Source organism: Gymnogyps californianus, chromosome 4 (genome assembly GCF_018139145.2).
Source record: "Gymnogyps californianus isolate 813 chromosome 4, ASM1813914v2, whole genome shotgun sequence".
NCBI lineage: Eukaryota > Metazoa > Chordata > Aves > Accipitriformes > Cathartidae > Gymnogyps > Gymnogyps californianus.
Window position 1 is genome coordinate 50,459,679 of NC_059474.1, and position 60,649 is coordinate 50,520,327.

The window sequence follows — 60,649 nt, forward strand, 5'->3', positions numbered from 1 at the left end:
CGCATTGAAGGCAGGCTGTACTGCATGGATCTGACACTTTGCCAAGAAGAAAAGTGTTTTCCTTTCATTTGCAAGATTTCTCTGACTAACCTGGAAGAGTCCTGTGCTTTCCTCCAAAGGGGGCAGGATCCTCCTGTGGAGCAAAACTGGGCAGTCTGTTCACCAGCAAGTAACATGGGAGTGAGATGCAACTATCCTTCCATCCAAACTGTCCATGTAGTTCACAAATACAGTAGGGGTATTTCCTATCGTCATGACGGATGTCTTATGCCACCTATGTTCTCATCCTGTCCACTATCAGAATAAAATTCCCATAGACCAGAAGTCCCACTGTTTCTCAGTCCCCAGAACAGGCATGGGACGCAGCTGTCCCCCGCCCAGGGCTTTCTCAAGAGGAAAGGTTTTCTCCTGCAGCCTTGGCCATACATCCAGTGGTTTGACCCACAGAGCTGACCAAACTGCTAGAAAATACATAAAGGCACAGTCATAAGCCATCTGCGCTTTGGTTTCAGGCCTTTCAGCCCAATGAGAGATCAAAGTACGTGCAGATGAGTCATATTTACAGTAACTAGATGAACGCCATCATGAAGCACTGCTCTCGACTTGCCAGTCGCAACATGCTCTGCACCCACGGGCATTGGCATTGCCCTTTAGATCCCAAGCTCTGCGGCCCAGGAACTGGACAAACATACAATTTCCACAGCCAGACACAGCTTTAACCGCTCTCTTCTCCCTGTCTGAAAAGGGCTGCACCTCCAAAACCCAGCACGAGAGCTTCACGTCCAAACCACTTTCAACCATTTCAGGATTGAGTCAGACAAAAGTAGATATAGCTGCAAAAATGCTTTTTATATCATTCTCTGAACTGAAAGCAAAGACTCAGAAGCGGCACTGGGCAATCTGGCAAGTCCAAGTGCAGCAGTTTGGAAGTGAGGGAGTTTAACAGATGAGTGAATACCTGGGGGGCATCTAACAAGGCTTTCAACAACTCATTCCCAGGATTTGGTCTGAATAGTGTTCAGAGTCACAGCTGGGCTGCAGAAACAGAGCAGGAACAACCTCAGTGCTCACTGATGGATGTACTGCTCCCTGCAGGCGTTACAGGATGCTGCTCTCCAAATTGCACAGGCATATGCAGCTCCCTCATGCTGAGTTTTGAGCAGGGGGAACAGCCAAGACTCCTATGGGCCACAGGCCTGAGTATTATAAGCCACTGTGGGGTCACAGTCCTGGAGCAGGACCTGTCAACACGGGGCTTGCAAGCCCTTGCACACCCAACACATCACCTGGTCTCCTCTAAAGTGCATCCTCGGGGCTGCCGTCACCACCATGGCCGGTCTGGAGGGTGGCAGGTCAATGGGCAAATGGAAGGCTAATAAATCTGCTTGCAGAAGTCACACCCCGAAGGCTGGAGAGCTTGGGGCATGGAGCTGCATGCTGGGTGCCGACCACTGTTGCCTGTGCTCTGGGGAGGACGCACAGACGTCTGTTCCACATTCAGCTAGCAAGGAGGACCACAAACCCTGTCTTGCCTGGGGGCTCATCCTTGGCCTCCCGGCGGGCACAAAGACAGTAGTGTGTGTGTCCAGGGAGGAAGCTAGGAGCTGGTCTGAGAGAAGCCCATTGCAACTGCAGCTGTTTGCACAATGCAGAGCGTGTCCCGGCTGCACTCACGTGCTGCCTGGGCCGTGGCTTGGAAGCAAGCAGTCGTCAATGGGGAACCATCATTTTGCACTCTTAGAAACTTGCCCACTCCAAATTCTAGAAGAAAGAGCAGCAAAATGGAGTGGTCAGAACCAAGTCCTTCAACCCGGACACCTGCCTAATGACACTTTCCTGTGGGATGGAGACTAAGGAGAGGCTTAGACAACCAGGTCTAATGCTAAGAAACCCAGCATGGGCTGTTTGAGCTATCCTGCTTTGCTCCCAGCCTGCAGGGATTCAGGGTTTCAACAGAGGCAAACACAGGTGGCTAGTGGACCTGTCCTAGGGGCTAGATCAGAGGAAATTGCAACCCCCCAAGTGCCCCCAGGTGCCGTTCCCAGCCAGTCCCCGTCTCCTACAGCAGGCAGGACACAGGGGGCTGCCATGCTCTGCAAAGCGAATTCTCCTAGAGTGAGAGAGAGGGCAAAGGATACAGAGACAGGGTCAAGTGTTGTGCCTGCTGGGCACTTGCCAGACACAGGGCAGCCCAGGGAGGCACGGCACATGCACTGCCATTTGCCATGTCCACAGACCTGACTGCCATGTGGCTTGGTGGCCAGCATGGGACGAGGCCACTTTGAACCCGAGAAGCGGTTGGGTATAATATTACTTGCATGACATGCAGGCGGTGTGGTGGTATGGGGGGGATCTTGCTGTATGCGACACAGGCGAAGCCCCAGGGTCAATGGGATGTAAACAGGAATTACCAGCTGCAGGCTCCTGCTAAACAGCCCTGGCCCCGGCTCTTCCCCGCACGGCAAACAGGATGCTGAGAGATCCTGCTGCTGCTGAGGATAAGCCCCACAGCGGTGAGGGGAAGGGGGTCAGAGTAACCCCCTTGCAAATATGTGCCCCTTCCACGCTGGTCTCAGTGTCATGAGCTCGGCAGACAGCGTAGGGGCAGAGCTGCCTTCGTGCAGGGAAGCTCTTCTCCTCTCCCGAGCCACTTTTTGAAAGCTCAGCTGGACCCAGGAGTCTGGATCAGACCAAGGATCACAAGGGAAGCTTTGGACATTGTTGTGTGCATGTGTTCCCCAGCTGTGGCCATTTCTGGCATCAGGCACAGCCCAGCTATTACACCAAACTCTGCGCAGTTGGTGTGATAATGGTGTAACCCAAAAGCCACTAGTCCTATCCACACTGATCCTACACTGAGCTGCTGTCACCTAAGAGACACTAGTCCTTGTCCAGTCTGGGGTCCCGTCACCACCAGTGGCTGGAAGCAGACACCTAGGGAGGCAGGGAACAGGCTGAACCCAGCACTATTGCCCTGAATGTATTCCCAGCCTTCAACGGTGCAGGGTACCTGAGGCTGGAAGCAGCAACCTGACACTCAATAGCCCATCATGGATTTTTTTTAAGTTTTTTTCCCTTGGTATCAATCTCAAGCTCCGACCTTCCTGCCCTGGATCTTTTCCAGTTAGCTCAAGGCCTTCTGCTGCTCCTCCAATTTACAAAGGAGGGTTAAAAAATAATAATAATAAAATGCAAGCCAACTCAACCAGGCCTGGATAAAATTTCCATCACGTTCTTAAAGAGATGACTTTGCCAAGGTAGGAAAAAACTAAGTCACAGCCTTGGAGAAGTAGGAAACACCAAGTAAGGTAGCTCTCCCCACCCAGCAGCTAGGGAAATGTGGGAAGGAAGGCAGTTTTAGCCAGACCATTTTATCTCTGAGACCAGATGGCTTTAAATGCTTCCCCAGAGCCTGGAAAGGGCCAGGCTCTGCTTTGAATCACTTTTCATACCACCTCATTAGAAAGTAAAAGGGAAGAAATGAACAATCTATAACTTTGTGGCATCGGGAAACAGCTCTGTTAATCCCGTTTCCTTCCCTGAGCTTACTCAGGGCAGGTCATCCAGCATCAGGGCCATATCACCTAATGTGCTTATCATTGCCCTGCAATCAGGAGCCTGGGCACCAGCCCAAAGGGCAAATGCATCCTCCCTCCTGGGCATTACTAATAAATTGGAAAGGTCCAGGTTGCTAAACCTGACCCCAGCGCTTAAATGCAACACTCCCAGCACCCAGTTTCTGCTTGCTGCTGCAGATCCAAGCAGCGGTCACCTCCCAAACCCACGGCTGTGGGAGCAAGGGCAAGAGGGGCAGAGCATCACTGAGGGAGCAAACAAGAGGAGAAGGAAGGTGCTGCAGGGAGAGGCACCCTAGGGCAGGCACTGCGAAGCCCAGGGTGGGGGTACCTGTGGCACCCCTTGCATCCTGAGCAGCAGACCTCTAGGTTTCTTGGCCTGTCTGGGAAAAACGTGGGCAAATCCAAAAAGATGCAGAATTTCTCCCTTTCCAGCAGGGCTGGCGCACGCCCCACCTGCACACCTGGGATGGGCAGCAAAGCGCTCGCCAGCCACACAGGGCTCAGGGCTTGCTCCCACTTGCTCACAGCTACAGCTCAGCCTGGATGGTCCACAAGCAACCACTGCTTTACCTGCCAGCATTGCCACCAACCTGTGTTTTGTCATCTTAGTAAAAACCTCCTGAGCTTGGGAGGAGCCAAATGGCACTGACAGGCCCTCATACATGGCACCCAGTCTCACTGTGACACCCAGCTCGCTACCAGCCCTTTCCCTATCCCGCACGAGGACTGCATCTTCTCACAGCCAACCTCCACCTTGTGTCCAAATGGAAAGGAAAATACAGCCTCCTGTGAGAGTCAGGACCAGAAGATTTCAGGCTCTTTCAGCACCTGCTCCCGTCAGGGGTGGGAGTCCCATAGCAGAAGGCAGCCCTAGGCAACACATCAGGCAGGCAGCATTTGGTGTGTTGGTTGGACCCACAGCTCCAAGGGCAGTAATGGGTGGCTTGACATGGAGTCAATAGCTGGAGTGGGGTAAAAGTTAAAAAAGTTAATGGGACAGAAGGAGAAACAGCAATCTCTAGCTTAGTTTCTCAGCTGAGGAGTGCCAAATTTTAGCAAACTACTAGCTGCGTACAACAAAGCCAAGTGTCCCCGGTCTGGAGCTAACACAGCTGGCTGTCAGCATTGCTGCCCTGCAGACGTACCTGGGGACATGAGCCTCTGGCTGAGTCCAGCCCACCCCTGCCTTCCAGCTGGGCTGAGATCCAGTGACCAACAGCTCCGCAATCCATCCCCAAAATGATCTGGCACCCACAGAGCAGAAGGGCTACGGGGGCACTCAGGGAATAGCTGTAGGATGGAGGAGTAGGGAAGAGAGCTGGGGAGCAGCTGATCCAGCACAGACCCGCCCAGCCTTCCAGGTGGCCAAGGCCACGAAACCCGCAGTGCAAAGATGCTATGGGGCACACATGCAGCCAGCCCTCCAGATCAGCCAGGGTTGCTCATCCCAAATTAATCCACAGAGCATGCTGCCCTCTTTTGGGCTCAGCGTGACTGGCAGAAATTCAGGGAAATTTGGAGAGGCCCAAGACCAGTGCTTTTTGGGGCTCAAAACCCCACATAGGGGTTCTCAAATGTGGTGACTTCCCATACCTGCCTCAGTGGACATCCCAGGGACTTTTCCCATGCCTGCGAGTGGCCTCTGAGCGCAGCCTGGGAAGGGAAGAGCAGGGCCAAGCTCAGGAGCAGTCCCTGAAGGACAGGGAGATGCTTGCTAGGATGAAGAGCAAGAAGATGAAGGCCAGGGGCTGGGAAGGTCCTGGGGAGGACCACGGGGTCCTTACCAACTGTGAGAGCTGCTAGCATTTCATCTTAATTAATGATTTTCATAAATTAATTCAGTCGATAGTAAAATAAGTTCACAGTCAGTTTAATTGAGAGAGCCATAAAACAGGGTCCTGTGCTTTCCCAGCAGGGAGGAGTCGGGACTGATAGCTGCCAAGCCCCGGGGTGACGCTGAGACGTCCCAGTGCCATCTGCAGCCGGGGGACGGCTGAATGTCCCCCGGCATCCTAGCCCTGCTACCTGCAAGGGGAGAGCGGAGGCCAGAGCTTCGGTAGTTCCCGCAGGCTCCCGCGCCCCTGGAAGGTGCTGCCCCTGCAGCACCCGTGGCTGGGTGCCGGCCAGCCCTGCCTGTGCCGGGCTCCTCCCTGCCTGCACTTCCTCCTGCCGCTGGCACCTCCCCACAGCCCTGGGCACAGCCAGGACGGTGGCCTGGCCTGCACCGGCTCCGCGGGCTGCCCACCTGGGACTACTGCCCTACGTGGGATACCCCTGCCTGCACCGAGCAGCCCTGGGCCATCAGTGCCACCTCTTCTGCCCAGGTGACGGGCAGCAGCAGTGAGCCTCTGCTCCCCCGGAGCCCCCACGGACCTCTCTGCCTCTGGCAAGCAGGAGCACACTTGGAGCCCGCTTCACCCACCTCTCCAGCATGCGGACGCCGACGGTGATGATCGTGGGGCTGGTGCTGTGCCCCTGCGGGCTTCTGCTGACGCTTACAGGCACACTGGCACCCAGCTGGAGGCAGGTGAGCCTCATACCCAACCAGCCCATTGACCTCATCTTGGAGCAGGGCATCTGGGACATGTGCAGAGAGCAGCAGAGCAGCCATGACCGCCGCTGTGGGCAGGCTGATGAGCTGGGCTACTTGGAGCAGGTGCCCGTGCGGGTGGCCCAAGGGCTGATGCCCACCTCGCTGGTGCTCACCCTCCTGGGCTTGGTGGTGGCTGCCCTGGGGGTTCGCTGCTGGCAGAAGGAGCCCCGGCACCTGCTGGCTGGTGTGGCAGGGCTTGTGCTGCTCCTCTCAGGGCTGCTGAGCCTCGTGCCTGCCTCCTGGTACACTCATGAGCTGTGGGCACTGCCTGCACCAGTGGGCAGCACACTGGTTGTAGGCTACAGCTTGGTGCTGAGCTACTTGGGAAGCTGCATGGAGATCTTGGGGGGGCTGGCCCTCACCCTCAGCTTCCACCACTGCTGCAAGGAACGCAGGGCCCCCAAACTGCCCCCCAACCCTGTGCTGGAGGCTGGGCCGTACTCCACCACTGGGGCTTACCGCAATCCCTGGGACGTGCTGGAGGACGAGCGAGACGGACGGCACTGGAGGAGCTCTCTGCCTTGTGACTCCGACTTGTAGCCCCGGCACAAGGACAGCAGTGGGCACCGGCTAGCCCGGCCTGCCTGGCACTGAGAGCAGTGCTGGCTCTTGCCCCTCCAAGCCATGCTCTTCTCTTGGGACACCTCAGAGCAGGCTAGAAACAAGACCAAGGACGTGGCTTGAATCTCTGCAACCTCCTCAAAAGCCTGCCATGCTCCAGGCCCCACAACTGTGCCAAAGCTGTGCTGGGTTGAGGACCAGCCCTGGCTCCAGTCCTTCCATGCAGCTTTTAGCTCATCCTGCTGCACCGTGCAGCAGCTTGGGCAAAGACAGCTCCGGCGTTCCCACGTGAGCAAGGTACAGGTTAGCACTGTGTAGCCTTCCGGGTTGGGAACAGGGGAGGGGAGCATCTCCCACATGTCTCTGCTCAACCCAGGGCTGTGCAAACAGCAAAATAAATGAAGAGGAACGGGTCTGTGCTGTGGGATGGTTATGGGCTTTCTGCCAGGCAGGCTGGGCTGAGAGCCAGTGGGCACGGCTAACCTAGCTCCCTCATGCTTTGCCTGAAGCAGGGAGGAAAGGTCAGTAAAAGGGGATAGGTAGCTTTTATAGCACCTTCCTCAAGGACTTTTCCCCCATGGTCAAAATCAGCTCTGGAAGAGGTTTCTCCTTCCTTGAGCACAGCCACTTCAGGGGACAAAAAGAGATCACGGGAAAAAAAAAAATAGTGTATATTTCCCCCTCCATCATTAGCTTGGTGCGAGGCGGTAAAACTGGTCTCACTGGTTTGTAAGGACACTCAGGAGGTTAGAACTGCACTATAAAATCCTGCTCAGCACCCTGCATAACAGGGCAAGAGCCGAGCCATCTTCCTCGCGGAGCTATTTGGCCAGATTTCTACCCCAGGCGAGCCCAAAGCACCCTGATCGGCAAGCTAAGCCTTGCTGCAGAGGCACAGTGGATCGAGATGCCCTAAGTGTGGTTAAGGAATGGTACAGGATGCACCATGCAGTGGGGGATCAGATTCAGGTAGCTCAGAGTGTGCTGGGGCTGGAGACTTGCTGAAAAACCTCACAAAGCTTTTTGCTCTGGACTGTAAGTTCCCTAGAGCTTAGAGATCCGGGAAGATCAAACCAACCTCCCCTCCCCGGCCCACACACAAACCACAATGGCACCAGAGATGCTGCACAACGTTCCTTTATGAAAATACAGTGTCGGGGCAAGATGGTCCCTTCCTCAGTGGGGCTGGCAGCTCCTGCAGGGATCACAGATGGGTGCATCAGGGATGGGTCTGAGCCAGCCTCCCTGGGCCCACCCCACACCTCCAGCCACAGGCGGAGCAGGACAGCCCCTGCACCAGTCAGACTCCAGGCACCCCCAGGTCTTGCTCCTCTCCCCCAGCAGGAGGACACAACTTGCCTCAAGAGTGGGCACCATGCCAGTGCTGGGCCTGGGGAGGGATCTGCATACTGGGGGGGCCTTGGGGCACCCCAGGGTGGTAGAGGGGTCCCTACCAGGGCCTGCTCCAGGTCCTGCTCACCTCTTTCCCATCGTAAGCTTCATTCACAAAGGTATCACTCTTGGGGGGAAGCTCTTCCTCCTCCTCATCCTCTTCCTCAGGGTCACTTTCACGGTGGTACAAGGTCAGCACCCGGGTGGAGGCAGTGCTTGAGGTCCTGGGGAGGAAAAAAAGTGCACTGAGGATGGCATGGCCATCTCCTAGAGATGGGGCAGATCCCAAGGTCCTGCCACGACCCCCGGTAAATAGCCTGCTGGGGTGATCGGAACTTTCCACATAGCCCAGGAGTGCCCCAGGACACCATGCTGTCCCTAGGCAGGGAGACCCTGTCCTTCTCCATCTTCAGTTGTACCTGGCCTGGCCCAGCCCAGCCCCAGAGCTCACCTCCTCCGCCTGTCCCGCCTCCGCATGTAGGCCAGGGCCCCCACAGCAGCAGCAGCGAGCAGCAGGAGCACGGCCACCCCCAGGGCGATAGGTCCTGCAACGGGCTGCACCTCTGCCTCCTCGCAGTAGTCACCACGATAGCCCAGGGCGCAGTGGCATGTCACTCGCCCAGCCTCGATGGCACAGTCCCCACGCAGGTTACACGTCTCGCTGCTGCACGGCACGGCCCCCAGCACCTCCTCGGTGCTGGGGTGTACCAGGAAGGGCTCCCCATGCTCCTGGGGACCAGGAGCTGCGGGCAGGCTGGGGCCGGGCTGCCAAGGCTTGGGTGCAGCTGTGGGTAAGGCTGGTTTCTGGGACATTCCTGATGATGCCACTGTGGGGACCTGCGTCCCCACCTCCACGGAGGGGCCTGGAGGGATGGGCATAGATCAGCAGAGACCCAGGTGAGACCCCCTTCCCAAACTGGGGGAGACTGGGCAGGCCTGCCCTGTGCCCAGCCAGGACCCCTGCACGTCACGGCTGTGGGCAGGCACTCACAGTCAGACTCATCGGAGCCGTCAACGCAGTCGGGGTGCCCATCGCAGATCTGCTCTCCAGAGATGCAGCTCTGGAGGTCAGGGCAGGCCTGGAGTGGGGCCGGGCAGGGCAGGGCCAGCGTGCATGCCACCCCACGCACCAGGTGGTAGCCAGGGGAGCAGCGGCACAGCCGCCCTGCAGGGTTGGGCAGGCAGAGCTGGGCACAGCCCCCAGTTGCTCTTCGCACAGCCGTTGGTGCCTGCCAAAACAGCATGGGTTAGCATGGCCACCATGGGGCACGGCTCAACCCCCCAGATGCCCCAGGCTGGGCCAGCCCCAGACCCACCTTCCTGCGAGAACTGGCTGTAAATCTTCATGGCTACCAGCTCCTGCTCCATCGGGAACCACCAGCTCTTGGCGTGCTCCAGCCGGCTGTGCCAGATCTTGCTGGAGCCTGGACACACACAGGGTCAGCACTGCTCCACCTCCTCCCACAAGGGTGCATGGGATGGGAGGTGGGGTCCCCCAGCCTGCCCTTCACCCTGAGGAGGGGCAGCCTGCGCCCCACAGCGACTGGCAGAGACCCCTACGTCCTGGTGCAGTAGGAGGAGCTGGACAAAGCACAGCAAACGGACTCACCGTTGGTTGAGGTCGTGCTCCAGAGCAGAAAGCCTTCTCCGATGGCGAAGAGTGAGAGACCATGCAGCCCTTCCCGCACCACCCGGAAGTGGGATCCGTCCAGCTCGACGCTGCTGATGGTGCCTCTCTCTGCAGGGCACAGACGCAGGGACATCAGACGTGGGGGCACAGAGGGCTCCGGGCTGCCCTTCGGGGCCACGCCAGGCTGTGCCCTGCGGACCGAGCGCCCGCACCACTGCTACCCCCAGCGGTGCCCCAGCTCAACCCACACTCACCAGGGTCTGCCCAGTACAGCCGAGTGCCAGCACCCCCGAAGGTGAGGCCAGTGGGAGCCCGGGCTCTCCTCCAGATCGTTCTGCGGCCAGTGCCGTCCATGGCCACACACTCCACCGCGGCGCTGGGCCTGCGGCTGCCATCCACCGTGACAAAGCACATGGTGGAGGCACGAGGGCACAGCGCCAGCCAGGCAGCGCCCTGCAGCCCCTTGCTGAGCAGCACCAGGGCCCACCGCCCCCCGGGAGCTGCCACGTGGATGCTGGGCGGCTGCCCCCCGATCCAGTACAGGTTCCCACTCAGCCAGTCCAGGGCCAGGGATGTCACCGTGCCCTCCACAGCCACCGCCTGCTTCCAGGACAGCCGGCCCCAGTCCTTCAAGCGCAGCAGCCCGATGGAGTCGCTCCCCACCTCCGCAAAGTACAGGCTCTTGTCTTTCACTGCGTAGTCGATGGCTGTCAGGCGGCCCACCTTGGCCAAGGGCAGGGCCCGGTGCGGGGGAAGGCCTTGGGATCCAGCCGTTGCGGGCAGGTCCTTCAGGTAGACCTGGAGGAAGGAGGCAGCACTAGGATGGGGACCCCACTCCTCTGACAGCGGCGAGGACAGCAGCCCCCAGGGCTGGCCCCGGAGGACAGTACCTGCGCCACGGCTGCCGGTGACACCAGGAGGGCAAAGGCTGAATCGCGGAGGGGCAGGCAGGTAGTCTCATCGGCGGCCAGCGTCAGCCCGGCAGGGCACCGGCACTGCCCAGCGTGCCTGGCGCTCAGCAGGCACAGGTGGGAGCAGCCACGTGTCACGCATGGATTAGGGGCCACGGGGCGCAGGGCTGGGTGCATCACCTGTGGGAAGGGCAGGCTCAGCCTCACAGCCCCACCAGCACCCAGCAGTGGAGCTGAGCATGACCAACACCATGCCATGCTCCTGAGGCCTGGACACGGCCCAGCTGGGGGCAGGATGGTGAGGCAGAGATGCTCCAAGAGGACCAGAGACCCTTGACCACAGGGACTGCTGCCCAAGGACCACCGGGATGGGGCTACAGCTCCCAGTGGCTCTGCACTCAGAGGACGGCAGGGCCGTGCAGGGTGGGAGTCCCAGCAAAGCTGGCACAGCAGGGTTCGGGGCTCCCCCAGATAGGTACCTGGAGGCCGTGGGGCTGCCCGTGTCGCTTGAGCAGCACAGTCCTGTTCTTGCCGCTGGCCTTGTCCACCTGCTGCACGGACCATGACTTCCTCTCCGACCAGTAGAGCTGCCCCTCGCACACAGCCGCCGCGAAGGGGCTCCGGACCCATCCCAGCTGCAGGACCTGGCAGAGAGGCCGTGAGCACTCACCCCCACCCCCGTCAGGGCCTCGTCACCGGAGCCCCACCACACACCTTCACACTGGTGCCATCCAGATGTGCAGAACCAACAATGCCCAGCTTCTCATCCAGCCAGAAGATCCTCCACATGGGGAGGTCGAGGGCCAGTGCTGTGGGCCAGCCCAGCCCCTGGGCCAACAGCACGTGCCGCCAACTCCCATCCATAGTGGCCTCCATCAGCCGTGGGTGGCTCCCCACCTCTGACCAATACAGCAGCCTGGCGGAAAGAGAGGTGCTGGCTCACGGACCTGCCACAGCATCGTTCCAGTACCAGGGCAGGCCAGAGGAGCAGTGCAGAGCTTCCCATCCCATCAGGGACACACTGAGAGCTCCACCCAGGGCAGGTGCCTGGGCTCCTTCTTCCCCAGTCGCACAGCCCCGACAGCACCCAGATGAGGCCGTCCCAACTCTTCCCCAGCCTGTCACCTGCCTCCATGGCAGAAAATGGGGCAGGGCAGGGCAGGGATGGCAAGGAGGTCCCTATGTGCTCTTGTCCCAGCCTTACCCTGCCAGAGGCTGGAGCACCAGGGAGTGGGGCCGGTCCAGGTCTCCATCCATCACCACAGTGTACTCCGGTATCCCTCGCCAGGCAGCCCCCAGGCGAGTGGCCAGCACCTGCCCTGCTGCCCCATCTGTCCAGTACAGGTTCCTCCCGAGCCAGTCCACTGCTATACAGTCCGATCTCACACCTGCAACGTGCCCAAGAGTCAGCACCCGTGGGGTGACAGCTGCATGGCCCTCTGGCACAATGCTCCCAGCCCAGGTCCCCTCCATCCCAGGAGCTCCGGCTCCTCCCAACCCTGCTCCCACCAACACCACTCCATACAAGGGGACACAGCCTGGCACCCCACTGCAACCTGGAGATTGCACAGCCACTGAGAGGCCAGCCCTGCTAACCCTACGCTGTCACAGCCCACCTTTCACCAGTGTGCCTTTCTTGCCCAAGTCGAGGTCCTGCCAGCGGATGCTCTCTGTGGCCAGGTCCATCCAGAAGACTTTCCTCTCCACCAGGTCATAGTCAAGCGAGAAGACAACACGATCCTTGTCAGTGGTGAGCAGCACCTCCTCACGCCCACTCCGCAGGCCATAGGACAACACCTCTGACTGCACGGCCACCAGCAACATGGGTTCTGGTCCTGGGGCAACACAGAGCCGCCCAGATCCTGCTCAGTGCTGGTGGCCCCATGGCCCCAGCACACGCAGGCAGGGAACATGGCACTTGCAGGCATCGGAGCCTGCTGGGACTCGGCCCTACCGCACAGCATGTTCCCCAGCTAGTGCAGATGGATTTTCCGATCTGCCACAGGCTGGCAAGCAGCAGCTCACAGCTGAGCGGGGCCTGGAAGGCCACGTGGCAGAGGGGACAGGGCCATTCGCAGGACTACAAGGCTCCCCGTGGGCAGCAGGCATGGGGGGACAGGTACCCACCGGCTCCTGGTGTACCCTAGAGTGCCAGGGACCTTCAGCACTCCTTGGCTGTCCCAGGGCTTACCAGCAAGTTTGCAGACGCGGCCGTCGGGCTCCAGCAGGTAGCCAGGGAGACAGCCACAGCTGTAGGACCCCAGGGCATTGAGGCACGTCTGGCTGCAGGCTCCCTTGCCCCGCTCTGTGCACTCATCTATGTCCATGCAGGACAGACCATCCTTGGCCAGCCGATAGCCCAGGTCACACCAGCACCGCTGTGGGGAAAGGGGCTGTCAGAGTCCCCCCTTGGGGACATGAGGCTCCCTCCTGCAGCTGGACCAGGGCAGCATGGTGGGGTAAGCCCCTGGACCAGGGCTGCTGGCACTCACAGGGCCCTGGGGCGAGGGGTAGCAGAGATGAGCGCAGGACCGCTGGCAGGGCACAGAGCACTTCCCCGCCTCGTCCGAGCCATCCGCACAGTCCTGCCGGCCGTCGCACACCAGGGATGCATTCAGGCAGGCCCCTAGCCCACATGGGTACTCATGACTCTGGCAGGGAGCAGGTTGGCCTGCAGGGACACGCAGGGAAGGCTGCCCTGAGCCTCGTCCACCAGCTCCTTTTGCTCGGCTGGGGCAGATTCAGGTGCTCCCACGGGGTACCCAGGGCTCACCCCAGCCACATCCAGAGCTGTGCCAGTAGCCTGGCTTCAGGCTATCCTAATCCCAAGGCCACCAGCCCTACAGGGACAACAGCTACCGGGGGCCTAGAGCCACCACAGATGCTGGGAAGAGGCAACCAGCACACAGCGCCTTTTGCCTCAGCACAGACACATCCCCACCTCCCTCTGTGCTGGGCACCCACCAACCACCCCTGGGTGAGACACAGAGGGGATAAAAGCAGGGTGTTGCTCACAGCCAGCCTCGTCACTGCCATCTGTGCAGTCACTCTCTCCATCGCAGCGCCAGACATCAGGGATGCACTCGTGGCCATGGGAGCAGCCCCACTGCCGGTCCCCACACAGCCCTTCCTCCCAGGGACAGCCCTGCAAGAGCAGAGGGTGAACAGGGCCACCAGCCCTCCCGGGAGCGAGCGGGGACAGGCTGTGTCCCCACCACCCCACCCACCTGCTCGTCTGTGCCATCCCCACAGTCAGCAGCACCATCGCAGCGCCAGGCCTCCGGCACACACTCCCCGCTGCGGGGACACGCCACCTCACCCGTGCGGCAGAGCAGCGGCCGGGGCACGGCGCAGCCCTCCTCATCCGAGCCATCCCGGCAGTCACGGTCACCGTCACAGCGCAGGGCCAGGGCCACGCACTGCCCGCTCCGGCAGGGGAACTCGGCCGGGCTGCACTTCTTCGGCACTGCAGGCAGGGCCAGGGCTGAGCAGGGGGCACTGTCCCCATCCCCATCCCACCAGCGCAGTCATGGCACTGAGCAGGGTACGGCCCCCTCCAGCCACTCAGCAGGTTGCCCTGGCCAGTGCCTGCTCCTGGACCCACAGGAAACCTGGTGCACCCACCTGTGGGGCAGGCACCCCCCAGAAGCCCCTGTCCCACCCAGCCCCCAGGGTCTCACCACAGCCCTGCTCATCGGCATGGTCCAGGCAGTCGGCATGGCCATCACACAGCCAGCTCTCGGGGATGCAGCGGGTGGCAGCGTCACAGCGCAGGGCGCACTCCTGCGTGGGGCTCCAGCAGCCTGTCTCATCCGAGGCGTCGGGGCACTGCGGCACCCCATCGCAGCGCTCCCCAGCCCCAACGCATGCAGCTCCGCTCACGCAGTGGAACGCCCCTGGGGAGACAAGGGGCCTTGCTAAGCCTGCAGCAGACAGCCAGGGTGCCCAGGCCCTCTGCTAGTCCCCCAGCGACCTAGAGTGGCCCCACACTACAGCGACAGGGCTTGGTCCCTCCTAGTCAGTGCATCTCCAGCAGCCTAGGTCCCAAGCAAGGCGACTGAGGCAGTCTCAGCTCAGCCACATCTAGGTCACCACGAGCAGTGGGACCAGCCCTGTCCCCTTCTGACAGCACCTCCAGCCCAGTGCCAAGCTCAGAAGAAACCAGTATGCCGCATCACAAGCATCAGAGCCCAGGACACACTCAGACCTTCCCAGGACCCCATCCCACCAACCCCACCAGGAAGCAGTCAGAAGCCCTGGTGCAGGGCGACCCAGCTGTGCAGGGGACTGAAGAACAGCTCCTACCTGGGGTGTCACAGAGCTGGGCACACCCGTCCTCATCAGAGCCATCTGCACAGTCCTTCTCCCCATCACACAGGTACTCCTGGTCCACACACTCAGTGCCATCACGGCAGGGCACATGCGTGCGAGGACAGGACAGATGGAGGACTGGGGTCAGGGGGTGTGCAGGGCTGGATGGGAGGGCTGGGGTAGGTGGCACTACCCGTGCAGGACTGGTTGGGCGCTGGGTGGTGGTAGTTGGCCGTGGGGCAGTGGTCTTGGTTGGCAAGGGCCAAGTAGTGGTGGTGCTGGTGGTGGCTGGCTGCACAGTGGTGGTCTTTGTTGGTGTGGTCCGGGCAGTGGTTGGCACAGGGGTGGTCTTGGTTGATGTGGACTGGCTGGTGGTGGTTGGTGTTGTGGTAGCCTTGCTGGTTGGTGCAGGAGTAGTGGAGGGCGCAGTGGTGGTCTTGCTTGGCGTAGATCTTGTGGTGGAGGTGGTGGGCCGAGCAGCGGTGGTGGTTGGTGTTGTGGTAGCCTTGCTGGTTGGTGCAGGAGTAGTGGAGGGCGCAGTGGTGGTCTTGCTTGGCGTAGATCTTGTGGTGGAGGTGGTGGGCCGAGCAGCAGTGGTGCTTGTGGTTGTTCTTGTAGTGGTGGTCACAGGTGGAGGGAGCGGCAGGTCAGACCCCTTGCTTGGTGGCACTGGCAGAGGCACGGGCACATGAGCCTGGATTTGAAGCTGTGCCCTCCCCACACTCTGGGCACTTCCAAGAGCACCCTACGTGGCCACCAGCAGCCAGGCACCCTGCCCCAGCTTGGAGCAGCACGGGCCACCCAGCCCCATCAGGTACAGCACCAGCGCCAGGCACAGAGCCACGGCCCCTCTTACCAGCCTGCAGCTCCGAGCCCACGAAGGCCACCACTCCCTGCACGCCTGCTGCTGGTATGGACAGCACAAGGGCCAGCGTCCTCCGGTCCCACAGCAGCAGAGCCGTCCCGTTTGCCGACACCAGGTATGGCTCAAAGGCGGCCACAAGGCCGTGGGACCAGCTGGGTGCCAGGGTGACTGCTTGCCGCTTGGTTAGACTCAGTGCCCGCAGGCCTGCAAGGCAGAGGGATGGTAGGACCCTGGGGCCCGCAGGCACCCCTTGTGGCCTACCCCGTGCCCCCACAACCCACAGCTATGGCAGGGACCTCACGGCTGAGGCCAGGGGCTCAGCCATGGGGCAGAGTCTGCCTCATGAGCACCCCACTGCCCAGGCAGGGACCTGCTGCATGTAGGGCATGGCTGGTCACTCCTGCCTATAGCGACCACCTCTGCTCCCTGCTCCAGATACCACCAGGGCTCACCCAGGGCTGAGCTCCAGAGCAGGCTGAAGGCTCTGCTATCCATGGCCACAGGCAGGTCTCCAGGCCATGTCTCGTTCCAGGCATCCCACGGAGCACCCCCGGCCAGGCTCAGCTGCTGCAGGGGCTGCCCGCGGGCTAGCCAGTACAGAGCACCCCGCTGCCAGTCCAAGAAGAGGTGCTGGATGCTGCTGCGAGCACGGTGCAGGATGCGCGGGGACATGTCAGACGCCTGGATCACCCCGATGTCCCTCCGGTTACACGCGAGCCAGTACAGGTCCCCCGAGTGGATGTCCACACGGGCAGAGCAGACTTGGCAAGAGTAGGCAGGCAAGCAGTTACATGGCTGTCCCATGACCCTGCTCCTCCGCCTGCGTACCTCCTGCCCCTAAAACCAAGGCACAGCTGCCCAGTGCCTCAGCACGGTCCCAGTGTGGGCACCATGGGACTGCTGTGCTCTGCACCCAGGAGATCCTCAGGCCTCAGGGAGCACCAGGCAGGGGAGCATGCCCTCCATCACCCCATAGGGTCTCACCTGGCAGCCCAGTTGCAATGGCCTCTCTCCTGCCAGGGTGCCCCACGACACGCAGCAGCGTCCCACGGTCATCCGTCCCGTAGAGCACTGACCTCTGCCAGTCCACATCTTGCAGGTGGAGGGGCTCCTGCCACTCCTGCACCCATTTGCTGCGTGCTCCAGGGCCCACCTGCACCAGGGAGATGGCCTTCCCCGACGCATACATGATGGACAGCTCTGCGGGGTACAAGGGCAGCGTGTGAGCGTGGCCCCAGGGACACTGGACAGGGTCACCAGCATGAACTAAGGCAGAAACGTAACAGCACCGGTGTGTGCTGGGAACCTCATCTCACCAAAGCCACAGTCTCTTACGGCCCCCCTCCGACTCCCACAGGGATGCATCCCATCCCAGATAGCCAAGAACCACCTTGCAGACCCTGCTCACCTGCACACTTCCCTGAGGGCAGGAGGAAGAGGCCCTCTGGACACGCACACTTGTAGCCCCGAGGGTGCACAGGGGACAGGAGGCAAAGGTGACTGCACAGGCCCGGAGCACACGCAGCAGTGTCCCCTGGGAGCAAGGGGACATTAAAAGCTCAGGCAGCCATGACCCCCCATACCTCTCCTGATCCCCAGAAACCACAGGCTGTCCCAGGCCTGGACATGGGGCCTCTGGATATGGGCTGGCTACCCCAGGCAGGGTAGCAGTGTCACATGAGGTAGGAGGGCTCAGCTCTACCCGAAGCCATGGGACTCGGCAGCTTTCCTATGGGTTCGTATGTCCCCTCTGTCACAAGCCCACAATCCCTCGCCGCAGGACCAGGAGAGCCATCGGGCAGGACCCGGTGAGCTCCAGGAGCCAGTGCAGCCTCCCCTAGCATCCAGGGAAGCGGTGGGGGTGCTGCCAGCCCTGCACTGGTGCAGGCACCCAGCAGGGTACTCACGGGGAGGCTGCTGCAGCTCATGCAGCACAGTGAAAGCCGAGACAGGTGCGCGGAGCAACACTGCGTGCTCCTGGGGAGAGGCCTGGGTGGCCGACACCAGCTCTGTGCCATCGGTCCAGAAGAACCGGCTCTCAAACACAGCCAGGCCCAGTGGCTCCGTGTGGCTCCGCAGGACAGCAGGAAAGGAGTGGCGCCCGCTGCCATCCACCCGCAGTGTCTCGATGGACTGGGGACAAGGCAAGGCACGGTGACCATGTGGCACCCCCACACCCCGGCGCTGTCCCGCAGCCACGGGGCTCACAGTGGTGCCTTCCCCGTCCCAGCCCAGGGATATGTGCCAGACCTGGGCACCGCTCCCTGCTCCCTCCCATGCCTTGGCTGTAGCCACAGGGGAACCAAGGCCACCCTCCCCACTCCCACCTCATCATCTCCCAGCACCTGGGGGGGCAGAGTCCTGCTGCCCCACATCCCTACCTCCTTGTACTCGCTGATCCAGTACAGCCTGCCAGCCACATGGTCCAGGCTCAGCCCCACAGGCTCCTCCATGGACACCACTGTGAGCTCCCGCCGGTTTGAGCCATCCATGCCAGCTGCAGCAATGACTGTTCGGCCCCTCTGCCCACGGTTGACCCAGTACAGGGACCTGGGGGCAGGCACTAAGCACCCACGTCACGGCATAACACCAGTGCTGCCACAGCTCCACAGCAGGCATGACACAGTCAGCACCAGCATCACTCACCCAGGAGCCCGGGGCCAACCCTGGCTCACTCGCGCTCCTCACCTTGCAGCCGGATGCACTGTCAGCTGCTCCGGTGCCACATCCTTCCCCAGCACTGTCACATAGCCCCGGCCATCGCCCAGCCCTGCACAGATGGCTGCAGGGTGGCTGCTGGCCCAGTACAGCTGCCCTGTGAACCAGTCCACAGAGATGCTGTTCACCTCCTCGACATCTGCAGAGACAGAGTGGTTTAAGGCACACCACCGCTGTTCCAGGCCGGGAGGCAAAACCCATGTTGCCCCTTCCGCTATGGGAAGGGCAGGGCTGGGATGGCAGGCCAGCTCTCAACACCCATCTCAGCCCCACTATGGCACCCAGCACCCTCGCACTCCTCCCCACCTGCATAGAGGGGCCGCGTGCCCTTCCCCGGGAGGTGAGTGCGGAGCTCGCCCTCCTCTGTCAGCCAGTAGTAGGTTTCTCGGAGCAGGTCGTACACCACGGCACGGGGTTCGGTCTCGCTGGAGAGCAGGGGCCGGTAGGCTTGGGTCCGCACATCCAGAAGGGCCAGGTCCTGCCCCACGGCCACCAGGATCTGCGTTGCGTTGTCTGCCAGGGCGAGGGAAATGTCACCCGGTGAGCGGGGACGCAGCTAGCTGGGGGCACTGCCCAGCCCCTTAGACAGCCCGGGCTCCCCAGCTCACCCTACCTGCCACTTCACAGGTGGTGCCGTGCCACAGGGTGTAGCCCTGGAGGCAGGCACAGCTGAAAGTGCCCGGGGTGTTGCTGCACAGCTGGCTGCAGGGGCTGTACTCCAGGGAGCACTCGTCCACATCTGCGGGGATAGGTGCAGCCAGGAGCCCGCTGCACAGCTGGCTAGCCACCCCCAGCCAGCACCGCCACTGCTCCCCAAGGACCACAGGCAGGCTCCCTAGATACCAGGGCCTGGGCCCCAGCCCCAAAACGCACCAGCTGCCACTGGGACATGACCTAGACACAGCCTTTGCAGGGCCAGGCGTGACACGCAGGCAAGAGCGGGGCAGAGGCAGGCATTCCCACACGAGCGCTGGCTCCAGGGAGACCCTGCTCTCGGCGGCCGAGGCCACACGTGCCCGAAGCGCGCGCGCCCTGACCTCTCCTTACCAGCACAGCTCTGTCCATCCGCCTGCAGCACCCAGCCGGCCCCGCAGGAGCACTGCACTCCCCAGTGCGTGTCAGTGCACGTCTCTGCACAGCCCCCATTGCGTACAAAGCAGCTCCGACCTGCGGGGACACAGCAGAGGGGTGACATGACGCAGGACAGCTCTGTGGCTCTCCCCAGCCCCAGCCACACGGGCAGTGGCCAGCAGCCACACGCAACTCACCGCACGTGCTGGGCTCGTCAGTGCCGTCCAGGCAGTCGTCCTCGTCATTGCACATCAGGGACTCCAGGATACACTTCCCCTCGTCGCACCGCACCATGCCAGGCGGGCAGGGGGCTATGGCACACGCAGCTCATGTGAGGAGGACAGACCGATACCAGGCGGGCACAGGGAAAAGCCATGGGTTCCAGACTCATGGGGAGGCCCCGCAAAGCATCAACAGGTTCCTGGGATGCTTGCCACCATCCCAAGGGGAGCTGGGGCCCAGGAAGGCAAAGTACCCCTTACTTCACATATGGCCTGGACAGGTCTCACCCCACTGAGGAGCATCCAGCGTGCTTGCTTACCGCAGACATCTTCATCCGAGGAATCGCCACAGTCATCAATCCCGTTGCACTTCCACTCGGCCATGATGCACACCCTGTTCCTGCACTGCCACTGCCCAGGCAGACAGGGCTGCTGGGGACACCCCTCCTCGTCCCAGCCATCCTCGCAGTCCTGGTGCCGATCGCACAGCTCCCAGTGTGGGATGCAGTGGTGGGTGCCGGGACACTGCACCTTCTTTGGCCCACACACTGAGGTAACAGAGCAGCACTCACACCCTGCCCTGTGCCCCCAGCCACCCCCACTCAGCCCCCCCAGCAAAGACTACGTACCACAGTCCTGCTCATCAGAGCCATCCAGGCAGTCAGCAGCACCGTCGCAACGCCAGCTGCTAGAAACACACCGGCCATCGTCACACTGCCAAACGTGGGGGTCCCCACCACAGGCAACATCTGCAGGACAGCACATGGTCACTGGGACCTACCTCTCCAGCACACCCACAAGGGTCCCCTCCGTCCTGGCACGGGGCAGGTACTGGCAATGCCCGAGGGAGTCTGCCAAGGGGCTGGCCACAGCAGCCTCCAATAGGGCTCTCCGGCAGATGGGGGGCTGCCTCGCTCAGCATGCGATCCAGGATATGTCCCCATGCCACAGACATCCCCCAGGAGCTCTGGGGCACACACGTCCCTGCAGGGTGCCACACAGGAGCCACTGGCAGAGCCAGCAAGGAGTGAGGTGCCTCTGGCCTGCCCTGCCCCCCCAGCCTACCCCGAGCACCAGGACCCCTCAATGCCCACGCAGCGCAGCCCCCCAGGCCACCCCATGAGAGGGGATGGGTGCCAGCTCCCCCCTGCTCACCACACTGCTCATCCGTCCCATCAGGACACTGCTGTTCACCATCGCAGAGCCAGGGAACGGGGATGCAGCTGGCACCGCAGGCGGCCTGGCGTGAGGCTGCGCACGTGGAGCCGGTGGGTGCTGCAGGAAAGAGGGAGCCCGGCCCGTGGTCAGCCTGGGCGCCGCGCCGAGCACCCACTGGCACACACCCCACGCAGCTCGCCACTTGGGGGTCCCAGCACAGCCCCACAGAGAGGGGGACTGGCCACAGCCAGGGTCACCCCAGGACCTCGTGCAGGGCTGGAGGGAGAACTGCGGCCTCTCGTTCCCCCCAGGGAAGGCAGGGACCCCCCAAGCCCCCTAGGCAGTGGGACGGGGCTCCTTAGGGTGCAGAGACCCCCCCATGCTGTCAGGGTGGGAAGGATGCCACAGGGGGCAGGTCCCCCACATCACCGGGGGGTGGGGAGAACGGGGACACCCTAGGTGGTGGGGATCCCCCCATAGCCCATCGCGGGGGGCAGCAAGCAGCCCTGAGGCAGCGAGCGCCCACCGCAGCGCCTCCGGATGGGGCAGGGACCTCCCCCCGCCCCGGCCCGCCCCCCTCGGCCCCGGCTCACGGGCGCGGCGGGTCCCGGCGCCGGCGGTGATCCCGGTCAGCAGCAGCGGCGGCAGCAGAAGGATGCTGAAGAGGGCGAGGAGCAGGCGGAGCGGCGGCGGGGGGCGGCCCATGGCGGCGGCGGCGGGGAGGGGCGGCTCCGGGGGTCCGGCCGGCGGAGGGGAGCGCGACGCCGCTGCCGCCGCCGCCGCCTTTATGCCCGGGCGCGGGCAGCCATTGGGCACCGCGGGCACCGCCCGCCGCCGGCGGAGACCCCGGCCCGCCCCGCCGCCGCGGGGGCTGCGCCGGGGAGCCCCCAGCCAGGGACCGGGAGGCGCCAGCCTCGGGCAGGGCAGCTGCGGTCCCAGGCCGGGCGCGTTCGGGGCCCGCCGCCTCCCCCCCCCTCCCCCGCCAAGAGCCGGGGGGCGCGGAGGGTCCCCAGGCGCCCCGCTCGCTGCCCCGGCTCGTCCCCGCTACGCGGGGCCGCCTTATCGGCCGCGGGTTGTTGTGAGCAGCCGGCCGTGTGAACCGGGCCCCGCAGCACCTGCGCCGGGCGTGGGAAGGCAGCGGCAGCCTTGAACGCGGGGGCAACCTCCGAAAACACGGGCCCCGGGGCTGCGCGCAGCCGCCCGCCCGGCCCCCGCCGGTCCTCGACCTTGAGGGCTGTGAAGAAGCCGCTGGAGCACAACAAGGAGAGCAAAAGCAGCGGCTGAGGGAGGAAAACAGCCCAGCAAGAGGATAAGGCACCTGCCGCCGCCTGGGAAAGGAGCCCCCTCCCACCAGGCAAAGCGGAGGGGCATCGCCCAAGGCGAGGAGATGGCCCCGGGGGCACGGGGGGTTGGCAGGCCCCCTCGCTGCACACCCGGGGGAAGCTGCCGGTGTGCTGCCCCTCCACGGCTTTGGGGCATGAGTGTCTATCCACCCCCAAGACCAGTCTGTGCTTCAAGCACATCCATTGCCCCTGGATGCTGTGCATTCGTCCTCTCTAGCCTCCCCATGAAACCCCCCCACACGTGAGCTGAATCCCAGCAGTTACTGCTGTGGGTACACACCACTAGCACCACTGTGTATGAGATGTGCAGGCACGTACAAGGGGCATTTGCTCAGGAAGGGAAAGCTCTGGGATGATCTCCCACATGCAATGACTACGTACCAGCCACAGGGCCAGCACAGGAAGGGCTCTGGCACAGCCAAGGCAGTTGGGAGCTTAGGGCAGAGGCACCACCAGATAGATGGAAAGACCAGGGTGTTGCACAGCTCTGGGTCAGGTGGCCCAGAGCACTGGCACAAGGGAGATGCCCCAGGCCCATGACATGGCCAGAGAGATCATTTGTCCCAGGATGTGGTGCCCCATGAGTGCTAGGTACCCCACTGCACCAATACACACCCCTACCAGTGCTGCAGCCCAGGGGGCAGATGCACCCAGCTGTCCTCTCTCTCTGGGGCAGCATCCCAGTGGCCCCGGGCAATTGGTTTCCCCGGGCACTCCCCAGGGAACAGGAGTGTGCAGGACCCAGGGATGATGAGCATCCCTGGGGCAGGAATGCCAGGCAAGGGGGTCCTAGTGGTTGGGGGAGGGAGGAAGCGGAAAGGACTGATGGACACACAACAGAGCGGTATCCAGGCACCCCCAGGCCATGTGGAAAGCCCCAGTGCCCTCGTCACCCCTGCAGACCATCACCCCCCAGGCCATGCGGAAAGCCCCAGTGCTGTCATCACCCCTACAGACCAGCATCCCCCAAGGCCATGCGGAAAGCCCCAGTGCCCTCACCACCCCTACAGAGCAGCACCGAGAGCTGTGGTACGTCCCTGGGGATCTGCCCGGTCTCCAGGGGCTGCACCAGCTCTGCCACTCCCCAGCATACTCTTTTCTCGCCGGGATGTCCAGCACTGCCTCCACCCAGGCACTGAGCCTGTACCACTGCGAGAGCCAACCCAAGGAAGGGGACAAAGAGACTCCCCACAAGAGCAATACCTCTGTGATGGGGAGGAGGACAGCACTTTGGGCAGGCCCCAGCAGGGACCCTCCTGCCACCGTGGGCTGCCCAGGGAGGTGCCCAGCATATATGGTCCTTTTCCTGCTTTCCATATCTTTTCCTCAGCCTGGGAAGGGGCCATGGCAGCCTGCCCAGGTGGATGTGCAAGCCTCTAGTAGTTCTCTGGGCTGGGGGTTGCAACGTGCATTGCTCCTGGGAAACTAGTGGGCTCTCCTTGCCCACCTGTCCTTGCATTCAATTTAATTCCAGCATGGCCTTTGCCTCCCCTTGATACCAGGCTCCCCCCGCGGTGTAACCACGCTACCGGAGCAGTAACTCCTCGCAGCAGCTGGCTGGGAAAGGCAGGTGGCAGCAGAGGGACTGTGGGAAAGGGTCCAGAAGTTAGTGGGTGCAGTAGAAATCCCCGATGCACCTGAGCATTAGCTTGAGGAGCTGGGGCAGCAGCGATGGAGAGGACACCTGGTGTGGCCAGCCTCTTAAAATGCAGGAGATTTTTTTAAAAAGCGCGATTTAAAGTCAAAATACTTTAAATATATGTGTATAGACAGGAGAACATACAGGTATATGTATGCACAGACAGTGGCCCACTGTACACAATTATATTCATATGCACATACAGTGGCTTTTGCTTTACAAGGTACTGGGGTTTTTTTGCCCCAACTTCTGGAGAGATTTGTTGGATATTTTCAGGTTTTTCTTTACAATTCCCTCAGTTGGGAAGTCTCCTTTTCTCACTGACATTTAGACTCTCCCTTCTCTGCCTCCAAAAGCTAAGGGGGGCTTGAAGATAGCAGAAAGCTCCCACTGAAATGATGAGATGGAGCAAATCAGCACTCACTTGAACAGCAGCATGCAAAATGCTATACAGAAGTCCAGCACCGTGTCCCAATAAGTGCAAAATAACATTTTCACCTTTAACTATTCATAGTACAGCAAACATTTTTTTTCAAATATCCAAAGGCAGTTTCACATTAAATAGTGTGATCGATTTTATATTGTTCACATAAAATTAAATGTGTCCTTTCTGCTATATGATTGATCGGATTCTCTTCTCATTATTGGTGTAAGAAGTTTTAAACTATTCTTGTTCCTTTCCAGTAACTTTTAAGCACTCTTTTCCTAAAGATGAGGGATGTCATGCTTGTAAAAAAAAAAAAAAAAAAATTCAGTGCGACACCTTGCCTCACATCAGTTCTTAAGCTACTGCAACCTTATTCCCATAAAGAAAGTACAGTTCTACTTGACTCTGTGCTGTGTGTCCGTGCTCAAAATTAAACTGCCTGCAATCTGTTGTCTAAAACTTATTCCAGCAGAAAAACTGGATTTCATGGAACATCCATTTCTTCCTAGGAAAACACCTTATTCAATGCTTAAATTACTGAAAATAAAATTTCAGAGCATTCCAAACTATTTTAATAAAGGTATTTTTTATTTCAGTTTCAAAAACTGAAGCTTTTTCCAGATAACAAAAATCCCTTTTTCAATCCTGAACAAAGAGGCTGAATACTTTGTGCCCAAGAACTGGAACTCCGACTTCAGGGTCTGGCCCACAGCAACCCAAAGCATCGCCCACACTGACTGCAACGCTCCTGTGAGACTTGCAGAGTGGTGCCCCAGTGCTGGAAGACTCCCTGACATACCAGGCAATGCCAGTAACACTGGCCTGGGACAGCCTTGCAAAGTGGGTGACAGATGCTCTGCCAGAGGGATAGGAAATGACTGGAGACATTGTCCTTCATTTGTCATTTTTCTACCTTGCTCTCTCAGCAGCATTGTCTTTCTTTTGCTCAAACGTCCCTCCAACCTATGCCCTTGTGGCCAGCACCAGCCCCGAAGCAAGCAGCAGCGGCAGCATCTGCCTTGGTGGGTATTTTAATGGGCAACGAAGTCGTCTCACAAGTGGTACCTCCAGCCTCCAAGAGCCTCAGCATAGGCAGGAGGAGCACCAACATATTGAGACATGTGGGCAAATCCTCCCAAAGGCCAAACAGCCCTGGAAAAATAAGTTTACAAACCTAAGGCACTGCTGGGGAGAACTAGGAAATATTAGCACCTGCTGTGATGCAGCCTGGCAAGAAACTTAAAGTAACAGCATCCTTCACCATAGTATTCCTTCCATTAGTTAAAAGGGTTAATTTTGGAAGGAATGACATTCAGGACATCTAGAGGACTAATTTTATGAATGCACTAAGGAAACAATTTCTTGCTCTCAGCAGTAACAACAAGAGCTACACAGCTCTCATCACCCTAGAAGTGGTTGGAAACTTGATGCGTCTGCCCTCATGCCATTTGTTTCAGAACAGAACAGGAGAGGATGATCTTTTTAAGAAGCAAGTGAATTATCAGGATAAGGAAATCGAGCCCGTTTCAACCTCTTTCACTGATTCTGGAAAATAAACCCAGAAAGTACTGTTTAGTGCCCAAAAGGGTCTAAAAATGTTTGCTTATTTTCAAAAAACTCTAGGCTTGTGATTGCATCTCCCCCCCATCCTTGTCATCCTGCTCTTCCCCAGCCCGGTGAGAGTTATCTGTGAGACCTGGGGAAGATGGAGAAGGAAATCAGGAGCTCCACTTACAGATGCCACAGCCCCCTCACCATCTCCCATCTCCCATCAGGATCTGCCCGTGATGCCTCTCCACGCCGCCACTGGGGAGCAGCAGAAGGCTGCAGGAAGGCCCTGCCTTGTCGTCCTGCTCTTCCCAGGCTCTGTGAGTTATCCGTGAGACCTGGGGAGAACGGAGAAGGAAATCGGGACCTCCACTAGCAGAGGCCATAGCCCACGCCCAGCCTTACAGCACCCCTGTCGCACATCCCACCTTCCAGCCTCACAGGCTGCCACCAAACCCTGCTCAAAGCTTCCCTGCACCCTCGCTGAGGAGGTGGGACAAGGTGATACAGACTCTGCTAGGAGGCCAAGCCCAGATTTAGCCCAGGACAGGATGGTGGGTGGGAAGTCTCTTAGCCCTGGTAGCTCTGACCTGGCTCTAGGGCTCTGATCCTTCCACCTTGGGAGCAGGAAGGAAAAAATCACTGTCAGCCCACACCAACAGGGCAGAAGCAAAGGTCAGTTTATCCTGGACACGATATTTAAAGCAATGTGAAGTGCTGCTGTCCCCCCTTACTGCAGGTTATGGCCAAGAGCGTGGGAAGATGGGCAACCCACCCACGAGCAGCTGAGTGTCCCTTGCACGGATGGGTAAGATTGCCTGCAAAGATTAAGCAACGCAGCGGCTGGATAAAGGGCAGCGTTGACTGCCGCTTATAATGACTGTGGATTGAATTCATCATTATGGACGTCTTGTTGGCTCTCATGGGCAGTGGCCGACCCTGGCCTCATCTCTGTGCCCTACCACGCTTTCTGTCACAGTGCCTCCACTCTTCACAGCAGCCACACTGTCGCACACACTTCTTGCTCATCCCTCCAGCCAGTCCTGCTTTCAGCCAAGTTGCCTCCTCACACCAACATGTTTCTACCCTTCGTGTCCAGGACTTGGCAGGTCTAATTGGGACCAGGAGACTTGGAGGCTCCTTACCCCAGAATAACCAGCTGACCACACCTTGCTCTTCCACAAACAGAAGTAAAACTCTTCACAAACAAAAAAAAAAAAAAAAAAAAAGGCAGAGGTCTTCCTTTCTATTCTGTTTTTCCATCCTCTACTTAATAGCTCCAAGTTCCTCCTTGCCCATACCCCATCTCTGGTTCTGCATTCAACACAGAGCGAACACCCCTGGCAAAGACATATTCTCACTGTGTCCCTTAACTGAGCTCATTATCTAACAGAGTAAAAACCCAAATCATGAGAAAAGTTCCTCCTCTTCCAGAAGCAGCGAACCCAACATTGCTCCAGCGTCACAGATATCCATTAGCATCATATCACTGTTTTTAGCTGCTTAATAAGGCATACCAAGAAAAAGAATTGTCTTTATCATCTCTTCTCTAGATGCACGTAACTTCACAAGAAAACATCTGATTCATCATTGCTTAGAAAGTTAGCCTGGCTTTAACATGCCCCCAGAACAGTTCCTCCCCACCCAGCTGTGACCAGATTTCTTTTTTTAGAAGGGACTTTGGCTTTCTGATTTCCAACAATCTGAAGATTTTTCCTCCTTCTCTATGTACTGAAGGCTGCATCTGCACTTGGCCACTGCTGCTAGGGTCAGCCAGAGCAGGGACCAGCTCATACACATCATGGCTTCTCATCCAGCTTGCCCATGCGTGTTCCCTCCATGAACACCACGGTGCAGGTTGGGATTTGGGTACTCTCAGTCCTCACTGCCAGAAGCATAGTTGGTGCCCTGGAGCAGGATGTCTTCCTTGACTCATGATATCGCCCTGGAGTCACTGATGCCTGCTCTCAGTGTTTGCATTAAAACCTCACCTACTTTGATTGCTCCAGGCCTGGGACGACAGTGCAGCCCACTGTGATGTGAAGCACACAGTGAAGGCACTCATGCAGTAAGCAGCAGCAAACCTCATCCTCTGCCAACACTTCCAGGGTCACTTCTTTAATGACTCCAAGCAGTACCGAGAGCTGCAGGGGGAGAAAGGAGGCTGTAAAACAGGCCAATCTGCCCTCCTCTCAGGCTATCACAGCAGATCTTACTTATTGCCAGTGAGCAATAAAGCATTATAACCCTGGAACAGCCTGTGCTCCACATATCACCTCCCTTTCTTGTTCCCCAAGGAGCTTTCAACAAAATTAAGGGGGAAAAAAAGCCACAAAGAATAAGAAATGATGCTTAAGGAGGAGAGAGAGAACTGGGAAAACACGCAGTTCTCCCCAAAACCTCACCCAGTTTCCAGTGATCAGCATTTCTTGAGCTAGACAAGATGTCTCCATCTAACAGCCCTTGATGGCTTTTTCTTCAAGGTATCCCTTTTTGAACTCTTGCAAACCTCAATATCCCACAGCATAGACTTCCTCCTCTCAGCTCTGCACTGTGGGAAGAAATCAGCTCCACCTGCTTCCTTGTAACAGGATGCCCAAGAGCTTCACCTGGTGAAAGACAGTTCCTCCTTGCCTGCTCACAGCTGTACCTCATCTGTCCTCTCAAGGCGGAATAACCCTACCCTGTTCCTGGTGTAGAAACTATCCCAGACCTTTAAAAATCCTTGGTACTCTCCTCTGGCACTGGGGAGACCATAGCTGTGCAAAGCATCTGAGACATGGACACACCCTGGCTGCAGACAGAGTGCTGCAAGCGGCATTTCCATTTTGTTCCTTTCCTAGCCATTCCTAAGGTCTGCCTCAGACATGGTAGGGGTTAATCCATTCCTGGGCATCCCAAGACCTGCAGCTAGCAGCCAGGTGCCTATGAAACAGGGCATCCCCACTGCTGGCACAAACTGGCACAGCTTCCTGTTGATGATGTGCTCTCCTGGGACCCAGTGTGGCCAACTCTCACTCTTCAGCCAGAAAAGGGGCTTCGCACCTTGCACCATCGGCTTGGGTTTGAGCACAAACCCAGTGCAAATCCCAGATGTAGGATTCCATGTACAGGAGTACTCCTTGCATCTCTTCCTCTACCATGCAGTGAGTTACCACGTATTTCCAGGCTAATTCTTCTCCAAAAGCTCTTTAGAGGCAGACAAGAGCATGTTCTGCTAAACGGCTGAGTTACCTCAACCTAGCACACAGAGAGAGAGATGACAAGACCAGGTGAGCGCTGACCACGAAAGCTCTCCCATTGCCTTGCAGAATGCTGCTCTTCAGCATCAGCACTTGCACTTACTGGAGCAGATGGCACGGTGCACTCCAGGGGAGAGAATGGCAAGTGCTGGAGACCCAAACTGCTTTAAAGTAGATGCACACGTGTTTTTGTTGATCACAGCCCGTTCATGTCTTCCTTCTTGATTGGCAGTGGTGGAAACAATATTAGCTGCATGGGAAATGTGCCTTGCTGTCTGCTTCTCATACCGCAAGAGCACAGAAGACACCTTTTGGTGTAGGGTTCCAGGCATGGCATGCTAACATCAGGCTGTCCGCAGATCACCTTGAGGATTTTAGCCTAGGAGACCCAACAGTTGTGATCATACAGCTGGACTTGGTACAAGTCTGGTCACTTCCCAAGCACATGTTTTGCTTACGGACTTTTTTCACCTTCCCCTCTCCTGCTAGGTCTCCAGACCATCAGATTAAGAGATGAAAAGCAGTAGGATGGGGTCAGCCCCTTGCAGTCTGGCATCACCATGCAGCCCCTGCTGCCAAAGTCCATCACCAGCAGCTGTTCCTCTTACCTAGCAGATACCAGGAAGGTGGGCAGTTGGAGCAAGAAGGGCATCAGCCCAGGCAACTACAGCTGTTTGCTGTTGTAGGGCCCACATTTTGCGATGGGCTTTGGTATGTGCTGTATTCAGTCTTTCCTGTTGAGTGTCTGTCTGCCTTGAGTCTGGAACAAGCAGAGAAATCCCAGTGCTCAAGCAAAGGGGAGGAGCACTCCGGGAACATTCGATGGGAGCAAAAGACATAGGCAGGGTTGGTATTCCTCCCTGGAATAACGCTGCCTAAATCCTACTGATTGCAAAAGTCTCATGCAGGATGAGCATTTTGGCTTTATTTCATGACTCATGGCAGCTTTGCTCCCTGCCAGATCGAACTGCACCACACACTGCTTTACACTGACTGGGCTTTTAGGCCCATGCAAAACACTGCTGTTGCTGTACTGCCCAAAAGCAGGCACACGAGGAGCTGGGGCTGCGTCCAGAGCATCTTGCTTAATCCCACAAATACCAGTCCCCACAAAAATAGAAACAATCGCCTTCTCACATAGGAGCTTGCTGTATCAAGTTTCTAGCGCTCACAGCAACCAAGATAAATTAGTATTATCTTTGTGGCTGGTAGATTAAATGGTTTCTTTCCTGTAATGTTAAATAAATGAGGGATTTTTTGTGTGTTTTGGGGAGGCAGGGGGTTTGGAGTGTCTCCTTACCTTTATGACATATTGTGCCCACTTAATTTTTTGCATCGATGACATGGAAAGTGTGCTTGAAGCCAAAAATGGAGCATGTTTGCCATACATAGCAAGTGTGTTGGCAGAGAGAGGCTGGTTCAGCTAATCAAGCAGCCTGCATTATTTAAAACAATCCTAAACCTCCAGCAGGCCCTGCGGTTAGCACATCATCTCCAGAGCTCAGCATCTGGGACAATGCTGCCGTGGCAAACTCGCTGGGATGAGACTGGGAAACAAGTGGAGGAGAGAGCCCTGTAGCCATGGCTCTGACACTGCCTCAATTTTCATATAAGAAGTATTCAAATGGGCTTGCCAAGACTGCTTTGGAGGCTCGTCTCCCATCTGAGGGCAGGGTTTTCATTTCCAAGATGTAGTCTTTCTTTCATTTTACTGCCAGAATTTTAATCAACTTCAAATGAATAAATGCAAAAGATTTGCCTACACGCTCACTACTGCTCACTGTAACTTCATCTTGTCTCAGGTGGCTGTTGCTAAGACACCGCACCAGCTCTCCCTGGAAAACCTGAGGGAAGATTTTTAAATCTCCTGTAATTTGGCCTGTCTGTTCAAGTGGGATGCCCAGAAGCTACTGAGGTCCTGATTTTTAAGGTGTGCAAGGCCTTTCTCAGAGACTGGCAGTCTCCCAGGAGGTGCCCAAATGCACATGGAAGTGCTGATGTCCACCCTCCAGAGCATAGCCGCGTCTCGGGAAGCGGGCAGTCTCTGCATTTTCCCTTCAAAGCAATGTGGGAGTGTCGGTGCTGAGCATTTTGTTGTCCCTTGGAGGGACTGTGCCACTAAGTCCCAGGACATAAAGCGCTGCACTCATTTTCTTCTTTTAGGGTGGCACCCTCTTTTATTCCTCCCAGCTCACTCTGGTTTAACCCCATTTCCTACAAGCAGGGGTTGTTTGATATGGGCCATTCAGTCTGTGGGTCCCTTTCTCAAAACCTTTTAAACCCACAGGTCAACAGCAAGCCATAGGTCAACATTAGACACAAGCATAAAGGTCTCCAATACATCCCAGTTGCAGGAAAATCAAGCCCAGTAGAGGCGGGAGACCTCCTGACAGGACCTCCCTTCATCCGTGCAGTGCCATCAGCCAAAGACACGGAGCAACAAGGCAGTGTGGGCTGCTGGCTCTGCTCTCCACGAGACCACTTGCTTTTCTCCTGCCCTGAGCACCCTCGGGATACGCTCTTGTCACCATGAAGGAAGAGCTTCGCAGGGAACAGTAGACTTGTGACCTTCAGCGCACCTCTTTCCTGCAGTGAGTTGATGGAGCCAATCCCTTTGGAAAGCCCTGGGGCTTGCTGTAGCAGCATGTCTACTGCAAACTAGAGCTCTGGGCAGCCACAGATTGCAGCATCTAGCACGAATGCATGACCCGGCTACTTTTTTTCTGGGAAACAAAGACGTGTAAGCCTTGGGACCATGACTATTGGGCTCTTGCTTCCTAAGAGTGGAGCTGCACTGATCCAGTCAAACATGTTTGCCGTGGCCTTGTGGCTTTTTGGGAAGTACCAAGGGGCAGATGACACCAACACGAGCAGATAGCACTGCCTGAGCTGGTTGGGAGGGATATGGGGAGGGTGCATGGGATGCTGTCATGCAGGAGATGCTGGGTGTGATTGGCATTGCATCCCGCATGGTTGGGTGGAGAAGCTGTCCTGAGCAGGCTGTATGTTGTGGAGATACCAGGGTAAAGACAGGGCAGCCCAAAATCTTCAGCATGTGTGAGCCGTCCACATATCTAATGTATGCCAGGGTGCAGATTGCCTTATTCATGAAGAAAACACACATATTTAACCAAGCATCTGCCATCACAGCCCCCATCTCCAATTAAGGCTCTCCTACTCCCTTTGGGGAGATGATAAAGGCTATAGGAGATGAAAGTACCTGGGACAAGCTCAAGGGCTGTAGAACTTCCTCCCCCATTAGCCGCACATGCATATAACCTGCCAGGCTGTTTGGTTTTTCAGAGATAACCCTGGGGTTACACAGTCAGGAGCGCAGTCTGTCTGAGCCTGCCAGCGCCTCCCAGCCTTGGTGAGAGCCCCAAGCCCAGGCAGCCTCCAGGGCAGAGCACAGCACAGCACAGCACAGCACAGCACAGCACAGCACAGCACGAGGACCAGAGGGCATGGTAAATAACTGTGGCTTATTTAAACAGCCCCAGCCTGGCAGCAAAAGCTAAAACAGCAGGAGTGAGACTTTGGCAGCTTTTGGCCTTGCAAGACTACCACGAAACCAGCCACCAGATGTTTCCTCAAGCACCCTGCCTACCTCTGGAGTAAGGGGTGAAGTAAGATGCTTAGTCTCAGTGCAGACACCCAGGGTTTAGCCCCTGTGGGGGTGGCTGGTGTTACGTAGTCACTGCTGAGCCACGCCAGCCTGGCAGGGCACAAGCACTTTGTCCTGAGGGTACCTGAGAGGCGATCAAGCACCTGCCAAGGCCTGGCCACGTCCCAGCAGGATGCCACAGGAAGGCTTCTTCACAGAGGGGAGTCTGACACCCCTAGCCACCTGGGGGGACATACGGGAGCCTGGTGGCCCCTCTTTCCAGCTGCAGCTCAAGGCCTGGCAGGGGGCTGTGTTGACTTTGTGCTCCACGGCTGCACAGGCACGTGTACAGAGCTCGCCACCCTGCGCAGCAGCTCTTCTCAGAATAAATCTGGCACTTCAGTCCTGAAGCTGGCAGCGCTCACAGCACACCACCTCCATGTGATCGGCGGCCAGCACAGACCGCACAGCTGCCCTCCCGCTCCCCATGCAATAAGGGCAAGAGGATGCTCCAAGCCAGGCAGGGAAAGGCCCCACTGGGTCCTGTCATATGTGCCACCTACCACAGGGGAGCTTCAAGACCCTTCCTCAGATCCCCTGTTTCACCGTCACAGTCCTGCCATCAGGTGAAGCAGAAGGACTATTCCCATTAGCTCAGCACTGGGCAGAGTTAAGGTGATTCAGTCTGAAATTCCTTGATGCTCCATTTCTGGCTTTTGGAGCCTACTCCCTGGCCGTGCTCAGTTTCCTGCACTTCTGTGGAGATAGCAAAGCTTTCTACTGCTACCTTCAGCCCTTGTTTCACTTTGCTCTTGAACGCCACTACAGGGTAGAGAGAGAGAGAGAGAGAGAATGGAAACATAGTGGGCCAGGAGCAGAAAGGAGGAGAAGGCTGGGCAACTGTCTGCAGCTGGTTTCCCAATAACTCTGCGTGAGTTTGGGGAGAGGATTGCTGCCAGAGGATTTTCAGCATGTTTACATTGCATCTCCACTGGATATGAAACAGGCACTTTAACTCAATGGACTCTTTGCCAGCCTTTCAACCACCTCTGCGGAGCTGGGACTCCCATGTTCCTCTTGCATTTGCAAGAAGGGAAATACGGGTTTCCTCTGCCACCTTCCAGGCCTGCCTAGAGGAGAAGTCTGGGTTAGACTAAACTCTGTGCCGACAAGGACCCTGAGGAAAGGGCTGCACAGAGGCACTTGCTCAAGATGCAGCTGCCTGTGCCTCAGGCGGATCAGCAGCGACCTCCCAGGTAGTCCAGACAGCCAGGGAAAGGGAAACCCCGCAGTCCCCAGAGGGATGACAGGGAGGCCACAGTGCTGCTTGCTGGAGGCATCTTCTGGAAGGCATTTGCTCACCACATTTGTTTGAAGCCTGGAGTTAAGATTGAACTAATCAGACATTAGCCCTGTGCACCCCAAAGAGCACCCACCACCAACACAGGAGACCTTGCAACAATATCCACAGAGCACACATCTTCGTTGGCTACAACTGCTCAACGTGAGCACCTGCTTGCTTTTGCCTCCAAACTGAGTCCAGGCTGAGAATTACAGGCATTAAACAACTGAAAAAATTTGGAGAGAGCTTGAATATCCTTTTTCACAAGATGAAAGGGAGAGCAAGGTTAGGACATGGTTTACTTGCAGGTTAAAAAATAGTCTCCAATAGTCACATGGCCACACAGTAGCTGGTTGCCACTCTGTTTGGCACTAGGCTTATCTAGCATGCTCCTCCCAGATGCCAGCCCATGCCTGTCTCTTGCAGTCTCTAGCTTCCCGCAGAAAGGACTATGCTTTACCTCATGCTGGGACCTATAGATCAAGATATCTCAGATGACCCAGTAAAGGAGCTCAGGAAAGCTCAGGGGCCTCTTTTGGATGACCCTCGGTCACTGTCGGACCTGGTCACTGAAACAGAAACTGGGTCACAACCTCTGGTAAGAGCAAAACTCATCTGGCATAGGAAAGGCAAACCATGAGGGAGCCTCCAGTCGCTGCTCCAGTTTTTGGAGCTGAAACCTGACTTTGATCTGCCCCTGAATTTATACCTTGCTCTGACGCCAACGTCTGCACTGGCTTTGGGTCAGACGCTTCAGCCCAGACTCCAGGAGATTGCCTGTGGACAGGACGACGATAAGCACCACTGCAGAGTCCTGTGAGACACGGAAACTTATGAAAACCATCTTTTCCCCTCTCCCTGTGATGTTCCCTAAACCAGGTCAGCACAGCAGCAACCCATGATGAGAATTCTATGGCTGGCTGTGCCTCCAAAACCTCACCCAGGGAGGAAAAGGCTGAGGCTGGGGAACTTGGAAGGGCAGCAGGGAGAGCTGTGCTCCACCATGGGGCCTGGGGCACCCCGGAGGGAGGCCAGGGAGGGCTGTGCAGCTTCTGGGGTCCTACCTTAGTGGCCAAGCTTGGTGACCTCTTGGATGACATACTGACAGCAATGCTTTTGCATTTGAAGCACGGGGCATGTGCCACACAATTCGAAGGGCTGCCTGGCACTCTAGGAAGCAATAAGAAACCCAGCCAGCAAGCAGCTGGACCAGGCAAAGCAGTCCGGCATGCATGGCTCGGCTGGCAGAGCCACTCCTCATCACCCAGGGGTTCCATGGAGGCCAGCTCAAGCTCTGCGGACCGCCCGACAGAATGACCCCTCTCCTCTTGCAGCTCCTTGTAAGACAGGCAAAGGACAGTCTCCACAGTGCCTTTGAGACACAGCACGTGTCACTCGCCCCATGCGAGTCTCCTCAGGAGTGAAATGCGACACTGAGTGTGTGGGGCAGGTGTCACCTCCTTGCATACCAAGCCCCACTGCCCCAGCCCATGTGTCCATATGAGGCATTCCCCAGCTGCCTATATCACTATTTCAGGACCACTTGAATTCTTGGCTCTTATCAGGCTTTTTCTAGACACGTGAGCTCTTGAGCTCAAATGCCACTAGGCCACATCTGGGCCCTTCCCTGTCCACGCGCTGAGCCAGCTGCATAGAAGTTGGGGTGCCAGCATTGACATAAAGGGCAGCTTTTGGATGATAAAGTTTGAGGTTTTTGCTCAGAGGATCACAGAAATCACAGACTCTCAGGCTGCTACTTCTCATGGCCCTGTTTATTATCAAGCAGAGACTCATTTCACCTGCCACAGGGCAGGCACCTTGGAATTTTACACCAGTGATGCTCACCAGTGCCCTCGCTGCCGGTCCCAGCTCTCCCAGTACAGGGTGGTTGGAATTACCAATGCTGCCTGGGTTCTCCAGCTGAAGCATGTGGGTGGAGAAGCATCATCTCAGGATGGCCATCACTACCTGTCCCCACAAGTGATTTCAAGCTATTTGCAGACCCCAGGAGCACTTCTACACGGGAGCCCTTGGGTAGGGAGGAGGAGTTGGGCAGCCTTGCTCTTTGCTCTGCAGCTGTCCCTCTGCCCATAGGATTTTCCCTTGTGTGAAGATTTCTAGGGAGAAATTCCAACATACCTGTGACACTGAGCAAGCTTTTTTGTGAGTCCTTAAGCTCAAATGTGGTCCATCTCCCCCCGCACCCTGTCTGGTAGGGAGCTATGGCAGATGCCTGAGGAAGAGAAGAGCTGGACAAGCCTGTAGTGATTCCTCTCCGGATTACTTTCCCAGCCAGCTCAATTTGCAGATCAAGGTTTTCCTGAAAAGGCAGGAGTGTCTTTGTGTGCAACAGTGGCATTTTTTCTTCTGTGAATGTGTCTGGTCCCTTTTTGAACTCACATCAGTTTTTAGCATCCACAAGGTCCTGTAACAGGGAGTTGCACTTTTTACGTACACCTCCTTTACAAATGGAAAAAAATATGAATGGTCTGATGCTAGCAGCTGATGGGATGACAGGATCTCTGACATAATCTTCATTCACGTAGAAAGTCTTAAGCCAGAGTGAGTGGTGAAACAAACCAGCCAAACTTACTTAAGATAACAGCACAGATGGCAGCTGAACGCGTCGTGGGTAACAGTGATACCCAGCACGAGCCCATCTGATCTGCAGCGGGAGCTAAGGCAGGCAGGAATCTTCAGAGGTGCCAGAGTCACATCGTGCGCTGTGGGCAAAGGTCTGTGAGCCAGATCACTTGCGCACAGCCCACAGATAGGCTTATTTGCTTTACACAGAGTAAGATACCTCTGTATTAGTAAGAGATGCACGTGTTTACCTTAGATTAGGATAACTTGGCTTTCGCATATTTGATTGCTTCCTACAGATTAGGACAATTTTATATTGGTAAGAAATTATTTAAAGGAAGGGCTTTGCTCTGAGACAGTGTAGTGAGCTCATGCTCATCTACTACTTCCTATCTGCAAAAGCTTTGGGACCTTTACTAAACCATTTTGAGAGTCATCCTTGTTTTCTTTCTTTTTCCTCTCTTAACCACATAATGCTGGATTTCATACCACACTGATATACGAGTTCTCCATGTCTTATCTGCCTCTCATCATTCTGTATTTGCTCATTGTATCACATACTCTTAATTTTAAGCACTGTGGTTTTTCGCCTGTTCCTGTGACAGCCTTGGTCCCCAGAGATGGGTCTGTGAACTCCCGCAGACCACAATCAGGAGGATCAGTAGCCATAGATACTTTCAGGGGGAACAGTTTCAAATGGGGAAATATAATATAATCATACAATCATGGACAGCTTTATGTGGAAGGGAGCTCTGGCGGTGTCTGTCCCCTCCCCACTCCTCGTGTGAGGGCCACCCTCAGAGTCAGGTCAGGATGTCTGGGGCCACATCCAGGTGAGGCTTGATGGTCCCCAAGGATGGAGATGCCACCACCTCTCTGGGCCATGTACTGCTGCCCCATTCTTCTGCAGCAGAGTGGTTTCCACCTATCCCATCAGAGGTCCCTGTGTTGCAGAAGTGCCTGTTGGCTCTTGTCCTTTCACCGGGCACCTCTGAGAAGAGTTTGGCTCTGCATTCCCTGTCTACCACTCAGGCAGCGGAAGATGCATCTGCGGCCCCGTCGGCCAGCTCTCCTCAGGGCTGAAGAAGCCCAGCTCCCTCAGTCTCTCCTTGTACGCCATGTGCTCCACACTCTCACCAACTCGGTGGCTGCTGCCGGGCTGCAGCTTGTCCCCATTTCTCTCGCACCGCGGACCCAGACTGGACACAGTGCTCCACGTACAGCCTCTGCAGTGCCCGGTGGTGAGCAACACAGCCCTGATGATGATTTAAGAGCCTCAAACTTTGGAATGACCCGGAAAAGGCAATTAAAGCTGGAGTGGGGCGCAATGCCTTTGACATATCACAACCGCGCCGTCCGATCATAAGGTGATAACACACCCTAAGGGAGAGTGGGCTGCAAAACAAAGGAAGTCCACTCAATAAATAGGATGCATGCTCACGCAGATAAGAAATGCTGGGGGCCCGCAGTGCCATGATACGCGGCAGCCAGGCCCGTGACAGACTGTCCTCTGCAGTGTCCGTACTACACAGGAACATTGCCTGCTTTGCAATGTTGGTGTCAAGTGTCTTCCCTGCCCTGAGGCAGCTGCCTCCAACCCTTTATTTAGAGATTTATTTTAAATATATTATTTAACTTTAGAAATCTCTATGGTCTGCTTTGCACTTAAGTCTTAATTTGCAATTTATGCTTTATATTTTCTATTACAAATTGTATATTGTAGTGATGTAAAAGCATATTTATTGCCATATAATAGATAAATATGTATTTTCATATTTACAAGTGTCTAATGAAACATATGCCCTTCCCCCCTCTATTACCCAGACTACAGGGCAGCAATGAGCCAGGAGTACTGATGAACTTGGCCCGCAGCTTATGTGAGAGCTGAGGTCGAAAGCAGCCAAGCACTGACACGTGGAGCCAGCTCCGTGATCAAAGCCCCTGGGTTAACCACGGGCCACTGACTGCTATTTATAGCTGCCTTAGCTCACATTTAAGCAGAGGCTTTAAAAAGCTCAGAGGCAGTTTGGGTGCCAGTGTGGCTCTGTCCTGCACGTGCGGCACATGGTTCATTGCACGAGAATGGTGCAAAGCCCAAATTGTGTCATTGCACAGGCTGGATCAGGGCCTGGCTGTCGAGGAGGCCACAAACAGTTAATCAAATAGTACTTGATTATTTTATTTGATTGAGCTAAGAGCTAACTCTGCCTGCCTTTTGGAGGACCCAAGCGAATCCCTTACCTGAGGAAACCCAACCACAGCCACAACTCTAGTGGCTGTGGGACCAAGGGCTACAAAGATTGTCACAAAACTGTCAAACAGCTCAAACCCAGCTCATGGCAGCAACAACCTGAGCTACATTAGGCCTTGTAAGGGCTCCCATGGAGGACCCAACCAGCAATGACCTTGAGGGAGGGGAAGTCGGAAGACTGGACTTGAAGTCATTTCAAGACCGTGCAACCAAAGATAGTTGACAAAATTGGCAGCATTTGAGGTGGGTCAACCCTCTGTGGGGCAGCCAGCCTAGATATACAGCCCTTCTCTGGGATGTGACAGCACCTTCCTGTCTCTGGGATGTGCTGATGATGAGATCCGAAGCACTTTGTGAGTCTCAGATGATAAGGTTACAGCAACCAGCTTCAGAAAACACAGTGTTTGGTCTTTTCCAGGCTGTCGCCACACCGTGAGACTGAACAGCACAGGAAACCTTGTGTTCTGAAGTGACCCTTACACGAATGGAAATAATTAGTGCAGAGAGTTCGGTAAGGTCTGCAATTTTTCAGCATTGCACTACTAGTTTTGATGGAGCGGTACTGCACAAAAGTGAACTAATGCAGTGCGGGTCAAAGTATTTTTGAAAGATTAGGAAAGATGGCCTACCAATAGAGACCGAGTGACATTTGGCTTTCAGAAAAAATACCCGAGTTATCACTGCAGTTCTGGAGGTGGAAAAAGATCGAAACCTAAGACAGTTCAAAATCTGTGGGACCAGGTTTCTTTTCTCTCTGCAACTGAAAAGCTCAACAATAGCTGATGTTCTGCTCTTTGAGCTTATTTGAGCATAGAGCATAACACTGAACTCTTACATCTTTCCATACAGACAGGTAGTTAACACTAGCATACACATCTTTGTGCAGGATTGCGCCCATGTATGAGAGTCACATTGATGCCATGTTGCTGTCCTCTTGCACAAGACATGAAAAAGCAATATGGCATTCACTTCCTTTCTCAAAAGCCAGTCATCTGAAATACAGCAGTCACCGGGGATGTTCAGCTGCTATGCACTATTGCACCTCTCCTAGATTTAGATTTGTCTCTCCTTTATCGGGAGCAGATAAGTCAGCAAATCCAATTTCCAGCCTACTTGTGATGACTTTCAGAACCATCATATTTATTTCAACTTACTGATTTTCCTACAGCCCCTGGCTATCGCTGCTTTTTGCTAGCTTTGCTGGTGTCACCTGCTTCAGATCACTATAGGCTGGTCTCCCATCTTACAAAGCCAAAGACCTTCTCCTTCACCACCTGCTCTGTCTGCACCACCTTGATCTGCCTTCCAGCTCTTGAACTTCTGCTCAGGAACAGTGGCATCCAGGGAAACCTGATGGACACCAAGCAGTTTGTTTTACTTTTGGGAGGGGGTTGCATTTTCTTTACGCTGGTTTTCAGCCACTGCAGGATCCCAGCGGCTGCTGCTCAAAGCTGGCAGCACCCTCCTCTTCCGCATGCCATCCCATGCAGATGGAAGCCAGGCAGATCGGTAATAGGAGATGAGCAAAGACTAGAGGAGGAGGGTTGAAGGAGACAGCCAAAAATGCTCGCAGGCTCCATGGGCTTGGGACACGCGCTATTCCCAGCTGTCAGCACTGGAACGCTGCTTAACGTACTGTCCGATGGCCTGACTTCCTCCTCCCCGACCAGAGCCAGCGGCAGGCTTCCTATGAATAACTAGCCTGCTTTCCAGGTCCCATCAGAGTTATTCCTGACCTAGGTGTGTCTCTTGTTTGCAGGCACATTTCCTAAATTCTGCCTCATCCAATCCAAGTTTAGAAGACCTTGCTCTGGTGCAAAGATGCTGTGCATAACTGATTCCTGCTAGGTGCAGATGAGATTAGCTAGATTTTGCGAGATCAGGCAGGGAGAGAGCTGTCTCTGCAGGATCCTAAGCGCTCAGGAGAGGAGGCAATGCCAAGCTACCTGCAGACAGCAGAGGTATTTGTATGCACCAAACCTGGGATGTCAAGTGACCTACTTAGCTGCGTTTAATGTCCAACTTCAGAAGTACAAGAACCCCAGAGAGGGCTAATTTTTGCTAGCAGTCAGTTTCTGCAAGAAGAAGACGTCAAGCTTCTGGATAATTGGGTAAATCCTTGAATATCACCAGTTGGTTTTTTTTTTTCCCAGGGATTAAATTAAAACTTTCAAATAAAAAGGCCAGGTTACACTTGAAAAATGTTTTCAAAGAATGCAAAGGCTGATGATTGGAGTAGCTCCAGATGACCTCCTTTCCCAGCACCCTCTGCTCAGCTCTTGCCTTTACCATTGACATTGCCTTTGGTACTTGCTCAAGATACCATTTAAAAGTCAGGCATCTTGTTCCTGCTGATTTTCGGATTCCCTCTACAGTTAATGCACAGAGATAGGCAAGTCCAGAAAGCAACGGATCCCATCTTTCATTGACACTAATCTTAAGATGAGACAAAATACTTCATGGAGGGACAGACCATTCTCTGCTGCAGCAGAGAGAGCTTGGATACTGACCGAGGCTCAGCTGAAGGGCATGAACCCCTGAAAGGAGGTTAGGATTGTATTTATCATCACAAACTACATGCACTCCTCAGTCTGGCCTTTTCTCTCTCAGCAGCATACAAGTGACTTTCAGGCAAAGCAGTCTCTCACACAAAGATAAGCCCTCTGAGTCCCCAGGCCTGGGTACATGCAAGCTCCCAAGACATCTGCCCCACCAAATAAGGCTTGCAGTCTTTGTAGGGCACCAAAGTTAAAATATACATTGCTTCACTATGACTTGTGCATCTAGGGCAGATCCAAGTCCAGCCAGTTGGACACTTGTATGGTGTAAACAAGGCAATGCAGCTTGTCTGTCAATGCAGCTGGACTGATTCAGCCTGCCTGAGAGGAGCTGAACATCACATCAGTGTATCAATGGAAATAGCCCAAATTCCTTTTTATACTCTCACCGCTCCAGCCCAGCCCTTGCTGTCCCTCTCCTGCAAAAGCACATTGGGAATTTGGAGGATCTGAGGTTCCAGTCCAGGCTGTGTCTTTATGCTCCTTTTCCCCTTCATGTAGGAGGGCATGTACTGCTTACAGACAATTTTGTTTGGTTGGTTGGTTTTTTTTGTTTTTTGTTTTTTTTTGTTTTTTTTTTTTTTTTTTTTTACACATCATAGCTGCACAGCCAGGTACTCCTGGGTTCAAGCAAACAGCAGAAGGGATGGAAAGCCACTGTGTTTCTCTGCATCAACTGAAGTGTAACAAAGAAAAGTTTCTGGGACGTCAAGCCAGACATCTCCACAGTGCATGCTCTCTAGGGGAAGGGATGCTCTCAAGAAAAAAAAAGTAAGGATGAGTACACAGTTGTTGCACTGATTTGTGCAATCTTGGGGCAGACAACCAACCTCCTTTCTTTTGCTGTGATTTTTCCAGGACTTCACTGATGCGAATGAAATCTGTAGACTGCATGAAGGCAAGGTCTTGGAGCAGCTCTCTGAAGAGAACATCATAGATGTTGAGAAAGCAGGAGGTACCCTTCTCTTCTTGGAGGGGCTCTCCCACTCTTGGGTCCCAATCTCTGGGGAAGAGGTTGCTTTAACCTGGTACCATGCACATAGTGTCTCACCTTAGCACTGCTATAACATTTTTGACAAGCACGTTGGATGCCTAGCCAAGGACTTACCTCTTTGTTGTTCCCGTTCCCGCCTGCCTGTCATTTGGTCGCTCTGCTGTCATTTTGTCTCCTTGTGCTGCCCTTTGGGCTCTTCCTTCACTGGAAGCCCATTCCCTTTTTCTCTGTGGGTAGCAGCTTTCCCTAAGGCATTTGCAGTAACTTATTTGCATTCCTTCCCTCCCCCATAACCTCCCTTTTTTGCAAGGATTTTCATGATCTCTTTTGCTGGGCATTTTTATTACTAAGAACCAATAGTTTTATACTACCCAGTCTTTTTCTAGAACACAAAGTACCAGGCCAGGCTTTGCATCTGTCCCCATACTATCTTCTCTGTGCATGTTGGGCTGCAAGGGAAGGTGCCATGGTCTTCAGCAGGGCAGAGTACATGTTCCTCGGGGTGCTCGACCACGTGCGCATGCCAAGATAAATATCCTACCTCGGGCCTGAAGACAATGTACTGAAGTAACTCCTCATTTCTGGACAGAGCTGGGAGAAGCAGTGGGGCCTCTGCCTTGGAGCACAGCTCCCCAAAGCACAGTCAAGAGCCTTAACCAAGAGCAGAATTTCCTTTGATACTGGGGCACATTGAATGCTCTTTGCTTAATTTCCTGGGATGGCCACAGGAGTTTGAGACCTATGGAAAGAAAAGAAGGGAATGCCATCACGCGACAGGACTTCTCAAGTCTTTTCTTTGGTGGAGCCGTGTTTGCTGTGACCCTACAGGAGCTGGACAGGGGCCTGGGACCACAAGGAGCTCCCAAGCAACACACGTCAGACCTCAGCATGTAGCTGCAGCTAAGACCAAGTTGATGGTGAACCGTAGAGCAAGAGAAGCCATGTTTCGTACAGATTTCTGTCACGTTGTCCCTCTCTCCCACTTTCGTTATCCCAGCTTTTTCCACCGCTCCAAGACCAGCCCCATGACACATACTACAGCTGGCCAAGGGGCTGTCAGTGCTGGCTGGCCAGCTGGTGCAGACACTGACCGGCCAGCAGGCCACTGCAGCCAAGCCCCACTCTGCTTTTGCTCAGCGAGGATGCTCACTGGGTCTCTCCCCACCAGCTGTTGATTCTCACAAAACTTAAAAGGGGTCTGTAAGCTTCCCACTCCCCCATCAAATGTGGCTGAAACCCACTGGTATGTCTACAAGGGACAAGGGAGGACTGACAGCCAGACAGACACCCAGCTCAGCCACAGATACGTCCTTTCTGGAGGATGGCATATCATGCTACCGACTGCCACCGCTCCTGGGGCTCTGCACTGGCCTGGCCAACTCTCCCACGGTGCCCCAGTGCTGCCCAAAATAGCTTCTTCTGTTTCAGTCAGGCTTTCCTCCCTGACCACATGCCCTCAATGACAAAAATTACTCCAAAATTAGTTTCTCCCCTTGCCTTTTGATATGAGGCAACATCTGATTAAAATTACTTCAGAGTTACCCTCACAGCCTTGTCACAGGCAGGTGGACTTTAACAAAAACCCTCCTCTGCTTGGTGCAAGCATCGCGGCCTGGCTCAAAGTCAGCAGCAGCAGTTTCTCAGCGCTGCCGATTTGGAAATTGCTGGCAAGCGCCAACATTGCAACAGCATCAGCCGCACCACCACGGCAGGCACCGTCTGCCTCCGTGGGCTGCTGCGGCGAGCACAAGGAGCATGGCACCTTTGCTGCTGCCACGAGGACTTCCAGCAGCCCAGGGATGGAGACCTCCCCACAACCACGCTGCGGGGTGCTCCCGGCCAGGCTGGAGCCACAGGCGGGTGTAGAGGTGCAGGGGGCTGGAGCCCCTGTGCGCATTGGCAGCGATGAGGGATGGCAGCTGGGGTAGTAGGGAGAAGAAGGTAGCAGGAGGGGGCAGCTGATTTGGGAGAGGGCACGAGGTGTGGGATGGGGTGCCCCATGGCAGCAGCCCTGGCACGGCTCCCTGGGCAGCGCTGTTACATCAGCCATTCCACCGGTTTACAACGCTCGCCCTTGAGCCTTGGCCCCGCAGCCTGCTGCGATGTGCACATGTTGCACAACACCCCCAGCCCTGCTCCCCTTCCCTGCTGGGGCTGCACGGTGGCCGGCTGCTGGGAGGCCAAGCTGCCGCAGCAGCCTGCCGGTTCCCGACAGGGAAGCGAAGATGCTCCATCCACCCCTGCCTCTAGCAGGATACCGGAGGAGGTGGCAGGACCAGGAAGGGTCCCCAAGGATCTACTCAAGCCTGCTGGTAGATGTGGCTCTTGAGGGACTGTGGCAGGGGAAGGAGGGCTGCCCCACAGGAGAGACGGAGAAGCTCTGCCTCCCCTCCCGCAGCAAGCCAGCGGGGCTGCACCCCAGGGGTGCGGGAGCCACCACGTCCTGTCCCAGGGGGCCCTGGGGTAAATGTTCCAGCTGAACCAGGAACAAACCCGAGGTGAGACCTGATGGGAAAGTGTCATGGATGGGACTGGTTCTGCAACGCTCCCCCAGGGAGAAGCACCCCCGGAGCCTCTTCCGATGCCAGGGAGCAAGCTCTTCCTCATCCCTCAGCAAGGCGGGAGGGGCGGAAAGCTGTGGGGAAATCACAAAGACCACTGTTCAAGGGCCTAGCACAGAGCTAAATATAGCCACTATCTCAGCTCCCCAAAGATAACAGCCTGTGTCCACAGCCCACCACAACGCCCTGCCCCAACTTCCACCTACCTTTGCTTTGAGGGCAAACACTAAGCAGCAGTTGTGAAACACCCTGCCCCGCTCATGGCAAACAGGGCTTGTATCGCGGGGCAGAAATGCGCCCTAAGCCACCTCGCACGCATTCCTTCCTCGGCGCTAGCTGGTCAAAACCCACACAGCTCAGGGGCTAACCAACATCTCCCTTGGCACCTCCGTAGTGCTGAGCAGCCAGCAACATGCAGGAGAAACACGTGGCAGAGCAGAGCGACAAGTGTAAGTCACGTCGGGGCTTCCCAGTTTTTGGGCTCATCCCATTAAACTCACCGCTTCCACCTGAATCTCTCTGGTGTCCCAAGATCAGCAACACTGAGCCAGGCTGTGGTGGCCCTGCCTGAAGAAGGGGAGGCAGCAGTGGAGAGGGCCCATGGGCCGTGACCACCTTATCGGGTCTCTGTCTATTGCTCCCGGGCAAATCTGAATATGGGTCCCCTCATCCCTGCTGTAAACCTCATCACTAAGTAACATGTGCTGAAATCCCACCATACCCTCAGCACATAAAATATTACTGTAAGTCTGCAAGACTCCTGCAGTGGGTACATCTTTCAGCTCTCGCTCCCCAACTTTAAGTCTTATCTAAAACCCCTTTATCTAAAAGGGGTTTATAAAACAAAAAACAGCGTGGTTTTTTTTCCCTCAACAAAACCCTTTTACCTTGTAGAGTAATAAGTTTATGAAATGGCAGCTTCGAGCAGGAAGTCTCTGGCTTTAACAATAGCCGTGTGTGTTTCCATAAGTTAATTGAAAACAAATGTTGACACTTCAATCCTGCTTTTATGCTCTGTAAGGGAGGCGAGAGGGAGCAGCATTGCTCGCAGCTGTGCAGTTAGAGGCCAGATGTGGCACAAAAGGAGGTAAATACTATTATCCCTACCTTTACTGTGGGGAGAAGGTACATGCACCATCCCCACATTGCAGCAGGCTTTACAGCCTCGGCTGCTTGCCCACGGAGGCAGCATTTGTCCCCAAAGCTGCTTCCCTGCCAGGGTGGCCAGCTCCACGAACACTTTTCACATCTGAGGACAAGCAGACTCAGGAGCAGCCCCGGGGAGCAGAGACGGGAACTGGCGGCAGGAGGGCAGCTGGGGAAGACCCCTTGGCCCAGCCGGCCCCGCAAAGCAGCGGGGGTCTATGCCAGAGCATCGACTCTCCTGGCAGATGTTTTCAGGGTGTCGGAAACACCTTCCCAGCTCTGCACATGCGCCCGGACAGGGATTCCCCCGGGGCGGGTCTCTGTGCCAGCTGGGTCCCACAGGTGTTTTTTCCTACCGTAAGTCACCTCTATGAGAAAGTCATTTTTTCCACTCCACACCGTAAGTATTGTCTGGAAAGAGGATTTTGGAGTATCCTCTGGAGATTTCTACCCAGTGCCAGCGCAGACCTGCAGCCAGGAGCTGCGGTCACAAGATGTGGATGCATGAGTAATCCTCCTCCCCACCCACCCCTGAGCACCCAAGCACCCTGGGCGAGCTCAGCTGAGATCAGTGCCCCAAAAAGGCTTTCCTGCCTCAGAAACACGTTCCTGTATGTTCAGCCTTTATCTGCTTAGTTGCGACGTCCACAAAGCCCCACTCTGCCCTTCTGGGCAGGTAGGGACTGCACCGTGGCACAGGAGCCACGTGTTGCCGCAGTACAGAGAGGGTCTGGGAGCATCCAAGGCCTGACACAGAGCTCGTACCTTCTGCCAAAACAAGCTGGCCCTGCTCGGGGAAAGGCGGAGGGGCTGACTTAGCAAGATCCCTCCACAAAGGAGAGGGTCCCTTAGGTTTGAAGGCCCTGGGAAGCGCTGGCCCCCCGCTCCGCCGGGGGCTCCCCATGAGCAGCCGGGCATCCCCCCGCCCGCTGCGCCCCGGCTGCACGCACCCCCCCCCCCCCAGGGGCTCTCCCCCGCCGCGGCCCCCGGCCCTTCGCGTGCCGGGCGCCCGGCGGCCTATTGGCCCCCCGCCGCGTTCGGAGCGCGCTCATTGGCTGCGGCGCGGGCTGGCCGGGCGGGCGGGGCGGGGCGGCGCGGGCGGGCGGCCTTAAGGCGCCGGGTCCGGCGGTGCCCGGGTGGCGGTGAGCTCGGGGGTGTCGGGACCGGGCTCATGTACTGCGCCAGGTATGGTTCCTGTGGGGCTCGCGTCCTCCTTCCCTCCGCTGCTGCTGTTTGGATTCCCCGAGTGCCTGCCGTGCCCGCCAGTGCGGGGCCGCAGCACCCTCGGGTGAGCGGGAGCGGTACCAGCGCTCCCTGCCGCGGTGCTGCTACCGGGGGGGGAGGGACGGGACCCTCTAGGCTTGGCTCCCCGGGTGAGCCGGGAGCGGTAGCCCCGGAGCGGCAGGGCGCGCCTCCGCCGGGCTCGCTGAGGGTGTCCTGGAGCCCCGGTGGGGCTGGGCGGTGCGTCTTGGCTCGGGTTGGCAGCGCTGCTTTTGCTTGCAGAAGGGACGGGCTGTAGCAGGGTTAGCGTGTCGCCCGGACCTCAGGTAAATGCTTGTGAGAGCGGGGCTGTGCCCTCGGAACAGCTCGGCCTTCCCTGAACCGGAGAGGAGAAGAGAGCAGAAAACCCGAGTGCTGCTTCACCCAGCAGTGTGTTGTGTCTAAAAACTTCTGGCTTAGCAGCTGCTGCACGTTGAGCCCTCTGCAAGAGGGTTACCTGTTTACAAACAGCACTGGAAGCAGAATGGAGGCATTGAAGGGTTTTGATAAATGTAGGTGTAAATAATTCCTTTGCTCTGACTTGCTTCTCCTTCCTAGAAATAGAGGAGGGAAGAGTGAGCAGTGATATTCTCTTCTGGAGAGGCTAAAGCTGCAGGAAGATGTCCAGAGGCAGAATCTAGTCTGTCTTCCTCTTGAGAAGAGGGGGAAAGGAATCAGCCCCTGTACCTGTGTAGGGCTGCCTGCCTTGCACCGCTTGCTTCCTAGAGCTCCCTTTCCTGCGTGAACTCTCAAAACTATTTCCCTGCTCCCACCTTCAAAGCATCTGAAGTTCAAGACAGCCAACACTAGTCCCAAAAGGGGAACCTTCCTCTATTGGCTGTGAGTTGGGCATCAGCAGGCTCTCAAGTGCAGAAAGAGATGTCTGGGGTATAAAATGAGCTGAAAAAGTTTGTAAAAGCATGGAGCTCAGCCTAATAGTTGGTATGAAAAGCTCTTGCTATAGTTCTTAGCTTCGAAAAAAGCTCCAAGGAATGCAAATCAGGCTGGATATTTCATGCCTCTTCATTCTAAAAATTGTGAATAACCAAGGCTTACTAAGAAACCTGACTTCTCAGCAGTTATGGGAATTCAGATGAATAAATTTCTCTGGGAAAGGATGCAATGTGGATGAAACTGGCCCAAGTGAAAGAGAAGCATTGGAGGCTGCATTCATTTAAAGGAGGAAATGACCTATATAAAGTGTGCGTGAATAAAAACTTGGCAAAACCAGGTAGAGATGAGCAGAATGATGTTAGCAGACAGGTGGATCTGCTGTCTGTCTTGTACAGCTGCCCTTGAGCTGAAAGAAGGCTGAAGGAGGCATGCAGAAGGAGTTAGCTGGTGGGTGTGTTGGGAAGCAAGTCTTGGCACATGTGCTCTGAATAAACAGATGCCCTTGCTGAATGGATGCTGTGAAAGCCTGCTCAGAGCTGCTCTGCTGCTGTTGCAAGGTGGGGAGTTAAAGCGCTGAATTGGAGAGCGTAGCTCTCGCTTTTTCTTGGCATGGGGGCACCAATCAAGTACTAGAGCTGGCTGTGCATGGCTTTGGCAGCTGGAGCTCTGCTGCATCACATGGCCGGTGGCCGCTGCTACTGCTGCTGGCTTGTCCTGCTCTGTGTGGTGGGAGCAGCTTTGGAGCCTGGCCTGCAGCCAAACAGGGGATTTTTATTAAGGGAATACTCTGTGTTAAAGGCCAGCTGCAACGCAGTTGACTTAAAGGGGATGTGTGTGATAAGTCTGTCCAGCAGTTTATCCAGAGCCAGGCCAAAGAGAGTCTGCCAAAAGCATCCAGCCTAATCTCAGTGTAAGGCAAGGAGCGATAGGTACGATGTTCTGGGAGCTGTTTGGCTGCAGAGGCAACTCCAGGGCTACATCTGGCAAGGTGCCGGGTGGGAGCTGCCCTAGAGTGGGTGTACAGAGAGGGATGGTGCTGCATCCCTGGAGGAACGGGCTGGATGCTGGAGGAGGAGAGGCCATAGTGGAGGGGCACATGGCCTGCGCCTTCCAGGGGAAAGGTCTTGTTTCCAAAGGCTTGGTCAGCCTTGAGTAGGTGCGTTGTTTGGCAGAGCCCTGTGGCTATATGGGTGTTTCCCAGGGGCTCAGCACAAGTGCTGTGGAGGCTTGAGGTGTGAACTCTGCGCTGGAGATAAAATCTGCTGGGCCATCTGAGTTGACATCTGTTTTAAAGTGCAGTAGAGGGAAGAAAGAGGCTCCTCTGTAGTTGCAGAGCGATGTCAGCTAAGTCTCTACCCTGCTGCTGTATATCAGACTGTTGCTATCCTTACAATACCACTTGCAGGCATTTTAGATGGAGCAGTTCTGGGAGACAGTGATGAGCAAAGCATGTAGCTCAACCAAACGAGTGCTTTTTAGCCTCTAAAAATACCAGACATTTGGGGTTTTATGAAAGGTGAGGTCAGTTGCATACAGCAGCTTGTGACAAACAGAGTTCCTGCTCCTACAAAAGCATCCGTTGCCCTGGGGGGAGTCTGTCCCGGAGGGAGGAGAGCGCAGCAGGAATACTGCTTTATGTAGCATTGGAATTTGATAATCTCTGGATTTTGTGAACATCAGCAGGACTGAGCCATGGGTTTTGCTTTGGGTTAGAAAGGCTCTGGAGCCTGCTGTTGCTAGCCTAGTAGGGCAGTGCCTGTGTGTGTCTTCAAATGGTGACTCTGTCCCTGTAGCAATTGGAAGAAATCTTGTTCAAGGGCACAAGAGGCTCTGGTCCTGCCACTTCTGCTGTAGCACGTTTCTCACCATGTCTGTAAATCACACCATGCAAGTACTTGTCTTTAAGCTTGAGGGACTTGTGGGGTTGATGGCAGCAAGTTTATTTGGGATGGCTGGGGGGGAAGTGGTGTAGCGTTTGTCTAACAAAAGTCATATTAAAATGCTTTTCTAACATGAGCTGACCCTTCTTCTCATCTTCCAGAGTATTAGACTATTTTCCTCACAAACAAGCAATGGCTGTGGATGTAGCAATGCAGCTATACCTATGCTCTTCACCCTTGCGGAGAGAGAAGTGTGCCTGCAAAATTGCTCCGAAGCCAAGCAAGCCGTTGCGGCCCTGCATCCAGCTGAGTAGCAAGACTGCGCTGAATGGACCAGAAGAAGCAGCAAACTCCTTCACACACAACAAAGTGAAGAAGAGGGTGTCATTTGCAGACAGCAGAGGCTTTGCTCTGACGATGGTGAAGGTGTTCTCAGAGTTTGATGATCCACTAGATATTCCTTTCAACATCACCGAGCTGATAGACAACATTGTGGGCCTGACAACAGTGGAGAGGGACAGCTTTGTCCTGGATTTTGTTCAGCCCTCTGTGGACTACCTGGACTTCAGAAACCGCCTCCAGGCAGACTGTGTCTGCCTGGAAAACTGTATGCTAAAGGAGCGATCCATTGTGGGAACAGTGAAGGTGAAGAACCTCGCTTTTGAAAAGACTGTGAAGATCAGGATGACGTTTGACACCTGGAAAAACTTTGTAGATTACCCATGCCAGTATGTCAAGGATACGTACGGAGGGTCAGATCGGGACACGTTTTCCTTTGACATCAGCTTGCCCGAGGGAATTCAATCCCATGAAAGAGTTGAGTTTGCCATCTCCTTTGAGTGCAATGGGAAGGTGTACTGGGACAGCAACAGGGGCACAAATTACAGAATCATACGGTCAGAACTGAAGTCTGCCCAGGAAGCTGCCCGCCCCCCACGGGGCCCTGACTTCAGCAGTGCCTTTGACCAGTTTGGGAGCCCTCGGTGCTCCTATGGCCTCTTTCCTGAGTGGCCCAGCTATTCGGGCTACGAGAAGCTAGGGCCTTACTACTGACCCAAGGACAAAGTCCTGATTGACTAACTGTTGCTGGTGTGTCTGCAGGCCTGGGAGCTGGTCTGAACATGAGGCATACGGAAAGGTGGAAGAAGTATGGCTCCATGTAGCTCTGCATAAGCCTCCCAGCAAAACCAGATGTGCTCTGCTGGCCATGGGCTTATAGTCAGGGAAGCATCTCTGGTGTAAAGGGCTGCCTTCCCTGCCTCAGCTCAGATAACTGGCTCTCCGGATGCTCAAAGGACCAGGAGCTGTTGCTCGTGTGTCTCTTCAGTGCTGCTACTCCTTCCTCTTCTGTAAAGCTGCTAGTCTCCAGGGAAACACTACAGTGCTTATATCATCTGTCCAAGCTATGTAGTGGTGGCTGGTTTGTATTGCTTGCCTAGTGTTAAAAGGCTTTTTCAAAATATGTTCTAGTATTATATTTTTAGTGGGCTGTACTTCAGCTGCAGGGTTCTTCTTGCAAAGCTGGCCTGTGCCTGTTGGGTAATAGAGTGGTTGGCTTGCGGGGAACAGTCTCCTCTCCTTGCATGTGTCCTTGTAGTGTGAGGTCCTTCCTACTGGAGGCAGAAAGGGTGTTTTGGAAATGAAAATGCAACTGTGATGACAGGAAATGTGGCCCTACAGCCTGCCATATTAGGAGATGTATGTGCCCATGGGAGAGGATCTGATATGCTTAGTCACCAGTTGTTTTATCAGCTGATCTTGAAAAACTCATTATACCCTTGGTGTTACCAAAAATAGAGATTAGCTGTAGCTGTGTGGTGCTTGTAACACAGCTGTGGGTTGACAGCCTTGACTGCCTTCTTCAAAACCTTCCTGTTTCTTTAATCACAAGTGATAGATGATGCTTTTTCTCCTTGATGGACATCTGAAGTCAGCTGTTGGCTGTGCTGGGCCCTGAAAATGCAGTTCTTCCTCCTGTGGACTGTAAAACAGGGTTTTGTCCAGCCATATGTGCAGGAGGCTGTGCTTAGGTGTTACAGGAGCTAAACACAGATGGACCACATGGCTACTCTGTGCTGTGTCCTGTTACAAGAAGGTGACTGTTGTGTACCTACTGTGGTGGAAGTGCCTTGACTGAGAAAGGGGTGGTTATGTGCAACCCCAGCAATGCTTTGGGATAAACAGGCTTTGGAAATGATGTTGCTTTTAAAAAAGATTTCCTAATGGTTTATTACTCCGTGCCATGGACTGCTTGGCAGCTAATGGTGTGGCACTGCTCACATGTGAGGATGCTGTGGCCATACTGGATGAACATCAACATGTTGGGCTTCCCTTGCTGTTGTAGCAGTAGCTGCCATTTCAGCTTGTAAATGCCCAAACTTTGCATCTCTGTGTCTGCAAGAAGTGGCTCACCCCACCTGTGCAAAGAACTAGCTGTGAGGAGTGAGAGATGTGGGGTTATCATGACACCACCACTGGATGTGAAACAAATCATGGATGTGAGCCATCCCTATCTTCAAAGAGGTGGCACGTCTTCTGGGCCTGTGCTGAGGTGAGGTGGCCAGTTTGTGCAGTGCCGAACAGCCTCACAAAGCTTCTTGCATGCTAGTTGAGCAGAATAACTTAATCCCTCAGCTCAAAGGGAGAGTGCTGAATAGTTTGTAGAAATAGAGGTCAAGGGAATCTTTACTTTTTCTAGTGCATAAGCTTTATATGATTTTTTTGGGTGCCTATAGTAGCCTATGGATGGGCTGGAGAGAAGCAATGGGCTAGACTACTTAACTTTTTAAACGTAGCTTTTAATTCTGGAGACTACTGTATAAAATACTTACAAGCTGTTTTACCCTAACTAGAAGGGATACTATGATCACTGTTGGATGCTGAAAGGGACAAGAGCTTGCAGGAAGAATAGCTAGCCTTCAACTGCTGCTTTTTCAAAACCCAACATCAATGCATGTCATCACTGTGCTTGATCACTTAGTTGAGGTGGTAAATCTACGTGCTAGCCCAGAGCTCATCAGGCTTGGTTCCTCTGTTCAAACAGCTTCCTGAGTCAGCCCTTATAACCTGCATCTGGTCTCCCTTGAAGGGACTGTTGCCTAGCTTGGCTTGAACCTGGTTTTAAACTTAAGGCAAGTCTGAGTGACACTTTTTTTTATTTAGTATATGGTGTTAATGCTGTAAGACACTGACTGTAGGAAAGTCATGTTCTCCTGGCATGCTGTCATGCCTATGGAGAGCTGTTTGTGGGCCGAAACAAGGCATGTATGTCTGGGGTGCTGCGGATGGTGGTATCTCCTTACGGGCCTGTTTGTTTTCAGGCTGTGGATGGGGTGTGCTTAGGGAGGAACGTGGAAGATAAGCTAGAAGAGCAATGCCATAAGTAAAAGCTAGGCTGGGAACCAACTATTTGACCAATAGTGGTTTAAAAATACTACTTGTGGCCTTTCCCCTTTTCCCTTTTTCCATTGCCAATGTGAACATAGAAGTGAGGGGTTGCTCTCCTTGCTCTATGCCTGGAAGTGCCTTGTGGGGTGTTTTGCATGTTTGTTTTTAAAGGATATTTTTGTACACAACATTCAAGTGGAAATGCACTTTATAATTGCCACGTAATGACTCTTTTAAAACTATGGTTCTGTTTTTATCTGATTGTTAAAATAAAGGTGGAACAAAATGTTGGCTGTGTATCTTGCCGTCTTCTTATTTAAACACCCACGGGGCTGGGGAGGTGATTTGGACACGGGACCAGCTTCCTGCAAGCGGCCATTGGCAGGGAGGAGCACACATCCTCAGTGGACTCTGCCTGAAACAGGAAAGAACTGCCTATTCCTGCTGCCTTCCTGCGAACACAAATGCTTCCAGAGCCTCCGCAGCCGCGGGAAGGAGGAGAGGAGCCAGGCCCTTGTCTCCGTGCTCTTAAGTTTTCCTATTAACCACTGTGTTCCTGAGCTACTCTTCACTCTTTCTCTGCTTGCAGTGCCAGGAACAGCCTTTTCAGGTTTTTCTGCATTGGTTTTGGGTCAGTCTTAGTCCTTCCCGCCCCCGATCTGGGACCAATGCTTTCTCTATGCCTGGGTACTGGGGTGTGATGGATGCTAGGAAAGGCGTTGCAGTAGGAGGGTCAGGCTCTTTTCTAATACCAGGATCAAGTGGAAGTTAGACCCTTCTTCACCTCAAACTAGTTGTTCCTGTTGTCACTGCAATAAAAAGCACTGGCAGGAAACGTGCCCTTCTGCAGAAGGGGAACAACTCTGGTGTAAATGCCAGCCAGGGCTAGTTCCAGGATTTGACCTCGCTTTGACCACAAAGAGCAGGTCTTGGTGATGCCCTGAAGGTGTTGCATTTCAAACAACTACTGAGTTGGGTGGCTTTTGCCACTTACAGATAAGGTAAGAAGGAAAGCTGGGGGGAGGGGAAAAAGCACAGACTGTCTTGGTGTGGGCTGGCTTGAGGGGCTACGCAGGCAGTACTTCCCATCTTGCTACAGAGCCTTGCAGAGAGTGAGCTTAGCCTTTGCTCTATACAGAAATAAAACTGAGCACCTTCTGACTGTGGCTATTTCTGAGTCTCTCACTTTCATAAGATGAACTATCTTTCCAATGTGTTTTGCTTTCTGTAGCAGCTGGGTAAGGTAAAGCTTTTGGTTTCTCAGGTTCCTCCCCCAGTCTTTGCATCACAAAACCAAGCATGCTGACACAGTGGGGTGCAAGCTCTTCCACCAAGCTGTGAAGCTGCTCCCCTTGACAGAGGAGTATGGGATCTGCCTGCACCTGGGAAGAGGGTATTGCATGGTGTTTCTTGCTGGTCTGTGATGTTTTTCTCCCCTGTGGCTCGGGAGCCTGTGATGGCTGTAACCCACTGCTGTTTGTGCCCAGAGGCCCTTCTGGTGTTGTCTTTGTGGCAGGATTCTTCCAGGGGTGGCAGATCTGCCCAAAGGCAGCTGAGAGCTGCTCTGCAGTAGGAGTGCTCTGGTCCTGGGAAGGGGAACAGCACAGGCTGAGGGGTGTGCTGGGGGTGTGTGGAAAGTTATGTGTGTGCTATTTTTTGCATGCAGGTGGGTAAGAGATAAACCCTGCATGTAATCCTCTGGCTAACAGCAGTTATGCTATGAGAAGTAGCATGAGGCAAAGGGCTTCTCTACTTTGGCAACCATTTGCCACCCCCTTTTCTCCCCAAATTCTGTCACCTCCACATCTAACCAACAGCTGTTAAGAGGCCATCCTGTTGTTTTTCTGGTTGCGGGGGGGGGAAAATATGTTTAAAAGCTATTTGTGCCCCTGCCCCAGCACATCCTCAGGTGATTTGGGGGGCTTGGCTAGGGCTGCTCTCACATCTGAACACTGGCCCAAGCTCATGAGTGAGATGACTGCAGTCAACCATTTCCTGTAACAGTTTTGTGGCCAAAACCCCTGTGTGACAACAGTTTCTGTATGAGAGATAAGGAAGTCCAAGCTAAGCCTGCTGACATCCGGGGCAGCTGAGGAGCTGTGCAAGCATTAGAAGGGCCAAGAGAGCTCTTGGGTTTCTCTCCTAATGCCCAGGTGTTACTTGCTAGAGGATACGGATGTTGCAATTACTATGTTTATAAAGCCCTTGGTGGCAGGTGTGATTGATTGATTGTGCACTTGCTGTTTAATATACAAAGATTTCTTAGAGTGCTCCTGGCATTCCCCCCCCAGCCTTTGCTCTGAAGTTCCCAAACCTCTGTATCCTGAGGGTTTTCAGTGCCACCTCTTGGCAGAGATAATTAAGCTGAGATGTCATGTTGATCTCGGCTGAGGTGTTTGGAGGTTCAGGTTTCCTAAGTCTGTGCTCCATGGACAGCTCTGTAAAGGGGAGGGGGGCAGGTGTTCCCCTGGTCCATATCCAACTCCCTTTGCCAAGCACAATCTCCCACTGGCCCAGGGATGCTGTCCTACAGGGGAGCAGCTCTGCTGAACCACTGCCACCGCGGCAGCCTCATCTAGAGCACACTGGATTGCAAGTCCTGGATGCAGTGACAAAGGCAGGATGTGGGCTCTCTGCACCCGCATCCTGGCAGGACAGGGTCAAAACTGTTTAAGAAGTTTGTTAAAAGTAGATACAAGCACCCCAGGAAGAGCACAGGTGAGAGTTTGCTGCTCTGGTCCCATTCTCATGCTTGCTAAGAGGGTCCTTGCTGGGGACTATGGGCTGCCAGAGTTGTCCCCAGCCTTGTCCAGCTTCCAGAGCAGGGCTGGTGATGGGCTGAAGAAGTTCAGTCTTTGAGGCTGCTCATGTATTGAAGAAGGTCCTTGAGTTCAGGTTTCAACACATGCTTAGCTCATGGCCCTGCTTCATCAGAAAGTGAGGCTCTGTTGCTAACTGAGCACCAAACAGTGCGAGCAGAGCTACAGCTGAGACACACGAGCCTGAACGTGGGGAGGTGATGAGCAAAAATGTAGGAAATCCAAGAGAGACTGACTGCTTTCAAACCCAATGAGGACGGTTCTGCCTGCTGTCTGTCTGTGTCTCTGTACAGATGCTGTATGAGCACCCCACGTTCTTGCTTTAGATGTTTGCCAGGCCAGACTCAGCGTAGGGGATGCTCTGGTGAAAAACTGCCCACAGCGGGGTAAGATGCAGAGGGTAGGAAAAATGTCTCTGCCAAACCATGGGAGTGTAAATGCATCCAGACAGTACGTTGCTGCTGGAGCGGATTTTTCTTTGCTGCTAAATGTAGCTCTTACAGGCACTCAAAGTGTGGAGTGACCTGTGGAAGATGTTTGCCTTGCTAACAGAGGGCAGCAGTAGCATAAGAGGGGAGGAAGACAGAGCGCATCATTTCCCAACAGCAGTCAGCATTTCTTCATCGGTTTCCCCTCCACAAACCGTCAGCAAATGAGCCTCACTAAGAAACTGGGTCTTAGGGGGCATGTCTCTTGTTCACAAGGCAAGGGATGAACGGTGCTTCCTTTTTGACATGTACCACGGGGCTTCCTGTTGCTCTGTAGTGTCTCCGTTGTGCTCTACAGCAGGGCATTGCCCTTTTCTCGTCTCTCTTACACACCATGACGCTGTTTCCACCACTGCCAGTGTAACCATCACCAAACTCAACCACGAGCTTGGTTTCACAATGTTTTCCGCAAGCTTATGTGTGGTCTGTAGGCAGGAAGGCCACTTGTGTGCAGTGGGAGGAGGCTGTGCTAAGGACACACCTCTCCACAGCACTGAGAGCATCCTGCACCCCTGTGAACAGCGCAGAGCTTTGCCATAAAGCCAGCAGCATGGGGCTGGGTTGCGATGCTCCCAAACTCCCCTGGTATTTCCACAGACTTGTTCCTACTAGGCAGTTCAGCTGGCGCTGAAGTATTGCCATAAAACTTATTTATGTCCTTGTCTCTTTTTGATGGAGCTAAGCTTCAAAGCAGCTGCTCTGGCCCAGCAAGGTTCTGCCACGCTGCAGCCAGAGAAGCTGCCTAGCCTGTCTTTATCCTCCCCCTTGGAGGCGTACTGTGCCAGACAGTTAGCTGTCTTTAAAGACTTGTTATTGACATTTACACAAGGCTTAAAAAAAGAAAAAGGGTGTCTTTGTTGAAAAATAATTGCAGCTGGCGTTCCTTTCGTACAGATAAGTCAGAGCAGTCACCAAGTTAAGTACTTTGGCTCCTGGAACAAGGATATGGGCAAGCACTTCCAGCCAATGCATTAGTCACAGATCTCCTCTCTGCTCCCATGCTGCTATGTAGTCTCGGGGGGAGGGAAGGCTCAAACTTCATAACCCAGGAGAAGTATGCTCAAAAGACTGTAAGAAAGACAAGGGTGAAATGTTCAAGATATCTCCATAAATGCTTTTATAGCTTCCAGCTATTTCTAGTGTGGGAGTCTTCTTGAGACCACGGCGATGTCTTTCTATTTAATGAATCCTAGACAGGTTCAAGTGGAAAGAGATCTCTAGATGTCTGCTCCAAGCAGGCCCACTCTCACAGCTAGCTGAGGTCACTCAAGGCCTCATCCATATGGATGCTGATGACCTCAATGATGGAGAAGCCACCACATCTCTGCGTCCTGTCCTAGGGCTTCACGGCTCTCTTGGGGAAAAGACACGGTCCTCAGGAATCAGAGCTCTGAGCAATGTTGCAGTCTTGCCAAAGCACCCTGTTTGTTCCAGCTCTTGGCCAGATTCAGGACATATAGATGTGAGGGGACAAGGTAAGTGGCCACAGGACAAAAATATTTCAGGGCTGGCAAGTCCTAACCCATGTGTAGTTTGGGGCAAGGGAGCAGCTGCTATTTGCATACAGGAAGGTACTTGCCATCCCCCAAGGCATCCTGCAGTAAAGGGTAGAGCCATATTCCCAATACAATTGCTGGAAAACCCTGCTGCCAAGAGCTGAAGACCTAAATTGACCTACACCCCTCCTTCCAATAATACCCATCAGGGTCCATCTGAGCAAACCAGACCTCAGTTTCCTTCCCAGCACTCAATATTCAGCAGTAAGGAACTCATGATCTCCTGCGCCTGCTTTCCATCTTTATGGTCCCTGCCAGAACAAAACTGGAGCATGATCAGCAGGAGTGTAATTCCTCAGTGTTTGTGTGGTGATGCTCCAGTGCTATGGAGACAGGCAGTTTTATAGCAAGAAATACAACAGTCCTCTCCAGCCCCACTCAGGGTTTTACGACCGTTCCCCTTTCACACATTGTTCCCCTGGACACCTGGCAGGTGTTGCTTCTCCTGCATTTCCCTACTTGCTGTGATTTATTGGCATCTGGGAGACCATCAGAAATGCAGAGTGTTTATTCATCTATGAGCTCAGCTGAATGTGTCCTTGATGGTGTTGCAAGCCAGGGCTCAGGGTAGCTGTAGGTGACGTGGTGACAAAGACCATGAGTGGCACCTTCCACCCCTCACTCAACAGCACACTCGGTCACTGGGGTAGGATACACTGGCACCGGTCTCCCTCTTGGGCTGAGGACTGTCACAGCCCAGCTTTACTTTCTCCAAGAAGCTGTCTCCAAGCACATCAACTCACAATAGGAGGCAAACTAAAAATAAATAAATCTATCGAACCCTCTGCTCCTCCACGGTGGCTTCTGCAGGAGAAGAACTTCACTTCAGAGACCAGAACAATTATCACTTGAATGCTTTACAGCCATGCAAGCAATTATAGCAGACATGTACTAACTTTTAAGTTGGTAGTCAACAAGATTTCTTAGACAACCAATGAATCTACACACAAATCTTTCAGTGCTTCTAAATGCCCTGCAATAACAGCCCAGTGCTGGTAAACAGTGAGCCATAAAGCCAGCAGGGATGCACTCACTGAGGGTTAATAGCAGGATGACTGAGCATTTTAGTCATTTTTCCTTTTTTTAGTTTTGGTATTACTGCAAGGAAACACGGCTTTTGTTCAGGCAAGCTGTCTTGTGAGTGTTATTTCTGCTAATAGAATCATAGAGTCATACAATGGTTTGGGTTGGAAGGGACCTTAAAGATCACCTAGTTCCAACCCCCCTGCCATGGGCAGGGACACCTTCCACTAGATCAGGTTGCTCAAAGCCCCATCCAACCTGGCCTTGAACACTTCCAGGGAGGGGGCATCCTGTTTTAGTCTAAAACTGAGAAATTTAGTATTTATTAACAGTTTAGTACAAAAAGCTTTTGTCATTACTTATCTGCATCAAACTGGATTTAGTGTTTAACCACTTACCTCAACAAATACAGGCACTGCACACATGACCTGGGAAACCCATGGTAGTCGCAGGCTGCTTAGGACCCTCAGAACCCAAGGCTGTCTTTGGGGCTGGGAACCATGTGAGATGGCTCCAGCTGGCAACTCAGGATCACTTTGAAAAGGAAAGCAGAGTTATATCCTTCTGAAATCAGAGCAGTATGTGCTAGCAAGGAAAGAAGATCTCTGAGAGCCTTGTCTTGGCTACAGTAATGCCTGTAGGATGCAGCTGTGCCCTGGGTGAGGGGACCAGGATCTTGCATTGGCCATCCTCCTCTGGTGCACTGACAGCATGGAGCAACTCAGCTGTGCTGGGAGAAGTCCACCCTTGGCCTTAAGGTGACTGGGTGGAGAAGCAGGACACTGGCCACTCCAGCCAGAGCCCCTTGCCTCTCCTCTCCTCTTCCTAGAGCAATTTCTCAGGATGGGGGACAGGACCCTGGTGTTCAGTTCCTTTGGCACCTGTTGGCCCACATGGCCATGGGGCACAGAGGTGGCCTGGCAGGGGACAGTCCATACCCACTTCCTCACCACTTGCCCTCAGCTCCCTTGCCGAGAACACCACAGCCCATGCTTATGCATGTGGAAGTCACACAGGGAAGGCACAGAAATTCATACCGATGACCAGTTATTGAGCTTAAGTTAAAAACACAGCGTGCTTTTTTAAGGATGTGGG

At 55.0% G+C, this 60,649-nt stretch overlaps 3 protein-coding genes across 3 annotated transcripts; 2 read left to right on the plus strand and 1 right to left on the minus strand.

The window, feature by feature from the left end:
• The first annotated feature begins 6,009 nt into the window (after positions 1-6,009).
• Positions 6,010-6,711, plus strand: CLDN23 (claudin 23). The gene has a single exon (XM_050896737.1). It carries the CDS (start codon positions 6,010-6,012, stop codon positions 6,709-6,711), a length of 702 nt encoding a protein of 233 aa, XP_050752694.1.
• A 1,142-nt stretch (positions 6,712-7,853) lies between these two features.
• On the minus strand, positions 7,854-21,719 carry LOC127016313 (low-density lipoprotein receptor-related protein 2-like). Its single transcript, XM_050896729.1, has 33 exons — positions 21,603-21,719; positions 21,007-21,126; positions 20,481-20,600; positions 20,172-20,399; positions 19,828-19,941; positions 19,607-19,726; positions 19,173-19,298; positions 18,866-19,072; positions 18,530-18,698; positions 18,223-18,391; positions 17,749-17,974; positions 17,250-17,375; positions 16,826-17,041; positions 16,294-16,602; positions 15,833-16,045; positions 14,971-15,645; positions 14,346-14,561; positions 13,893-14,131; positions 13,681-13,810; positions 13,158-13,336; positions 12,857-13,043; positions 12,282-12,500; positions 11,870-12,053; positions 11,380-11,581; positions 11,145-11,309; positions 10,645-10,845; positions 10,009-10,552; positions 9,734-9,862; positions 9,441-9,548; positions 9,116-9,353; positions 8,576-8,987; positions 8,213-8,348; positions 7,854-7,927 (listed from the first exon to the last, which is right to left on the minus strand). Exons 1-30 carry the CDS (start codon positions 21,712-21,714, stop codon positions 9,193-9,195), a joined length of 6,114 nt encoding a protein of 2,037 aa, XP_050752686.1. The 5' UTR covers positions 21,715-21,719; the 3' UTR covers positions 7,854-7,927; positions 8,213-8,348; positions 8,576-8,987; positions 9,116-9,192.
• Positions 21,720-47,397: 25,678 nt separating this feature from the next.
• Positions 47,398-53,959, plus strand: PPP1R3B (protein phosphatase 1 regulatory subunit 3B). The gene is made up of 2 exons (XM_050896735.1): positions 47,398-47,432; positions 50,443-53,959. The coding sequence occupies exons 1-2, from the start codon at positions 47,419-47,421 to the stop codon at positions 51,332-51,334; spliced, it is 906 nt and encodes a 301-aa protein (XP_050752692.1). The 5' UTR covers positions 47,398-47,418; the 3' UTR covers positions 51,335-53,959.
• Positions 53,960-60,649: the final 6,690 nt, after the last annotated feature.

Coding starts and splice junctions, on each gene's coding strand:
- CLDN23 (XM_050896737.1), top strand. CDS start 6,010: ATGCGGACGCCGACGGTGATGATCGTGGGGCTGGTGCTGTGCCCCTGC.
- LOC127016313 (XM_050896729.1), bottom strand. CDS start 21,714: ATGGGCCGCCCCCCGCCGCCGCTCCGCCTGCTCCTCGCCCTCTTCAGC. Junction 11,310..11,379: donor TGGATGGCACCAGTGTGAAG/GTGTGTGGTGGG, acceptor CCTCTCTGCCAG/GTCCTGCAGCTGGGATGGGT. Junction 9,354..9,440: donor CAGCCAGTTCTCGCAGGAAG/GTGGGTCTGGGG, acceptor CTGTTTTGGCAG/GCACCAACGGCTGTGCGAAG.